Source organism: Capsicum annuum, unplaced genomic scaffold, assembly GCF_002878395.1.
Source record: "Capsicum annuum cultivar UCD-10X-F1 unplaced genomic scaffold, UCD10Xv1.1 ctg3001, whole genome shotgun sequence".
Lineage (NCBI taxonomy): Eukaryota > Viridiplantae > Streptophyta > Magnoliopsida > Solanales > Solanaceae > Capsicum > Capsicum annuum.
In genome coordinates, this window is record NW_025836542.1 from 1 (window position 1) to 72,089 (window position 72,089).

General features: G+C 31.2%; 1 protein-coding gene and 1 long non-coding RNA gene across 3 annotated transcripts; both read right to left on the reverse strand.

The window, feature by feature from the left end:
• Positions 1-2,736: 2,736 nt before the first annotated feature.
• LOC107846861 (enoyl-[acyl-carrier-protein] reductase, mitochondrial-like) lies at positions 2,737-27,798 on the reverse strand. Its single transcript, XM_016691131.2, has 9 exons — positions 27,528-27,798; positions 26,724-26,821; positions 9,779-9,910; positions 8,912-9,055; positions 8,279-8,484; positions 7,515-7,591; positions 7,334-7,412; positions 6,525-6,637; positions 2,737-2,930 (listed from the first exon to the last, which is right to left on the reverse strand). Exons 1-9 carry the CDS (start codon positions 27,623-27,625, stop codon positions 2,837-2,839), a joined length of 1,041 nt encoding a protein of 346 aa, XP_016546617.2. The 5' UTR covers positions 27,626-27,798; the 3' UTR covers positions 2,737-2,836.
• A 9,986-nt stretch (positions 27,799-37,784) lies between these two features.
• LOC107848635 lies at positions 37,785-42,389 on the reverse strand. Of its 2 annotated transcripts, XR_001668134.2 has the most exons (3): positions 41,655-42,389; positions 38,223-38,437; positions 37,785-38,137 (listed from the first exon to the last, which is right to left on the reverse strand). It is a non-coding gene; the product is annotated as an uncharacterized LOC107848635 (long non-coding RNA). The 2 variants fall into 2 exon arrangements; XR_007049509.1 differs by lacking the exons at positions 37,785-38,137; positions 38,223-38,437 and adding an exon at positions 40,518-40,854.
• Between the last annotated feature and the right edge of the window lie 29,700 nt (positions 42,390-72,089).

A 72,089-nucleotide genomic window follows, 5' to 3' on the forward strand; every position in this document is an offset into this window, starting at 1 on the left:
AAAAAATCAAAATCAAATAAATAACATAATTTTTTTAATAAAATCATTAAAAAATAATGATAAATAATCAATAACATTATTATCGGTATAATTTTTGTATACCCCTTAATTAAATTGTGATTTTTTACTTCATTAATTATAATAAAAAACATATTTATGCATGTGAGTCTCCTTAATATCTTAATCGAAGCACTAATTGAAAACTACAATTCGCACCAATAGTGCAGCCAAAAAAAATAAAAAAATAAAAATAAGAAGAAGAAAATATTTTTAATGGGTCTTATATTTGATTTTTTTGTTGAATCGTCTTTTACTATGATTTATATTAAAGTTTCACTGAGATTATAAATAACTAGTAAAAGAAAATAATTATGCACGTAACAAATGAGCTTGCAAGACAAGATGGATCACAAATTATCTAAATACAAGTTTACAAGAATGTGCCTGGATATGTCCTTATAATTAATTTATCAAGATATGTCAAAAAAATAATCTTTAGTTTGATGTAAATTGGAAAAAGTGGGGGTGGGGACCACGTGCAGAAAGCACAACGTAAGTTTTTACTAGTGTTAGTGACAAATCACTATTTTTTTATCTCGGCTTCCGTATAAAACATAATAATTTCTTATGTTTTATATATTTTTTTTAACAAAACGTAAGAAATTATTACGTTTTATAAATAAATATATAAAACGTAATAATTTTTTATATTTTTAAAAAAGTCAACTCCGTTAATTCACCGTTAAGAAAAAATTAAAAAACCTAATAAATTATTATGTTTAGCCTATTTTAGTAATTTTTAAATAGGTGGCCTATTTTAATTACTTTTCTTATTTTGTGGCTCATTTTGGTTCCGAGTTCGTTTATCCATCTTTTTCTTTTTAGTTATTACATTGGCTTTTTAAAAAATTGATTTGACTAATTTTTAATGTTAAATTAAATTAGATTAATTTGATATTTAAAATTAAATTTTAGATATAAAAAATATTATAATTTATAATTTTTTCTCTATCAATATGATGATAGACTATATTTTAATCTGTCGGCCAAAATTTATATCATATTCTAATTTTTAAAAAGAAAATCAGAACAACGAAAAAGTAACAGAGCAGAGAGTAAAAAGTGTACGAAGTATATTGTGAGTGATTTATGATTAAATCACGCGGCAGATGAAAATTTGCGCATTGCATTGCTTAAGTAAAATGCTAAACTTCTGAGCATTTGACGATCTCAAAGATTTCAATATCATTAGTGACTCATATCTTTGATATTTTGTTGAAGAGAAATTCAAGCAGTAAAATTATTCCACGCTTACAAACATCCAAATTTTGAAGTCATGAAATGTTGACTTTATATGGTCCCATTAATGAAAATATTTTGTGTGTCACTTCTAATGATGCATTTACTGAAAACAAGTATATGTTAGTTCTATAGATGAAGGCTTTCAATACCGTTAAGAAAAATTGATCACATAGAAATATTTTTGATGGCAAAGAGATCACTCTTCCTTGTTATAGGAATAACTTCCCCACTCTACAGAAATGTGAGGTTATGGGACATACAACGTGTTATAAATATAAAAATATTATGCTTCAGATTGATCTATTTCACCTCTTAGAAAGAAAAAAGACTCAATAAAAATACTTGAAAGACTAAGTGCCATTAGGGGTTTGGTTTGGTTATAAACCAAATCAAACCGTAAATTAAATTAAAGCGATTAAAACAAATCGATATTTGATTTGATTTGGTTTGATTTTAAATTTTAAAAATCGATAATATTTGACTTGATTATGATTCTACTTAGAAATGATAAAAAAAAAATGAATTGAAAAATTATATATATAAACGTTATAATTATTTGAATACACAATATTAGTTTTTCATAAATAATTATAAATATTTTATATCATTTAATCATTAATTTGATTTTAGTCTAGTAATTTCACATGCACTATAGTACATTTAAATCTCATTTCTTAAAAAATATGTCCAAACTCGGCAATCTAATCTAATTATCTAACTGTATATATGTGGTGTGGTGCATTGTATCGTTAGTTCTTAATTTTCTTTGCTAAGAAATGCATCTACTCTTCAATAACTTGCCCTTTTGATTTTTTAAGGATTGATCATTCTATTTAAAGATGTATATTGCTTCCATGGATGTTATACATGTGAACTGAAAGAATCTGTATATTTATGCAACTTGAACATGCTAAAACTTTGAAATATTGTTGAAAAATAATAGAAGTTCATCTTGTGATAGCAAGGAAAAAATTTATTGATTACAAACGTTCATTTGAAACAATTGTCTCATATCCCCTTATTTTACTATTATCAATTTATCAACTAATCATAAATAGAAAAATAAAACCAAATCGACAAGAACCAAACTTATGATTTTTTTATTTGATTTGATTTAATTTTAGAATTTTAAAAATTAATTTTATTAATATGATTATGATTTTAATCAAAAATTGATCTAAATCGAATCATGAACACCCTTAACTGTCATCTATCAAAGCCTTGTTTAATATGATCTCCTCGTTTTCAGAAAGAAAAATAACAATTTTTTTTTTGAAAAAAAAAAAATAAACATAGAACAATTGGTACCTAACTATCAAATGCTTTATTTTTTCCTTTTTATTTGGGTACTTCAGCAAATCTTCGACGTGCACCATAATTAAGGTATGTTCTCGGCAACATTCAATAAAGTCAAAAGTTTATAAATTGCACCAAAATTACTTTTCAAAACAGTTTGAACAAACAATAAAGCTTCTTAAAAGTTCAGTTGAATATAATAATAATGACAAATGAAATTACGACTTTGTCCTTGACTTTAGAATATAAGAACTTGTTTCTTTTGACTTCCATGCTTCCCCATTGCCTTCTCAAGAGCTTTATGAAAATCGTTGAAAGGTAGTAGCTCCATCCTGAATCAAAATGCACAATTAGTGGATCATAAATAAAATTTTATGAATTTTAAATTTTAGGGGTAAGTAATTGAGATATGATTTAGAAAATTTCTTAATTTTAGTGTAAGATTTGAATTTAAGCTATTAGGTTCGATAAGTAACTGAGTTGTGATTTATTTATTGTTTTAAAATTTTAATGTAAGATTTGAATTTAAATAGCTTTCTACCTCTGTCACAACAATAAAATGCACGACGATACATTAAAATTTCTATTATATGCAAAAATAAAGTGCAAGACGATACATTAAATTTTCTATTATATGCAAAGTTCGAAAAGGAATCCAAAATCATGCAGAGGGAATTACTACGACAATCTCACCTACCCTCGACCCAAAATCAACAAAAAAAAAAAAAGGACAAAAATCAACACAATAGTCAATATCTTACTATCCTTAATAATATTAATTTTTGTTGAAAATAATAAACCTCGATTGGTTAGCATAAAAAATCTAAATATGAAGATCTAAGTAAGTCAATATACATAATGTTTTATTGTTTAAATTTGTCCAACCTTGTGCTTTTTTTTATAAACATCTACTTACTTATTAAAGACATAAATGAAGGTATAATAATAATAAAAAAAGCTCTTCTCATAAATGTTAAGAAACGTGTAAAATAAAAATATGACAATTAAAATTGATCGAAAGAAGTATTATTTATAGTTTTCTTTTTGCACTTTAATCAAATACTTAATAACTTAAATCATAAGAATACTAATTTAAATTCATATTGATTTCCTTAAAATATATTAACGAATATTTCGCTAATTGAAATAATAAGGGAAGACTTATAAAAAAACAGTAATAAATGACTTCTTATGTTTCTAAAAATTCTGATACTTGAAATAGATTTAGGTACTTTTTTCATCAAATGAGCAAAAAATATATTTTGTGGAGTCCTTTTAGTTTTGCATTAGTCATATAATACATAAATATGTGTCTACAAATAGACACTTAAATTTATATAAAATTAAATAAGTAGACGCATATATTCTATGTGACATCTTATATAAGTAATTTGTGTTACGTGTATTATGTCACATAGGATGTATATATCTACTTATTCAACGTTATACTAATTTAAATGTCTACTTTCTGTATATTCAAAATTATAGATCATAAATGTAATCTGAACTCAAGTTAAATGAATGTGCTTGCATTATTTGCTTCATCTCCCAACAAACATTTCCGTACCCTTTATTTAATTCTCCATATTTGCTTCCATCTCCCAACAGACTTTTCCATACCCTTTATTTTGATTTTCCAAAAAGGGCATTGTCATACGCTAGGGTGTGTTTGGTATGATGGAAAATATTTTTCAGAAAATGTTTTTCGGTTTTTTCTTGTTTGGTTTCAACAAAAGTTTAGGAAAATATTTTTCAAGACAACTTATTTTTCACCATTTGATGGAAAATGACTTACCTCATGGGCCAAGAGAAGTCATTTTTCGAAAAATGATAAATGTGACTTATGACCTCATCCTCACCCCTCTTCCCACCCCAACAACACTTATATTTACATGACTCAAAAAATTTACATTTCTAAAAAATTTACATTACTCGAAAATATTTTTCACTGTGCTTTGCTTCAATTTTTTACTGTTTGAAATAAAAAATAATGAAGCCCGAATTTTTTCTATTTTCAATTCGTTGAATATATTGTTATTTTCATATGTATAGAAGAAGACTTACTTATGTTACTTTTGTTAATTACATATTTCATTTTGTTATCGATGTAACTTGTTTCACGGGGTTGAATAAATTTGTCGTTCTGTTATATTTCTATTAATTGTAGTATCTTGAGATTGTCCTAACAAAATGTTGAAAAATGTCTCCTATATTTATTAATTAATAGTTGCTTAAATTTAGTGATTGTAATATTTTAGTACTCGATATTGATATTATTTGTTATGCTTAAATTAGTTCTTACAAATTGTTGAGTTGCTAGAGACACTGATATACTAATTAATAGATAGTAGCATTTTCTAAAAAATATTTTTTCACTTATCAATCGAACACTAGAAAATATTTTTCTAAAAAATATCCTCTACTCACCAACCAAACATCATAAAATATTTTTTGAAAAATACTTTTCATTTACCAACCAAACATAAAAAAATAAGTAAAAAATCAATTTATTTTTGATGAAAACATTTTCCAAAAAAACATTTTCTATGGAAAATATTTCCATCATACCAAACATACCCAATTTGATTCTACAAAAAAGGCCTTGTCATACCCTTTATTTAATTCTCCAAAAATGGCATTGTTTCAAATATCCCATCTGAATATGACAGCTTTTAACGTTTTCCTTTTTGATACGTGTTCCAGCCAATTTAGGCTTGCTCAATTAATTTTATGAAAATTAGTTATGCGTCTAATCTACTGATAATAAATTTCAGATAATTCTGTTTATTAAAATTAAAATAAATATTTAAAAAGTATCTAATATATTATTTTTTTTTTTATCTATATTGAGATTTGAATATAAAATTTTATGGTTGGCATCATGGACGGAGCCATCTTAGATGCAGAAAATTATGAGATATATAAAAGTTAAATACTTTTTTTCTTTAAATTGGGGGTAGGGAAATGGGAATGCGGGAGAGAATTATAATGTGGGGGAATCGAAGAGGAGAGAATTATAATATGGGAAATCGAACCCTCACCAATAAAGTAAAAGTTCATGTAATTAATCAATTAATCTACTAAGATTTTTTTATAAAAGTTAAATATTAACTGTGCATTTAATTTTGCATATCATTAACATACTTTAAAAAAAAAAAAAAAAGAATTATACACCCATCGTCCAATTTTTAGCAAAGAACTTATCCACCTACCATAACATGTCAAAAAATGATTTTCACCTACCAAAACCCCTTCAGCCTTCCTTAGTTTAGTTTACTTTTTTTCAACTATTTTAGTACAGTATAAAGTCTACTTTTATAGCTTCACTGTCCAAACCGTCCTTTTATACGCATATGATAAAGCAAGAAATATTGCACTTAGATAGGCTGTCGCAATTTTATGATATAACTTGATTCAATATAAAATTTACGAAATAAGTCATATGTGTTTGTGTGACTTAAATCTTCTCATTAAGCGTAGAATTGATATTTTAAAGTCAAATTATTACAAAACAGAAATATATCAATCTTTTCGGTACTGACTAATAAAAAAAAAATTTGTGTCATATAAATTGGGTGGGAGTAACATCATCAGTTTAAAAATAAAGTGATCGAGATAAGTTAGGATAAAAAATAGGTCATAGCTTTGTTCAAATTTTATTTAGTTTTAATCCATTTGTTGTTGCTATAATATTTAAGTAGCTAATAAAAGTTATTTTTTTGTTCATTATAATTATACATAACATATTAGATAAAAAAATATTTTGGCAAGATTTTTCATGAGTTAACTTAAGATGTGTATATCGACGGAATATTTTGATGGACGGAATTCGACGATTCAATAAATTAACTAGTCCAGACTTGAACAAATTACGTTTTCATATGCTAATTTTATCACCGGAGTAAAGTAATAAAGAGAGAACATACTCATATTTCAATTTCCCAGCACGAACAAGGTCCAAGAGATAATCAATCCATTCCCTGTATTTAGTTTGGTCTAATTTCCACTCTTGCAGCCAGAATCCTTTCAATGTAATATCCTGCAACAAAATTTTCCAATAATAAATTTGACTCTTTTTCTCTATCCAATTAAGTGTATATATATAAAAATACAAGTAATTAGTGAGAAAAAAAAATTATAAGTAGCACTAATAGTGTTTGTTTTTGCAAAATAAAGAGAGTTTTTTTTTTTTTTTTTTCAAAAGGTATAGGAGCATTTTTCTTTTAAAACATAGCAAAATATGCTGTATTCGTGCAGATATAGTATCAGATTATAACAGTATGTGTGACCAATTGTGTATGTACATATTTTCAAAGTAGAAGTTGCATATATGTGTATGTATATGGACATCAACTATATGTGTGGTCAATTCGATCCAACGTATGTATTTTCAAATTATATGTGCAGAGACTGTCCAAGCTGTATTCAAAAGTGTATAAGTGTATGTTATATGTATGGCGGTCTTTGTGAAACAACGTCGATTTCCAATGGTCAAATGAAACACTGATGAACTGGTGAGGTTGGGTTGGACAGCGAAGACTAAGGTTTTTGGATACACAAGTATACATATAAGTGTATATATGCTATAAAATTGCATAATCTCATTGCGTTTTGTAATTTTAAAAGTACCACTATAAAAAGTATATAACAAAGTATAATTAGCTACATCACGTAATTTTTCTATAATTAAAATGATGGTTCAATAGTCCCAATTCATTCATCATTTTAAACTAACCTTGAATATGAAATTTGAAGTTGATACAGTAACAGGTTCTCTTGACATCCCTCCATATGTAACCATAGTACCACCTTGCCTGAAACCAACATGCAATTATTAATAATGATAAAGTTAATTATAATCACTTATCACTAATTGTAATTGAAGATTAAATTAAGAATAATAATTATTGTCTCACTTCAAGAATTTGATGACCAAAGTAGCACCATTGCCACCAACACAATTCAACCCCAAAATAGGTTGAGGTGTATCCCCCTACAACATAAAAAAAAATAAAAAAAAATAGAAGTTATAAGTAATTGCATATAGTCATTGAGTTTTATCCCGTAGGAAACAATCTCCCTACCTCATAGTGGTAAGGTTTGCGTACACTCTATCTTCTCCAGCCCTCATTTGTGAAATTTCAATGGATATAATTTTATATAATACAACGATAAAATAGTTGACCTCATTTGTGAAATTTCAATGGATATAATTTTATACAATATAACGATAAAATAGTTGTGTGCCCGGCATACATTCTACCATCCCAAAACCCCACTTTATATGATTAGACTAAATATGTTAATGTTGTACGCAACCAATATAACATTAAATCGATATATTATCGTTATAGTGGAGTGACTTGTAAAGAATGGATCTTGGGCCTAACTCAACCTCAAAAGCTAGCTCATGAGGGGAGGATAGCCCAAGTTTATATAACGAGACCAATTACCCATCTCTTTTCCGATGTGGGATGCGTAACATGACTTGATTGTCATATGGATAAAGTTAAATTACTTCAATGTGACAATATTTTTTATTACATTACTTCAATGTGACAAAAAAAAAAATATGTTTCACTATCATAGCAATATGAAAGTTCAGTTACTTTAATTTAACAAAAAATATATTTTTTAATTATAATTTACTATTATAGCGAATAAAATTCAATGAACATACCAGGAGAGCTTTGATATGTTTTACTGCATCCAACTCACTTTCAGTAAACACTTTATCAGCACCAAGTTTAATGAGCTTTTCTTTAACTTCATCAGATCCTGGATTATCTCTTATGATATTTATGCTATGAATTCCACGAACTCGAGCTAGCTGAATAACACATTGCCCCACCATGCTTGTAGCTCCATTTTGCACTATTGAGTCTCCTATATATATATATTTGAGGAATTAAACACACAAATTTGAGTTAAAATATATAATGGGAATTAAAGCAAGAAAGCACATCGTTTAGTAGCCGGTTATGAGAAATATTATTTATGTACTAGATCCTACATAAGTAATATCATGTTTGGTTGCTGGTTAAGATTATATATAAAATTAATGCGGTGTTTGATTTGTAATTTAGTGACCTGCACAAGTAATACATGTACAAGTCATGAGGGAGTATACATATATAATTTTATGTACGATAGGAGATGGAATAAATGCACATGAATAAGTAATACGTAGATAGATAATTAAACTTTGCATAAATAATACAGTATATTACAAATACCGGCATAACTCTAATCAAATGCGAAACAATGTGAGCAATAAGTAAATTTCCAAGAAAAGAAAAAGAAAATAACTGACCTGGTTTCGAAGTGACAAACTCATTGAGCATTCTCAAGGCACTGACTGGATTAACAGAAACAGTGGAAGCATATTCAATTGGGGTGCCTTTATCAATTTTGTGCCAAAAACTTTCTTTTTCTACCATATAGGTTTGCCATGCCCCTGAACAAAATATAATTAAGTTACAATGTTATTATTCTTATCAGGAGAGACAAATATTGTTGAGAAAAAGATGGTTTTTTTCGATTGAAATGAATATTCAATTTATGTAATATGAGAAAGATTTTTCATTTTTTAGCCGAAAAGATATGTGGTCATGAAAAAAGAATTAATTAAGACCCGTAATACAGAAGCGTAACCTTCGCTTAATACTAGATTTAGAGAATTGAAACATAATATCCGAAATTGCATTAATCGTGGAGATACGACCGGAGAAATTGTTCTATTTACAAACTTCACCTTCAAAAGCATAGATTTTTTAAAAAAATTTATTTTATATTGGTATTCTATCCGTGCTTAGTTGAGGAAGAGTTATGAGACATAGAACAAAAAAAATACGCCGATCAAGCATATTATGCGTAGTGATTCCTCCATTCACATAAATATTTAAAATTATTAATATTTTGTTAAGTAAGAATTATATTCTTTTGTATTGTTTGTATATAAAAGTTACTGTTACACGCTAATATAGCATAGACGGGACGCACTTAGTAGTTCTAATTAGAGTTAGACAAGAACAATAATAACATTAAACTTCAATCCTAAATAAGTCGATATAGGATATACGAAATTTCAATCACGTTATTATAATATTTCTATTTTTTATTTTTTATTCGATATCCAATATACCTTATGACAAAAAAACAACATAGAAGCAATATTTACCAGGAATATATGGTGCACGAATAACCAAATCACCAAGGGAAAAATCCTTAACTGCAGAACCCACGGAATGTATCACTCCCACCCCCTCCCCTCCACCCACTGCTGGTAGTGGTGGTCCATTTGGATATGCTCCTGTTATTCATCAAAATTTAAGAAAAAAACATAAAATACATACAAACAATGAATTAAATTAAGTTATATGTACGTACACCATAAAAATTATTTCCACATTCAAGTCATTTGAAAACAATAATAACATTCTCAGTTAAATTTTATGTCAAGTGAGATTTGAAGAGGATAAAATATATGCAGATCTTATCTCTATTCGCGAAGTTAGAGATCGTTTTAGAAAGACCCTCGCCCAAATATAACAAACCAAGGTAGATATGATAGGGAATAAAATGATAGTGAAGAAAACAATAGCAATAGCATAGTGTGATAACTGAAACATAGTAAACACATATGATAAAAGAAACCAAAAGCAATACACTACAAGAATAAGGTTATTAGTAGTATAGAGACAACACTCCACTACTTAATAGTTTTTTATCTTAATCTGCAACCTCCACACCCTCCTAGTAGTCAGTCTTTGTTCTTGAAAAGATTATAATAAACAATACACTACAAGAATAAGGCTATTTGTTGGACAGAGATCAACACTCCAGTACTAGTAGTTTTCTATCTTAATCTGGGACCTCGATATGCTTCTAGTAGTCGGTGTTTGCTCTTGAAAAAATTATAATAGATAATACTATACATAATAATGAGCTAGTTATGGGGTTCAGCCTCATCCTCCATGATGCATGAAATACAAGTCTACAATTATTGCATGCCCATATTTTTAATTTGTCAAGTTTACATTTATTGGTTAGGAAAAGCCAAGAAGAGATATTAGTAGGTTTTGATTTTGAATGACTTTGGACGTCACTAATGACATCGACATGGACATTTTTCGCCCATAAAAGGAGCTCATCAGCTCATTGGTCCATCACACCAAATAGAGAGCAAAAATGATATAGAAAGAACAGTGAAATATTTCACAGATTGTGATAAAAATAGTCTGTGAAGAAAAATTAGAGTGAGAGATATTTTAGTAATTGAAAGTCAAAAAAGGATTATTTCTTTTGAGTGTGTAGTAGTCACTTTGACTATTATACTTGCGATTACATTATGTAAAATTTCCTACTATAGTAATATCAGTTATTCCTCTTGGTCAATGATTTTTTTCATATTTAAAAGGTTTTTCACTTAAAATTCTTGGTGTCATTATTTTTTTATTTTATTTTTATTATTTTACTACAAATATTTTTATTGTTATCCTACATTTTTTCAACAATCTAGTATTAGAGCACATGATTTGCAGTATCTGTATTTTGGATGAAACGATAAAAGTCAACACAAGTAGAATGGTTACTTTGAATGACGTTAATTACACTATTTGGAAGGAAAAAATAAAAGATCTGTTCTATGTCAAGAATTTTCATCAACCGATCTTTGACACTATAAAACCTGAAAATAAAATCGATGAAGAAGTGGAACCTATTGCATAGAAAAGTTTGCAATTTTATAAATTAGACAGTGGATTGACGATAATATGTTGAACCATAATTCTGGGGAGACACATGTTCGTTATTTATGGGATCATCTTGAAAGCTTGTATGCTCGGAAGTTTGAAAATAATAGAAAGTTCTTGATAAAATAAATATTGGGGTTTAAATACCACAATGATTCTCTGGTGGCAAATCACATGAATAGCTTTTACAGATCATGAACCAGTTATTTGCTATGGGCATTAAGTTTGAATAAGAAATTTAAGGCTTGCTAATACTTAATTTCCTCTAGACTCTTGGAAACATTTAGAATTTCATTGTCAAATTCTTCTATCAATGACATAATATCTATGGATTTTGTCAAAAGCGACATTCTTATTAAAGAGATAAGATGAAAGTCTCACAATTCTTCTCTATCGGATGTTCTGGTAACTGGCCCTAGGGGAGAAGCAAGAATCGTGGTTGTTAAAATAGAAAACAGTATAAAAGTAAATCTAGAGGCAAATTTAAATACATTAAGTGTTATCATTATGGTTTAAAAGGACGTATACAGAAGTTTTATCAAAAGTTTAAGAAGGAGAACAAAGACAAGGAGAAAAAGAAAGAAGATAACAATAAAAATTGCATAACCACAGTCACCATCAAAGATCTTGTTACCGTCCTTGATGCGAATCTAATAAAAATTGCTTATGATGAATCAAGCTGGATTGTGGATTCTGGTGTCATATCTCACGTGACATCAAGGAAGGATTTTTTCTCATCTTATACTTCAAGTGACTTTAAAATCTTAAGTATGTGCAATGATACTTTATCTAAGGTGGCTGGTATTGATACAATTTGTTTGAAAACTAGTATTAGATCTAAACTATTTTTAAATAATATAAAAAAAATATTCGTTTGTACTTGATTTCTATTGGGGTACTGATGATGCGGGATATGTTAGAAACAAATACGCATTGGAATCCATTTTTGATCAGAAGTGATGTAAAAGCCAAGTTTTTTCTCAACTTCGGTACATGAAGGACGTTGTTGAGTGTCAACACTTTGCCTGGTGTCATCTTCAAGCAAATTTTTCCATTTCTTCAACCTTTGTTGTTGCGTAATTAGTCATATAAATCTTCTCATCTTAAGCCGGAGCATACGAAACAAACAACTCCTTGTTGGAACAGATATGTCGGGTTGCACCAAAATCAATTCACCATTCTCTAGGATTACCCACCAAGTTGTATTCTAAAAGCATGACACATGAATCATCCACTTTATTTTTAGATTCAACCATGTTGGCTTGATCCTTCTTCTTGCCTTTCTTAGGGACCCAACAATCTACGAACTTATGGCCAACCTTTCCATAATAAAAGCAATTCCCTTTGAATTTCTTCTTTGAAGAATTGCTTTGTTGTCCAGATGATTTCTTTCGTTTCTTTGAGTTGTTAGGGTCATCCTCCACAATGTTAGCTCCACTGATTGCAGAATTTTCTTTTGACCTCTGCTCAACTGCTTTGTTATCTTTTTTAATGCATTACCTCTCAATGAGGTCTTCCACTTACATCTCCTTCCTTTTATGCTTTAAGTAGTTTTTAAAATACTTTCACAAAGGTGGCAATTTTTCTATTATAACCACTATTTGGAAATTTTCATTCATAATCAAACCTACAACAAAGGTCATGTGATTATCAAGAACACATTTAACATGTTCAAAGAAGGTATTTACTATATCCATACCTTCTAATAGGAGATCATGGATGATTACTTACAATTCTTGCACTTGAGAGACGGCAGTTTTACTGTCAATCATCTTAAAATCAAGAAACTTTGCAACAAATAAGTTTTTAGTTCCTCCATCCTCAGTTATATACCTTCATTCCAAAGCATTCCACAACTCTTTCGAGTTATTCATACTGTTGTATATATTGTACAGGTCATCTTAGAGGCCACTCAATATAAAATTCTTGCACTAGAGTCTGAGTATTTCTATGCCTCCATTACAACAAATCGCTCCTTGTCTGGTGTCTTTTCAGACAATTCTAGAGCATTTTGAGAGATGAACCTTTAAAGATTTAGAGTCATCAAATAGAACATTTTTTGCTGCCAACGTTTAAATCTACACTCGAAAACTTTTTGAGTTTCTCCGCAGGTGCCATTTCAAGAGCAACACTTGTACGACTTATCATAGCAATAATTTTTATTGTTGCACTTTCCATTCCATCATTTGCATGACTTTTAGCATTCATTTTGTTGTCACCAAAAGAAAACCAACTTAGTATGCCAGAATACTAATTATAAAGTTTTAGAAACTTTAAACACCAACTTGTTTCTAGTTGAACGATAAAGTTTTTATGTTTTTTCAATCATCAATCGAATGAACTCTAACTGGTGATGAAGTTCTTATATCTTCAAATCACTATTAAGTTCAAACAGAGTAGAGAGTAATAAGTTTTAATCTCCAGAAATTAAATAGTACAGATTAGTATAAATTCTTTAATATTATTATTTTGCGGGTATAAAATCTATATGTTTTCAATACAAATTTCAACACCAAGTTCAAGAACAATCTTTCAAGAACTTCAATGAAGTTCAACACTTTAAAACACAAGTTCAAATGACTATTAAAATGAAATATCAAAGTGAAGTGTTTATCAACTTTTTAAGAAATAAAGATGAAGCAGAATTTTAGAACCAAGTTCACCGACTTCACTGTGTGTCCTTAAGAAATTTATTTTCCTCAAGTACTCGAGGTTATGAAATCTTTTCTCCCAGGATAAAATGGTTCACTTTTTGAAAGTAGTGGTACCTCAAACTTTCAGAAACTTCGAATGAGTTCAACGATTTGAAGATCACATGAGAGTTTTAGAAGAAAAAGAAGATTGTTTTCAACTCAAAAATCATACCTATACCTGAGGAAAAGTTCAGGTATTTATAGTCATTGAGTGTCTTTTCAAAAAGAAAATAATAGTTCATGAAAAGATACTTTTCTGAAAAGGTAGCAGCTACCTGCGCCCGGCTCGTACTGGACCTGTGGCCGCAGGTCGCATTTAGTTTATTCCATTGACTTCTGTGCTGGACCTACGCCAGACAGAGCCAGCCTATGCCAGGTATGCACCCATGCTGAGCGCACAAGTCACACCTTTTTCAAAATAGTTTATCTTTTCCTCGAAGGGTTGCGTCTCTTCGAGGTGCGTTGCGTATGCACTAGCATTGCATTCGAAATGCGTCCGCAAATAGAGAAAAATATTTTCATTAGATTTTTTTGGATTAATCTTTCATTTGTTTTTAAGTTTCAAATAAATTTTGTCCAAAAAATTAATCATTTGACGTATCCAAATTCAAATTCAAATACGATGCCAAAGTAGAGCCGAGCAAGTGATGCCGCCGCCGCCGCGAGGCATCTCTTTCTGATTGCCTCACTATTCACTTGGAAGAGTTTTTCTCAATAAAAATACAAGAAAGTTCCTTTCTCCTACCAATGTGGGAGAACTTGACTTTCTTAAGTGAAACTCCACTTTTCCTCAAATTTGTTCTCTTCATTTTTCATTCACACATCAACTTAAAACTCAACTAAAATTACTGTTAGATTTCAAAAGTGCTAATTAGAAAAATGTGAGCATTGCTTAGCTAAAAAATAAAATAGAGTTTCTTTCAAGTCTCATCCTCCTTCAAGGAAGATAGAGTTGCTTGAGCTAGTGCATTCAAATTTATGCAATCCAATAAATACAAGGACTTTGGGTGGTGCACTTTACTTTGTCACTTTTTGTGATGATTGCACAAGAAAACTTTGGGTCTATGTTTTAAACACTAAAGACCAAGTGTTGGGTGTCTTTAAGCAGTTTCAAGCTTCCATTAAAAGAAAAATGGGGAAGAAGCTGAAGTGTATTCGTACTAAAAATGATGTTAAATATTGTGGAATCTCTAGTGAATACTGCAAGCAATAAGGTATCAAACACCAGAAGACTCCTCCTAAGTCTTCTCAGCTAAATAGTTTGGCAGAGAGAATGAATGGGACCTAGATGGAAAGAATCAGATATTTGCTTTTTGAAGCAAAATTGCCAAACTTCTTTTGGGGTAAGGCTTTATTGACCACTGCACATGTTATTAATTAGTCTCCTGCTATTTTTTTGCAAAGTGATATTCCAAATAGAGTTTGGCATAGAAAGGATGTTTCCTATGACCCTCTGAGAGTATTTGGCTGCAAAGCTTTTGTATATGTGCCCAAAAAATGAGATATCAAAGTTAGATGCCAAGACAGGGCAGTATATCTTCATTAGTTATGGCCTTAATGAGTTTGGTTACAGGATATATGATCCAGTTGAGATGAAGTTTGTAAGAAGTCGTGATATTGTCTTCCTGAAGAATCAAACCATTAAAGATACTGACAAAGCAAAAAAGCTAGAACCTTCAAGTTCTGATGGTGTAGTTAATCAAGCTTCTCATATGGGTGTGCATGTTGTTGGTGGGATTGATAACCATGATGATGCCCAAAATTATATTTCAAATCAGCATGTTAATGTTGATAATAACAACAAAGTTGTTGTTAATGATGCTCTTGTTCGTGAAGTTATGGACGAGTCAAATATTCCACTTAGAAGTTCTATAAGACAACAAATTTCTCCTTCTTCTTATTCTTCTAATGAGTATGTATTACTCACTGACGAGGAGAACCTGAATATTATGAGGAGGCCATGGAAGATAAATATGAGGATCAATGGGTTGAAGCCATACAAGATGAAATGAAATTTATACATGAGAACCATACTTATGAGTTGGTGAAATTGCCTAAGGGCATGAAAACTTTGAAGAATAAGTGGGTGTTCAAAGTAAAATTTAAAGAACACAGCTTGAAGCCCAAATACAAAACCAACTTGTTGTCAAAGGATTTGGTTAAAGAAAGGGTATTGACTTTGACGAAATATTTCTCCTATCACTAAAATGACCTCTATTCGTACAATTCTTGGTTTAACTGCTTGTCTTGATTTAGAGATTGAGAAGATGTATGTGAAAATAACTTTTCTTCACGGTGACCTCGAAAAGGAGATCTATATGTAACGACCAGAAGGCTTTAAGGTAAAACGCAAGGAGAATCATGTGTGCAAACTTAAGAAGAGTCTTTATGGCTTGAAGCAAGCTCCTAAACAGTGGTATAAGAAGTTTGAATCTATTATGGGGACCAAGACTATAGGAAGACTTCTTCAAATTATTGTATTTGCACAAAGTTTTTCTAATGATAATTTTATAATCCTCTTTATATATGTGGATAATATGTTGATTGTGGGCAAGAGTGCTTCCAGGATTAATGAGTTAAAGAATTAGTTATGCAAATCTTTTGCTATGAAAGACTTGGATGATGTTATGCAGATTTTGGACATGAGGATTACTCGCTCAAAGATAAAAGGAAGCTCTACTTATCACGGGAGAAGCACATTGAACGTGTACTGGAACGCTTCAGTACGAAGAATGCTAATATTGTAACCTACCCCTTACTAGTCATATGAAGTTGAGCAAGAAAATATGTCCTACAACAAAGGAGAAAAATGAGAGAATAACCAAAATTTTGTATTCCTCCGTTATTGAAATTTTAATGTATGCAATGGTGTGTACCAGACTTGATATTGCTCAAGTAGTTGGTGTTGTCAGCAGGTTTGTTGAAAATCCAAGAAAAGAACAATGAGAAATAGTCAAATGGATATCGAGGTACCTAAGTGGCACCTCAGGCGATTGTTTGTATTTTAGAGGATCGAATCCAATCTTGAAGGGATATACAGATGTTAATATGACAGGTGACCTTGATAATAGAAAATTCAGTATTAAATTTTTATTTACATTTTCAAGGAGAGCTATATCATGACAGTCGAAGTTGCAGAAGTGTGTTACATAATCTACGACTGAAGTTGAGTATATTGCGACTACTAAAGTTGATAAGAAAATGATATGGCTCAAAGGGTTTCTTCAAGAACTTAGTTTGCACCAAATGGAGTTTGTCTATTGTGACAGTCAAAGTACAATAGACTTGAGCAAGAACTCCATATACCATGCAAGAATTAAAAACATTAATGTGAGGTAGCATTGAATTTGTGATCAAGTGGAGAACGAATCATTCCATGTCAAGAAGATTCACACGAGTAAAAATCCTGCAGATATGCTGACGAAGATGGTACCAAAAGATAAGTTCAAAATTTGCAAAAAACTTATCGGCATGAGCTCTCTTTAAGAAGACAGGGATACATTGTTCAGATGCATGGGACTGAAGGAGGAGATTCGTAGGGTCCATCCCCATCCTCTATGATGCAGAAAATACAAGTCTATAATTATTGCATGCTCATATCCTTAATTTGTCAAACTTATAGTTATTCACTAAGAAAAAGTCAAGAAAAGGTATCAGTAGATTTGGTTTTCAATGATTTTTTGATGTCATTGATGACATTGACGTGGACAATTTTTTTCCTATAAAAGGAGCTCATCAGCTCGTTGGTTCAACACTCCAAACAAAGATAACAAAAACAATATAGAGAGCAGTGTAATATTTCATAGATTGTGATAAAAATAGTCTATGAAGAAAAAATTAGAGTGAACGATATTTTAGAAAGATAGGAGTCAAATGAGGGCTATTTCTTTTGAGTGTGTAATAGTCTCTTTGAATATTATACTTGTGGCTATACTGTGTAAAATTTCTTATTATAGTAATATCAGTTGTTTCTCTTGATCCGTGATTTTTTTTCTTATTTAAAAGAATTTTCACGTAAAATTCTTGTGTCATTATTTTTCACTTTATTTTTATTATTTTATTGCAAATATTTTTGTTGTTATTCCGCATTTACCCAACACTAGTAAGAGATATACTAAGAAGAGTGTATGTCCTAATTAAGTGTATGCTCGAGATTGATATGGCGAAAACCTATTGTTGGGTTAATTTTCGTAAAACATGTCAAAGCGAGATGTCTTTCAGAAATTTGGGGTGCCACTTAGCACAAGAGAGACTCAATTATTTAGGGTATGTTTGGTATGAAGGAAAACATTTTTTGAAAAATGTTTTTCAATTTTCTTATGTTTGGTTGGCTCAAAGGTTTTGGAAAATGTTTTCCAAATCAACTTATTTTTCTCAAATCTAAGGAAAATGACTTTCCTTCAAATAATAAGGAAAACATTTTTCAAAACTCTCTTCCAACCTCACTCTTAAGTTGAAATATTCATACAACTCTCAAAATCCCAATCCCTACTCCGACCCCCAATCCCCTAACCCCCTATAAAAAAAATCAATTTTTTTTCTTGCCTCACCCCCTTCGCAAAACTCAAACCCCTAACTACTCCCACCCACCCCCCTCCCCAAACCCCCACCCTTTCCAAAAAAAATATTTAATTTTTTAAAAAAAATTCAAACCTTTTCTTGCCCTCCCTCCTACCATACCCTAACCCCTCCATAAAAAATTAAATTTTTTAAATTTATTTTTTCAAAAAATTTTAAAATTTTTTTACCCCACCCTCACTCCCCTACCCCGACCCCCACCCCCTTCCACCTCCCTATTCAAAAAAACTATTTCAATTTTTTACCCGACATTCAAACTCCTACTCCCTTCAAAAAAAATATTTAATTTTTTTACAAAAAATTCAAACTTTTTTCTTTCCCTCCGCTATCCGATCCCACTCCCCCCACCCCTACCAACCTCCCCCTTTTAAAAAATAGTTTTTTCTTACCCCCTACCCTGACCTCCACCCCTACTAGCCCCTCCCTAAAAAAAAGAGAATTAAAAAAAAATCAAAAAAAATATTCTTACCCTGCCCTTACTACCTATTTTGACAACTTCAACCCCCACCTACCAACACCCTCCCAAAAAAAAAAAAATATATATTTTTTTTTTAATTCATAACTTTTTTCTTTTCCACCTTTGTTATCCTATTCGTTCTCATTGTTTTTGTTAAATATATACAAATACTTTTAGAAAATATATACTTACCCAATTTGCATAACAAACACAAGAATATACGTAAAAATAACTTATTTTTCTAGAAAACGTTTTTCCTCCTTCATATCGAACACACCCTAAAAGAAAAAATTTCAAGGTCAAAATTTTTTATCTAAAATGTAGTTTTATTATTTAGCTAAACACTAAAATGTATTTTTGGAAAAATATTTTTTCATACACCAACCAAACACTAGAAAACATTTTTCAAAAAATATTTTTCATCCACCAACCAAACATAAGAAAACAAGTAAGAAACCAACTTATTTTCCAGGAAAACATTTTCTAGAAAAATATTTTTCATGGAAAACATTTTTCCTTCGTATCAAACACATCCTTAATGCCAACTTCTGCTGGATAAAATGTTGGGGAAAATCCCATTTTGAACTGTAAAATATTTGTCATACTGTGCTCGATTATAACTTATCAAGAGTGTGTTATTTGCTATCTGCCAAGAAAAAGAAAAATATACTCAAAACAACTGAAGCCATTTGTAGAAAGTATCTTTTGTCCTTTAATATGTACTAAATGTAGCTTAAGAGAAACTGTCTCCCAAAAAGCTATTGGTGGGCTCAATCTTCCTGACCTAACTGTTTGAAACAAAATAATTGTGTGTCAACTTTTGTGAAATTTTTGTAACAAGAAAATAAATTGTGAGTTCAATGGATACATACATATTATAGTAAAAAATATGAAAAAATCCTTTTGGCCATAAAAAATTGACTTAAATTTGGCCACAATAGTAAAATGATATGTTCACACTATAAACTACTAGTTAGTTTTTAAATATTTTTGCCCCTTTCTTTTTAAATTTAAATTTTTAAGACTATTTTATTTATTAGCATTTCCCAATACATTGAAAACTATTTCAATACATGGGAATGGACAATTTATGCATTATATTTTTAATTATTTAATTTTTTAGTTAACAATTACATAATTAAATAATTGTCAAATATAGTAGTGTGTAATTAAGAAAATAAAAATTAATCAATACAAATTTATCTATTAGTCGTTAATTTACAATTTGTAAAATAAATATATGAGATCCTTGTAAACATTCTTTTTTATCACTCTAAGTGTAAATATACATATGAGATTATTTAACGCAATGGAAAATCTAGAGTCGATTGAAGTTATATATTTGGTACAAGTCAATCATTTTAGCCAAGCTTCTTAACTTTGTGTTAAGAAACTTCACATATACATATGAGATTATTTTTCGATTGAAGTTTTATCATGCTAGTTTAAATTTACGACTTTTTGAATGAATATGAAAATTAGTGTATGAATGTAGAGTTTTAATAATAAAATATTTTGACATGCTTAAAATTTTGTTACTTTACATTTTTTTATAGATAGATATACTAACAAAATACGTCGTAACTAAATATAAAAAATTATTTCGCTAAAAAATTTAACAATAATTTTTTGTTTTCATAGTATTCGTAGAAATAGATGTGGCTAAAATTTATTTATCATTTTTTCATGGACTATGATTCAGAATTTATACTCATTGCTATGAAATCTATTATGTTGTAGATTGTAATTATAACGGAATATTTATTTTACAATAAATATTCTTCAACTGTACTAGTAAAGTTCGGTAAGATCGAGTCAAATCAAATGATTAACACGTTTAATTATCTTAGCTCAATAGTGTTCATTTTATAATAAAAGTTATTCAATCACTATATAGATAAAATATCTCGCTCTTAAATGTGATCTTTTTTAACTTTTAGTGTTGCTACAATAAATTTCTACTCATGATAAAAAGTAATTATTAGCTATAAAATTTTATCAAAAATCATTCACCATAACAATTACTTATGGAATTGAAGTAAAATTATTTAGAACTTGAAACAAAAATACTTATTTAGTTACATTATTTTGCTTGGGGTAATATACTATACCTAAAATGTTTGTATTGTTGTTGTAATTTTACTATGACAAAAACATGTCAAGTTATACTTATGCGAGAGCATCCTTTTACTGATAAAGAATAAGAGTAGATTTCACTTTCAAACAGTTAATGATTAATATGTGTAATTTTTTTATACTACTTTTATTCATCTTATGTCTTTTTTAAAAAAAAAATATTATGAAATAGAACCAAAATTTTTGATGAGTAATTAATTCTCATTTTATTTTCATAATTTTTTAAAAAATAATTGAGGTATGAAAAATTGTGGAACTACACTAAGCATGTTGTAGGTGAAAATTAAAAGAATTAAAAAATTGAATAACTGAAATCAAAGCAAGTATAATATTGTTTATCCCCAACAAGTTGTGTTAAGAGGTAAAACATTAGAGATATTTCTAATATTATCCTGAATCTATATTTATAATATATTAAAAGTGCGAAGTGTCTTATAAATATTGTTTGAATTTTTTGTCTTTCATTAAAAGTCTTTGCTTTAGACAAATTCTTCTTTTCATTATTTTTTTCTAATACTTAAGAGTTGAATTAATTAAATATATATATGATAAAATATTTCCTTATATAGAAGTCATCAGAATTAATGACAACTAATATTAATTTAAGAATTCTAAATCAACTAAATTTGGTTTTCAAAAGATTTTTAAAAATCTAGAAATAAATATAAAAACTTCAGAATAAAAAAAAATTAAGAAGTACCAAAATTTTAAAAGTTTATGTACGCAATAAGAATATAATCAATGATTTGTAAAGATTTTGCTTTAAAAATAAGGAAAGATTTTAAATATAGAAAAAAAAGAAAAATAATCATACGACAAATATGGTTCAAATTGATACGTCTCTTTTACCCTTTGACAGCAAGGGAATAGGTATTGCGTAAAAAACGTAAAAGTGATGGTCTATCAATCATTTGAAACTTCGGGTGGTAAAATATCTATATGCCTATACTAAAATATATGTTTATATTTACATTATTATCTTAAAGTATGAAGTATCTTTGAAAAATGATTTGAATTTTTACACTTTATTAAAAATCCCACAATAGATAAAACTATTTAATTTTAAATAAACAAATGTTACATGTGCAAGACACGTGCGGTTACACTAGTGTAATTAATTTATTTTGAACCTCTGTTATATATTTTCGATATGATTTAGCAAAATTCAGATGAAATTTACTTTTTAATTAACTTGATATTATTTATTTTCTTTCTTTTTATGTATCGATATTAACTTCTTGTAGTTTTATGTAATTGCTCGTATTTTTATTTTTTTTATTCATGTAGCAAAACTGATTAACTGCAATACTATTTTAATTTTTGAATTAAAATAGAATTACATTGTTGAATGAGATTATAGACTCATATTTTTTTATCTTTTGAATTATATTTAATTAAGTTATGTGAAAATTTATTGAATAATATGTATTAATTATTTTTAAAATTATTTACAAATATATATTTATTTATATACTTTTAATAAATAATAAATGTATCTTAAATTCATTAATTATTTTTGTATAAATCAATTTTAGTTGTTCAATAAGTTTAGGGAATAGGAAAAAGTTACTACATCTATTAAGAAGATTCGGAGGGAATTTATTTGAGAAAACATGGTAAAATCTAAAACAAGGCTATGAAAGTCTTTTCACAATTGTGACCAAATTTTAACCAAAAAATTATGGTCATTTAGCACTTTTCAAAAAATCTAGTGTAAAATATCAAGTATAAATAACATAAATATCAACTCTTTCGAAAGTAATTACACTCTCTCCCACTTTTTTAATTACTTTACTCTCTCTCCCTATTAATATAAGAAACATAGCCGACATATATAGAACATTCTGTGTATGTTGAAATTTTTATAATATATTTAGAAAGTTTAAATTTTTTGTAATATTGAAAATATAAGTTGTGTATTTATGTAATTTTTAGAAATATCAAATCAAGCCAAACATCATGGGCGATTCAAAAGATACTTTAATTTCTCCGAGCAAATATCTAGAGAAGCTGGCTGTAGTCACGAGGTTGTGAAACTATTGGAATTTCGAAACTCTCTATTAAGTTACTTTCTCCATTCGATTTTACTCGACACATTTTAACTTGACATATTTATTAACAAAAATAGTTAATAATATGACTATTTTATGGAGAAAAAATGTAGATAGTAATTATTAGATAGGAAATTACAATTTATAGCATAACTTTTATTTTTTTAAGTTATAGTAAATCTTATAAAAAAACAAAAAAAAAAAATATTTTTTCTTTTTTTTTAAATATATAAAATTAATTATTGAAAAGTAAAATAAAGATTTAATACAATTAAAATACAATAATCCTTCCTTAAATATAGTTATCCTTAATTAGTGATATCAATCCACCCCAAATCTCTCTAACCGTTTTTCTTTTCTCCTATTTTAATGCCTCCATTAAGAGTTTCCATCTTCATACACTACCTTCTTTTTGTACACCATTTAGTTGTTCCAGTCACAAATTGGTACCACCTAAATTTATACACTATCTTCTTTATGAATTTTGATTGCAACGAACCACTACAAACACTCAACATCGGCTACCAATTGTCAAATTAAGACCTTTCAACTGGTAAAGATTCTCCACAGAAGTATGGTTATTGCTCCCTTGGGGACTGGTCCATAAATTGGTATCAGCTAAATTTAATATCTCAATCCATAAGTATCAATTTATATATCCATTTCATACAAATGTGACATGTAAGAAAACACTTTATAAACTGATTGCATTCAATTTATAATCTTAAGTATATCTTCTTAATTGAATATCACAATCACATTATACCCATTCCATATAAATATAGCATGTAAGAAACTATTTTATAAACCTTGAATGTAATATTGATATTATACAGGTTTCATACATGAAATAATTCAAAAAATACAAGTTTTTATATTTATTTCATACACTAAAATAAATAATAACGTATAATATTTGATGAAAGTCGATTTCTATACCAACTTCTGCAATCATTATAATTATTTCATACTGATTTTATATAGAATTCATACACAAAACAGTTTAATAAGTATATACAAGATAATTTTCACTATATTATTCTTATGAAAGATTACGATCTATATTTAAATCCTTATTTATATTGTTACCAACACAAACTGATTGTTCAATATTTTTTCTCTAATATCCAGTGACATATCTTTTATTGTTATATACAACAAGTATTTAATAAAGAAATTGACAATACTCCTTATATCATATTATTTTTAAAGAACAAAAGGAAAAATAGAAGAAAGAGAATTTCTGATGAAGAAGAACATATCATTGGTTGAATAATGATTCACAATGGAACAAATCGTTGGTTGAATATTCTAGGACTTCTACGCGAAGGAGTAGAATCGAATTTTGGTTTAGACATGATTCACAATGGAGAATGAAAAAACAAATATATCAATTTTGTGTTTTTCGGAAAGAAGATGAATGTTATCTTAGCCCCACTTTTTTTCAATCTTATATTGTCAAGGGAAGAATATGAATATTATATGAGTAAGTTAATGGAATCAGAATTTTCTATAAATTTTTGAAAGGCTGAGTATTAGAATGGAGAAAGAGAATATATATTTACCATAATTATCAATACACAATTTAAGGGAATATTGATTACAACCCTATAAATTTGGAACTGATTTTAAATTATATAACTAAAAATGAATTTTGAAAATATAATTAAAATAATATATTTTTTAATAAATTGCTATCAATGCAATTATCTAAAAGTGTTGCTAAAATTTGTTATTTTAGATCTAATAATACTATAGGAGATAATTTTCTCCTATTTTATCATAGTATCCTAATTAAATAATGTTTACATTATGTTTTTGAAATTAATTTGAAGAAAAAATAATTAATGCTAAGGGTAAAATAGGAGAAAAGAAGTTGTATTTTCTTGACATATCAAAAATGATAAGTAAAATAAAATCTAATTAAAAAAATTAGTGAGAAGTAAAAGTAGAATGATATTGCAATAATAATGAAAGTGCAAAATGGATCTGCCAGAACAGAGGGAGTATATGTTGAGACAAGAAAATTTAAAGGTAGAATGGAGAAGGCTGACATGCAATAATAATGAAAGTGCAAAATGGATCTTCATATTGCAACTTGCAATTGTGAAAGATTGTTCATCAAAGATAGGCCTATCAATCACAATAGGGGGTTTTGTACGGTCTGGTAAAACCGAACTAATCGATAAATTGAATGGATAATAATGTTATTGGATTATTGGTATTGGGTTATTGACTTAATGGTTTTTTATTGGTTTTATAAAATATTTTATTGGGTAAATGGTTCGACTTTGATTTTAACTTATTGGGTTATCAGTTAAACTGATAACTCAATAAAAATACACTAAGTTATTATTTTATCCCTATTTATGTCATATACATAAATATCTATATTACTTCTCTCTCTCTATATATTTATACATTATTTATTCACAATTCAGGGCAACAAAGGAACAATATAAAGCTCGAGTATTATCGTATTAGAAAGTTTGAAGCATTTAGTAGCTTCCAACAATTAAGATTTAGTTTTTTTCCGAACTAACATTTAGTTCAAGTTTGAAGATTTTTGTAAACTAAAATGCATTGCGTAGGATTTTGGCGGTAACTGAGATTTCGTTTTTTTATGTTAGTTGTTACTATTTCTATTTTATGAGTATTTTCTTATTGGTTAAACCGAAAACCGAACCGTTAAGGACCAAAAATCGATAAACCGAAACCGATAAGAAAATATCTTATTGATTGGTTATTGGTTTTACATATTTAAAAAACTAAAAATCGATAAACCGAACCAATAACACATAAAACCGAACTAAACCGACCGATGCACATCCCTAGAGTTATGAATAATATAATGTGTCTTTTGGATGATGAAAGACATGACCACTTGTTTTCCAAATTGATGTACTGATGATATTAAAAGAAATATATATTATCAATATATACAACTTAATTCATGTAGAAAAATAGCTAATTTTGGTAAATACCAAAGATTTTAATGAGCAAAACAGTTGAAACAACAAAAATACTACAAAAGAACTGACCACCCAACTTCCCCACACAGACAAATGTCTGTCATGGGAAGTGGTCCAACTAAAGTGAACAAATAACTTCACATATTTTTTTTATGCCTTTCCCTTCGTAACATTATGAAACTATTCTTATGTTTTAAATTTTATTTTTGTAAGTTCGACATGATTTTCAATGTGTAAACGGCAGCTCGATGCCTCAAAACTCCCCCTATGTGCGGTCTGGTCTGAGAAAGGATCGAACTATAAAGATTTATATAAGCAGTGTTATCCTTTGCTTCTACAATAGACTATTTCTACGGCTTAAACTCATGAACCAAACCACATGAACAACTTTACTAGTTACTTCAACGCTCCCACTTTTTTTAATCAGAACCGCAACATGATTTTTTACATATGCATGCTTTGATTGTTAGGCAATTAAATCATACCTTCAATTCTATTCATATCAGCAGGGTTTATTGGAGCAGCCAGCATTTTAACGCACACATCATTCTCACTGATCTCCATAGGTGGAATTTCAGTCAGTCTGCATTTTTTTTATACAATAAAATTTAAACTTTTATACAATAATAGTATAATAAATATCTTTAAAAATATACAGTCGAACACATTATGTTGTACCACTAGAAGAATATCTTTAGTTTTTATCCACATAGCCTTTTTTTAATCTGCAACCTGGTATGTACGATACTATACAGTTATTATAAATAATGGATCAATCTTGTACAAAAATGGATTATAATATATAAATTTTGCTTACATACATTTTTACTGTTTGACCGTATTATACAAAACTCCACAAATATGATATTATTTGATATCGGCTCCTTGAATTTCAACCCACGAAATTTCATTCGGAATTGGTCAAAAACATCATCAAAATGTACAAATTTTTATCAAATAAGTTCAAATTTAACCACATCTTCAAAATGAATCCCTAACGAACCTAAATTGTTAATTTGTCAAAAATATTAACAAATCACCAAATTCATTGGTGAGTGATCAAATTTTTAGGTTTAAAGGTTTCACTATAGATCATCTATTAATGTTTGGATTGGTGATCGTAAACATTAATATCAATTTAGATAAGTTTTTAAGCATAAAAAATAAAATAATAATTTCAAATTATATATAAAATAAATTAAAAAGGGTAAGATCTGAAATATATGATGACTTTTTATTATAAATTTGAGCCCGTAAAAATCTCGAGTACGTGCATAATTGCTTCTGACCTGATGACGGTGTCAACGGGGCCGTATATATTGTATACGGCCGCCATAGACGGCGGAGACATGGTGGCTGCCGGCAAATGTGATTTCTGTGACAACATATATCCCCCTCTTTCTCAAGTCTCAACTGATTAAAATTGGGTCAATGCTTTTGCTCCCTAAATAGTTATTGACTAATAAAAAAGAAATTAATTGGCAAAGATTATTTTCAATTATGAAACTTTACGCATTAAACCTGATTGGAAAATAATTAGATGAGTTGTTTGAATGAATTAATTTTATTACTGATTGTGTAATTGTTTTATATAGAAGTTAAATTCTTTTCCAAAATAGTAGACCTATTACAGATCTTGTTGCCAAACTACACAGATCTCTCTTTTTTTAGTTTTCCATCCGATGACATTCATGTTGGAGCCCGACCAATCCGGATTCGTGCCGAATGAGGCCCTTATTATCAGATCTCTCAAAACAACAAAAGAATAAATCAGTTTTTTAAAAGAATATCACCTAAATTAGGACAGAAAATTTCTGTTCACTTATTTACCTTCAAAATCGATACAATTGAATGTGTATGAAGTCAAGAGCACATATTTTAATATAACCCTTGTTCTAAATCTGTTTATGCAGGGGCAGCTCTACCTAATTTTAAAAAAGGCAATCGCATCAGGCCTCTAAATTTAAAGGGCCTTATTTTTTTTAGTAATAATTTTTTATTAAAAAATTACTAAATATTATTTATAGCGAAAATAAACTTCTTATATAAAAGTAAAGAATTATTAGAAAAATTTTGATGTATTTAAAGTAAGTCTCTATAAAAATTAAATATATTAACAAAAAAAAATTATTAAAAGAATCATCTATAATAGCTATAACTTTACATCTCAAAATTTAAAATATAAACTTTATTAACAAAAATATTTTTTCTTAAAAATTTAAAGCCCCTGTTTAAAATTTTTTTTATCTTTTCCAGAAAAGACGAATGCCAGTAGGTCCCAACGAATCTAATCAATCATCTAATAAAATAAATTATTTAATATCTAGAATTCTAGATTATGCTCTAAATCGCTTTACTCTGACTACTTCTAAATTTTGTCTTGAATTTTAGAGGGCAGGCATTCGATTTCTTATACTTACTTCATTTAAAAACGAATGACCTACTTTTCTTTTTAATTCATTTAAAAACGAATGACTTATTTCTTTTTTAATAATATTTTAATTTTAACTTTCCACATGACTTGTTTAGGACCACAAGATTAAAGAATATTTTAATACATTTGACACAACTTTAATTTAAGATCACAAAATTCAAAATTTTTTTTTATATTCTTAAATTTTATGTCAAATCAAAATAGGTCATTCTTTTTTAAACAGAGAAAATAATTACTATCTCTTTTTGGTTTCGTCTCGTCCTTTAAATTATTGTATATTGTCAATTCAAATACACGTTTTAGGCTAATTATATCTAAATTAATTTAATTTAGAAGCTAATGCACGTGTGGCATGCCAAAACAATAATGGGTAAAATTTTCATATAATTTGTTGTTAAAATTTTCTTATAATTAGACAAAATGGTCTCATATTTTGTATCTTCGGAAAAGGGTCTAATATACACTTCAACTATTAAAAATGGTACATAAATATCCTCCTTTCACCTTTAAGCTCAAAAATACTCTTCCATCCATGTATTTGGCTCAAAAATACCCTTAATGTATTAGAAATGACTCAAAAATTCTCTTCTTCCTCTATTGGTTCAAAAAATACCCCTTCATCCACCTATTTGGATCAAAAATGCTCTTAACATTAAATTTAAGTCCAAAAATGTCTCCTCCTTTATATTATATTATTTTTTTTGGTTTCACGTAGGGGTAAAATTTTTTTTATAATTATAATTTTTTTATTATGATATTATATATTTTTTGGTTGAATAGATATGCATTAATTAGTATATTATTTTTTTGGTTTCATGTAGTGGTAGGCTTTTTTTAGTTACAATTTATTTTATTATTATATTATTTTAGAGTTTTTTTAATTACAACTTTTTATTATTATATTATTTTTGGATTTTTCTAATTATGGTTTTTTATTATTATATAGTTTTTGTGGGTTTTACGTCAGGGATGGATTTTTTTTTAATTATTATTTTTTTAGTTTTAGGTTGGTACCAAGTTATCAAGTAATTTATGGTACATCATAATAACTATGTTTATGGTAATTTTTGTTTTTTCAAGTAATATATTTTTTCTATTTTAGGACTCTTAATTTCCTTCCATATATTTTAGGGCTCTTAATTTTCCTATATGTTTCGGGTTTCATATTTATATATTTTAGGACTCTTAATTCCATTCTATATATTTATTTAAGAAAATAAAAATTAAAGAAAAAAATTAAATGATTTTATCTATTGAAAAGTCTTCTAAGGGAGAATGTTTTTTTTAAAAAAAAATTATTATTATTTTTTTTTGGTTTCACGTAGGGGTGTTTTTTTTAATTACATTTTAATATATATAAGGAAAAAGATTAAATGATTTTATCTATTGTAAAGTCTTCTAAGGGAGTGTTTTTTAAAAAAAAAGTAATTTTTTTTTTTGGTTTCACGTAGGGGTATTTTTTAATTACATTTTAATATATATATATATATATATATATATATATATATATATGTATATGTATATGTATGTATGTATGTATGTATATGTATCATTACTATTTTTCTTTGTATTATTACTATTTTTATGGTTTCATGTTGGAGAAGGATAGAAGTGTAAAATATTATGCATTCTTACCTAAATTAAATAAAGACTTAAATTACTTTCAAGTTCTTTTTTTTATATATAAAAAATTCAAAACCTAAAAAGAACTAAAAGTCTTCAAAATTTTACCTAAAATATGTTTTCTAATATTTGAGCACACATAGATAATCATTAACTATGAGAGTATTTGTTCTTTGCTAATTATCCTATTTAAAGAATTCTTTTCTAATTTTGCACTTAAACATTAATTAATTCTTTTTAAATTTTTATATATAACTAAAAAAATTAGTGAAAAGAGGACCATTACATTGTGAATGAATTTGAGTCTAATTACATGTGGACCAATAAAAATAATGTCATATATTTAATTTAAATAAAATTATATTTCACATAAGAATTTATTAAGAGGAGGAGACATTTTTGGACTTAAATTTAATGTTAAGGACATTTTTGATTCAAATAGGTGGATGGAGGGATATTTTTGAACCAATAGAGGAAGAAGGACATTTTGAGTCATTTCTAATATATTAAGTGTATTTTTAAGTCAAATAAATGGATGAAAAGATATTTTTAATCCTAAAAATGAAAGAAGGATATTTATATACTATTTTCAATAGTTGAAGGGTATAATAGACCCTTTCAGTTGTATCTTTTGTAGATGCTCTTTTCCGTTGGTAGCATTTGCACCTCCTTTTTGTTTCTCTTTTATTTTAATCTATAAAGTTTTTACCATCAAAATATGAATCATAGTAATATCTAGAATTCTCCATTATGCACTAAAATCACATAACTTTAACTTTTAAATTTTGTCTTGAACTTTCGACGACAAGCATTCTACTCCTTTATTCCATTATGATATATTTCCACCCAAAATCACTTTTAGACTAATTATATCTTAATTAATTTAATTGTGCAGCTAATACACACATGTGACACATGCCAAAACTATATGGAGGCGTTTGGTAGAGTATATTGTAAAATATAATGTATTCATTAGTTAATGTGTACCGTTAGTGCCTTATTTGGTATGATTTTTTGCCTATATATAACTAATGCAAACATTAGTTATACACTCTATTGTGTATTGAAGTGCGTATTAGTAATACACTCTATTTCCTATGTATTAGTAATACAAAGACTTTAAAGACACGCATTAACTTATTAAATGACCTTAATACTCCTCAATTTTCCTCTCAAAATATTTCACCATTCTTTTTCCCGCTTTTTTAATTTGCAATAGTGAATCTTATCAAAACATTTCACAATTTCTTTTACCACCATTTAAATTTACAACAATGAATGGTTGATTTAAATAACTATAACATATTTTTGCTTTGCTTCGAGAGTCTTTAAAAAGATTTTAAAAAAAATTTGAGACTATTTCTTAATTTTACGTCTTGTATTTTATTTTTGTTTCGACTATGTTAATCCGTCAGCATAACATTTTTGCGCAAAGACGAAGGTCTTGCAATTAATTCTAAACCTCTATATAATAGTTCAATAATACTAATTATGTTTGAAATGATAAAAAAACTTTGTTGCAAAAAAGTGTACAAAATTAAAGAAGGATATTTTTGTAAACAAAAAATTCTTTTATAGAAATTATGTAAGATGTATTATTTCTTATACATCAAACCAAATAATGTATAAAAAATAATATATGTATAACTAATACAAGCATAAATAATACAAGTATTATTAATGCAAGTACTACTAATACACTATATTTTGCATTATTCTTATACACTCTACCAAATGACCCCTATAGGGCAAATTTTTTTCTATAATAGAATGAAGGTTTATCAAACAACTAGCAAAGTAGATTGGTTTGCCTAGTAAGATGGTCTAATGGATCATGATTTGCATCAAAACAATGAGTTATTCATTCATTATTAATGGTAATTAATTAAAAAGCAATTATCGCAAAAAAGGTAGTAAGGCAAAAGGATCCAAGTCCCCTAATGGGGGTAGACCTCATAAATAAACAAAGAGGATTTGATATCCTGGAATATGAGCTAGGAGAGTTGTCTTTTGAGCATCTTAAAATTCCTCAGTCTACTAAAGAAAGGGAAAAAATCAAAGAAAAGAAGCCAGGAAATAAAATAAATGAAAAAAAAGAGAGCCAAAATTAAATACGAATAAGATTATGATGGAAAAAAAAAAAGAATAACATAATTTGAAAAAAAATTAATGAACAAAAAGAAAAAAACAACAACAAATATTCCAAGAGAAAGCATGCATAATTGAGAGTATTCTTCTTCAAAGGATTGCTCAAGGGGTTCAATTAAGATGTCCATTCACCTATGAAATCACATCATTTCACAACTATGACCACAAATTCTCCCCGCTCATTAATGACAAATCTCGTCAAATTAAAAACCAGCACGTACACAGAATAAAATGCAGTTTATTCCTCCCCATATATACTCCATCAGTTTCATTTTACTTTGACCTTCTTACTAAATATTTTTTGTTTCATATAGTTGTCCATTTTCACAAATCAAGAGTGTTTTATTATTATTCTTTTATCATATTGCCCTCAGTATTAATAATTAAAGAAAATAATAATAGTTAGATTTAGAGTTTTAAGACATCATTAATAAGGTTAATTGTGTAAAATACACTTCTAATTAATATTTTCTTAAAAAGTGTGTCAAGTCAAAAGAGGCCAAGTAAAATGAAACGGAGGGAGCATGTATGATGGAATAACTAATCCTATTGAATATCTCAATCTATATAATAACTTTGTCTATCCCATCTCCATACCAAACAATCCCTACTAATTTTTTTTTTTCATAAGAAAAATAATTAGTGTGATTGGAAAGTCAGGTGATTTGTACTCAAATAGAGTTAGAATTCAAAACCAAACATGTATTATTACTACGTGTATATAATGTTGAGTGATGACTAATGTGATCCGTGTGTATGACAATAATGTATATCGTGTATATCAAACAGATATTTTGCAAATATACATAAATATACATGATATATAAGAGAAATGAACAAAAAGTTGAAATACACTAATATTATATGGGTAGGATCTTGTTCAACCTCAAGATTTGATTTTATTCAAGATCCTTAAGATACTTTCAAGTTTCAAGAAATATCAACATCACTCGATTGAAAGATATAACAAATATACAAATAAAAAAAAATCGAAACAAGCTTTAATATATTTTAATGGTATTTTCATGTCCTTCGAATTTCTTCTTTCCAAACTTCAAAAATTTCAGTTTGACTCAAAATAAGAAGTTGGTTGAAACAAATGGGTTGTCCAGTTTTTGGACTAAAAATATCAATTTGGGCTTGATCTTGCCAATGTTATGGCCATTTTGTTCCAATTATTCACCCGGTTGGTAAACCTCAAATGTCATATTCTCTATCTGAAATGTGATCTTTCATTAAATATAATTTTTTTAAAAAATTAATTACGAAGAGTTGTAGTTTGTGTTTAATTAATTAATTTGTGAAGAAATAATGGAGTGAAAACAACGAATTGTAGACCTTTTACTGTAGCGGAATTGTTGAACTCACCACCGAAACCAACATGTCCCAAGTCCCACTTTGAATCTCTTGTAAGCAAAGTTTCGATCATAAACTAGATGTCCTTTTCTTGTAGGTGTTATTATGGAAGAAGAAGAAGAGATGAGAAACTTTTTCTTTCTCTGTTTTCACGTCTGTTTTCCTGATGGGAGAGAATACCTATTTGAAGAGAAGTTATTCAGTTTTAATAAAACTGTTCTCACAAAAAATAGGCTTAACTTCTCATTTGAAGTTACATAATCTGATCCTCAATTTAAAATATATTGGGTTGATTCAGGACCACATGGGCGATCCATGACCCAAAAACTAACATCTCCCACTTCATACATGATGGACAAGACCCAAGTCAGTGCGATATCAACAAGACACCATATTCATATGACAAATAGTTTGTGTGACCTGTGAGCATCAAGAGCTTATCTATAAGGTTTTACAAGCTCCATGCAGGAATGCAATTACATTTGGAAAGAATTTGCTACTAATATGAGGATACTATTACTCACAATATCCCAAACATTATTCACTACTTCAGTAGTTACTTATCTGATTTCTCATCCTCTTAAAGAGGTGAACTTGGGTTCATTTTTAACTTCATATACATAATTACACTTGACACCTATATAATTACTGAAATAGCCGACTTATGTAGATAATTAAATTATTCATTTTAATCGTCTTTCCTTACTACTCAAATCTATCTGTTCCAGATCAATTGCTTCCCTAGAATACACTGCAATGCTAAATTACTCATGGCTATTAGTAACATGCTAAAGTAGCAATACCAATCGAAACTTCAAGAAATAATCAAAGGATATTTCAATGAAAAGTTAATATAACTTTTCTGATCTCATATAATGAAGAAGCAGGAATTCATTCTTTCATTAATCCATTGATCGCTAAAAACATGTAGTATGAAACACGTACTATGGCGTTCTCATCATATATTGGTGCGTGTGTCTTATTTTCTTAGTCATTGAACATCGTACAAGTCTCGGTCTAGACACCTCCTAATGTCTATTCTTTATTTGATAATCCTTAAACCCATCTTCTTATAGAACTCACATCTGACTTGATAAAACAAGTCATAATATGATGGTGGAACTCATATCTTTACGTTCCTCAACACAAGAAGCGAGCTCGTATGAGAGAGCCAATCTCATGATTTATTAGGCATACTTTATTAATAAAACACATTATCACATGCATAAATTCAAGATTCTCATATTGATAAGAATATTATAAAAATCAAGTTATTTGAAAATACATAAATATAATCATATCCTACGTAAACCTAGATTCATAACATGTTTCTCAAACAAGTCTCTAGATATCGCCTTCATAAAGAGATCAACTATCGTTTCTCGTGTAGGAATGTATTGTAAATTTATTTTTCACTTGCAACTATGTCTCTCATAAAGTTATACTTGATGTCAATGTGTTTGATTTTGCTGTGATACTTAGGATCCTTTGCATATGTGATAGCCGCTTGCCTGTCACAATGCAAAATCACAAGACCTTTAAAATTCCTGACAATATTCAAATGCTCAAAAAATCTCTTTAACCAAACAACTTTTTGTATTGCAGATGTACACGCCATAAATTCAGATTTCATGGTGAAAAGAGTTGTACAAGTTTGTTTCTTACTTTTCCATGAAATAGCACTACCATTTAGTAAGGAAGCATAGCCGGAGATCAATTTTCTACATACCAATCACCAACCCAATCAACATTTGTATAGCCTCTTATGAATAAGTCAAATCTATTATAACATAGTGAATAATTTGCAGTTCCTTTCAAGTATTAAAAAATTCTCTTTACTGCTTTTCAATGCTCTCTTGTGGGAATGGATTGATACTTGCTAACCAGACCTATGGCATACGAGTACACATCATAATGTACATCAAGCTCCCAACCGCACTAAAATATGAAACTCGAGACATGTCTTCATTTCTTTTTCAGTCTTTAGACATATTTCAAGGCTTAAAGTTTCACCTCTTGCTATATGAGTATCCATGAATTTGTAACTATTTATTCAAAAGCATTTTCAATTTTTTTTTATGTATGTTTCTTGAAAAAGATGTAAATTCTTTCTTGAAATAATCTCTTTGAACTTTTACATCCAATTCATATCTTTCATGTCAAATACCTTTAAAATCCATGACTTAACAGTTTTCACATACTCCATGCTATTTCTAGCTAATAAAATATCATCTACGTATAGGAAAAAAATGACAAATATTTCATTGGACTTATTCACATAGATGCAATGGTCTTCATCAATCATGGTGAAATCAAACGAAATCACTTATGAAATCTTAGATATCATTTCCTTGAAGACTACTTTAGGTCATATATTGATCTATTTAATTTACAAACTTTCTTTTGTTGGCCTTAACAACAAAACCTACAGATTGAGGTTGTTCTATGTAGATTTTCTCGTTTAGTTTTCCATTGAGAAAAGCATTCTTCACATTCATTTGGTATAATTCTAAATTCAAACATACAACAATGGCCAAAAGTAAGTGAATTGAAGTGAACTTCATAACTGGTGAAAAAGTTTTCTCATAATCTAGTCCAACTTATTGAGTAAAATATTTTGCCACTAATCATGCTTTCTATCGTTCTATTGATCCGTTTGATTTGCGTTTAGCTTTGAGAGTTTATTTATTCCCAATAGCTCTACGCCCAAAAGAAAGGTCAGCTATATCCAAGACTTCATTGATTCTCATGGACTCTAATTCTTCTTTCATTGCTTTTATCCATTCATATTTTTCAAGGTTCAATAAAGCCTCAGTCACAAAATTAGATTCGTCCAATTCTGTGGAGGATACCAAGAAAATGTAATCCTCAATCTCATAAGATCGTTTAGGTAAACCTTTTCTGATACTCTTACGTAATTGAAGTTTAGATTCTTCATAGAATTTTGGAATTCAAAACTTCTACTTGGACCAAGAACCTTTTCTTGATCTATTGGATTATCAATTATGTCCGACGACATTAGTTGATCATCTGAATTCAACATTTCGTAAAGAAGCTCACTATTCTTTATTTCACCCTTTTTGGGAAAATCATTTATTAGGAATGTGATATCTCGCAGTTCAATCTCAGTAGTACTTCTATCTTTCAATTCACCAATGAAGACATACCCTATGGAGTATTCTGAGTACCTTATAAGATACATTTCTTTTCTTTTGAACTTAATTTATCAAACTCACCAAAACGATCCTTAATATATGCAGCACAATTTCAAGTTTCATTAAAGTTTGATTTATTACTAATCCATAGTCATAAGTAGTATAAGATACTAATTTGAAAGACACTTTATTCAATATGTAGGCCACAGTTAATAACATATCTCCCTAGAAAGAAATTGATGAATTTACCTGTGTCATCATGGACCTTGTCATATCCAATAATATTTTATTCCTTCTTTCAGCTACACCATTTTATTGATGTGTATAAAGAGTAGTTAATTCTCTGATAATGTCTTTTTCAGTATAAAGTTCTTCAAATTATTTTGACAAATATTCACCACCTCTATCGATTTTTAAAACCTCTATACCCTTTTCTAATTGATTCTCAATATATTTTGAAGCATTCAGGTGCTTCAGATTTATGAGAGATCAAATAGACATAATCGAAGCACGTGAAATTGTCAATAAATATAATGAAATATAAAGCACCAGACCTTAACCTCACATTCATTGGATCATAGATATCATAATGAATTAATTACATCGAGAATTCAACTCTTTTAGCATTTCTAAATAATTTATGTGTAATCTTTCTGGCAAAGCAATTTTCACAAGCTGACATATCAATTTTGGAGAAAGAACCTAGATGTCCTTCTTTTGCTAATCTATTCATTCGATCTTGTCCTATGCGACCCAATCTAGCATGCCATGTAAGTATATCAACAATATTATTACTAGAATAACATGATATTATATTACGGTCAATATAATTGTCATAAATTAAAGGATTATAATCTAAAACAATAAAGCGATCATAACGAAGTCGAAAATCATAACAAGCATTATCTATAGTTATTCTTACACCATTGAGGCTAAAAATAAATTAAAGCCAATGTCTAATAGAACAGACACGGATACTAAGTTTTGTTGAATTCCTAAAGCATATAGGACGTTATCCAACATCAAAGACTAGACTCCATGCAAGTCTACTTTGCAAGTGTCAATCCCTTTGACTTCAAGTCTTACATTATTTCCTACATAAATCCACCTTGATCCAAGTGAAACTCAACGAAACTTCACAAACATTCCTTGATTATGATTCATATGTCAGTGGCTGCTAAGTCTACAATCCACATATTATAAGATTCAGTTAGTAAAATAGTGCTAGAAACATATGTAGCACTTAGAGATGCATTTAGAAATGCTACCTTTTTCTGCTCATGACAATCACGAGCAAAATACCCAAGAACTTGACAATTGTAGCACTTCATCTTTCTCGTCTTTCTTCTTAAAAATCGTTTTCCCTTTTTGAAATTTGGCTTGTTCTTTTTCTCAGAGGGCCCTTTTTCGATCTCCTTACCCTTTTCGTTCTTTATTCAATTTTTTTTGCACTTGAAGCCTAAAGACTTCTTACCACTTGATTCTGCCATAAAGACGTCAGAAAAACAACTTTAGCACCACCAAGCCACTCGTCTTCAAGTTCAACATAACGGGTGCTTTATCACTTTCAGGCTCGAAGAATTGAAACATTATTTCTTGACTTTTTAAACTATTTCAAAACTTTAAAGAAAATTTAGAAATAATTCAAGAAAATACAAACTCGCCACTTGATTTTTTAAGAAAGCAACAAGAAAAAATTAAAAAGTACTTTAAAGACTTGAAAATGAAAACAAATCCTTAAAATTAGAGAAAATGAGTGAGGATTCAGGTAACACCTTGAGAAGGTTTCTATGACACTCAAGAGCATCCATTAAAAAACTGTTGACCAAAAGACAAATTGGTTGATTTGACTAATTTTAAAAACATGACTAATTTTTGTAAAATCTTGATATTCATTTGCAAAATATGACATTCATTTTATTCAAGTGAAAAGTTATTTATTCAAATTAAGAAAAAAGTCTCTCACGAGGAAAGGTTTATTAAGCCCAATTCTTTTATCAATTTTAGAAAACAAATTAAATTTAATAAAAGAAAGAAAGTAAACAAGTTATGAATTTTTGCCCAATTACAAAAGAATTTAAACTATTTATAAGGAAAATTTATTTTTTTTATGTCTAAGAGAATTTTTCTTTAACTTGAATAAGCCAAGTAAGACATGAACAAAATAAAATATCATTTTGGATTTTCAAAGTCTTGTTTGAAAAGAAAAACTTAAAAAAACTTATTTTACCAACCTAAGAATTTAGACTATATAATGAATGATAAAAAAAGAAAATTACAAAGATAGAGCAAATTGATAATTCAAAGGGGAATTTAATTTAATCAAATTTAAGAGTTAATTACAACAAATAATTAAATTTGAATTTACAAATAAACTAAAGGAGAAAAGTTCAAGTATTGGACCCGGTTTGGTCCATTTCAAATCTGGCTAGCTTTTGGGCCTATTTTTATGGACTTTTTCATACCCTTTTCAGTGAAAAATACAAAGATAGAGCAAAATTGTTAATTCGAAGGGGAATTTAATTTAATTTAATCAAATTTAAGAGTTAACTATAACAAATAATTAAATTTGAATTTACAAATAAACTAAAGGAGAAAAGTTCAAGTATTGAACCCCGGTTTGGTCCATTTCAAATCTGGCTAGCTTTTGTGCCTCTTTTTATGGATCTTTTCATCCCCTTTTCAGTTGTGTACAGCAGCTATTTATCAACTTCTTTCTTTCATATTTTTGGTTGTATATACACTTTATACTAGCGTATATGACCTATATGCTTGCTTTCCTTTTCGATTTTTACTTCTTTGAACTTGTATACAACATTGATCTTCATGACTTTAGTCGATTTTTTGAATTTGGAGGAGGATTAACTCGATGACATTGGGCCTCGTTGGCCCATCAAAATATTCAAGAAAGAATTTGGAGTCTAATAGACTCGCATAAGATTTTCATGCAATAAAAAAGTATCAAATTAGTGAATAATCAAAAGGGGAGAAGATAAACCATTAGTAGAATAACCACACCGCCAAACAATGTTATTCTCATTTCAGGGCATTTAAAAGGAGCAACAAACAAATAAGAAAAAACATTTAATTTTAACCAAAAAAATTAAGGATGAACGATGGCCTGACAAATTGCAAAAATCATACGTGGTTTAGGGAAAAACAAGATACTGTGATAATTTAAATCATATGTTAGAGACATGGGAGCTTGGTAGTGAGTGAAATCAAAGTGGGAGCAAGTTCACAACTTTGAAAGCGAGGAAGAAAAAGACGAAGTATTTGCCAAATGACTTATTATATTAATTTTCCAGAAAATGAAAGTTAGCAAACATTCTGATTTTTTAACACTCCCTGATTGGCTTAACAACATGGTCTTAGAACAATTTTATCAATCGACGGTCTTGATGACTCATTTATTTTATTTAACCCCAATGAACTAAAAAAAGGACGAAGGTCTTATCTTGCATTAGACCGAAACTCATATACAAATAAGAAAAAGACTTTGTTAAGCAAATTGGGCACAGTTCCAGCATGTTTTCCATTCTTCTATTTCTTGACACTAAGAATTAAGAGAATCACTGGGGAGTCCTTAAGCAACAGAGAATACACAAGTTTTGACTTTTATGCTTGAGAAAATCTCATATAAAAACAAAGGAATGTTGGAGCAATAAGTTCAGGATCTCCCGCTAATATGAGAAATCAGTTGAGATTAGATAAAAGAAAATGATATTATCAACTTCAAATACGGAAAATTAGTATTCGAGTTAGTAACAAATGCCGCTTCAGGACAAAAGTCTTCACGCTTAGAAGCCAATAGCAATGAGGAGCCAAAACTTGTCTTAATGCTTCAAGTCAAAAACTTCCAGAAATAAGGATATGCTACAGCAAAGTCATGTCCCATTCCTGTTTATTCTTAACCAACCACACAATATATTACACAAAAATACTTACCACAAAGAGAGGTAGTTGATTATTTGGAAATCATCAAGTAACAACATATTTTTTGATAATTCTAGCAACACGATAGATTAGCAACGGAAACATCAAGAAACCTTCTCAAATAAAAATTATCCTTCCAACCACAACCTAACCGTCAATTTACTGAACACAACACTTAAAATGAAAGAGCAAAAAGAAACTATGGCTTAAACCACCAGTGCTCTCACCATATCAACCAAACACCAATTAGCAAATTTGGATCTATTATAAATGATTTTTTTTTTTTTTTTTGAAACAGACCCAAAACACGTGCTCTACACAGTCAAGTTTAATGCCAAGATAGGGGATTAAAAATCACAACAAGTAGGATTAATTAAAAATAAGGACTTAGTGATAAAAATGAGTTAAAAAACTGAAACTTGCAACATTAAGATGAAGACAATAGACTGAAGAAAACTAAAGCAAAGAAGGTATTCAACTTGGAAAATGTCTTAATGCTTTAAGTCTTAACACTTTTCAGAAATGAGGATATGCTACAACAAAGTCATGTCCCATTTCTAGTTTTACTCATGAAACCAGTCACACAGTAGATTATAAAAATATTTGCCGCAAAAGAGAGGTCCCATAATTCTCACCTAATGTGAGATTCCAATAACAAAATACACTACGACTACGACTACGTCTAATCGTCAAATGAAAATCATTAGGACTACTAACACGAAGAAGAAGAAGAAGCAGAAAGTGCAAAAAAATGAAGTTTTTACCTTTTTCGGAGCAGGAATTGAGACAACGAGCTTTAAACAAATAAAATTCCACCAGAATTTATGTTTGTTTTCATCAGGATTTCAGTTTCGACTCGTCGGACTTTCAGCATTTCGTGGGAGTTGGTTTTTCAAATGTATTTCTTCTTAAACTCTTCGGTGACGTGGATCTCCAATTTTTCTCCAAACAATCCAATTTCGAACCTTCAACCAACACTATTTATTTATAGAAGATCTTTTGAAGGGGGGGTGGGGGAGGGGTATACGATTGTATTGTTTTGAATTTTAAAATGGCTTAGAATTGGTTTAAAATTGATGAATTTGGTCCAAAAAGGGGGATCAAATTCGTCATGAATTTTGGGGGATTTTGGAAGGAAAAAATGAGTTCCTTCATCTACCAATAGAAATTGGACGGGTAGGTACTGTGATAGTACAAAATTGATGAATTCCTCACTGAATTTACCGAAACTAAACGTCGAAGGATCCATGAGGTATATAGTCTTGGAACATTCTTAACTATTTCTAAATTGGACAGAGGCTTGGATGGTGCGGCTGTTGGGTATTGTACACAGATAGGGAGGGAGACGTTGTACGCTGGGGTTGTCGACATTATTGGTTTTTGTTCGGCTGTTTTTGTTGTTGTAATTTTTGTTATCGATGCCACTGCTGTCGTTGTTAATGGAGAAAGGAAAATAGAGGTTGGCTGGGTATGGGTCGAGTTGGTTTAGGTGTTTTGGGCGAGGGGGCAGGTTAATTATTACTAAAAATTACACAAAAACACAGTTTATGTTTTTAATATTTCAAAAAAATTAACATATACACAGAATGCTATGTATATATCAGTTATGTTAGGTATATTAACAGAGAGAGTAAAGTAATTAAAAAAGCGAGAGAAAATATAATTACTTTCAAAAGGGTTGATATTTATGTTATTTATACTAATTATTAAGGAAATGGAATATTGTTATGTCGAAAAAAAAAGGGTTAAAAAGGTGTATTGGGCCTTGGGAATTAGGCATGTATGGGCTGGTGTTATTGTGTTTAAGTGTTGTAGGCTAGGCAGATCTAATTAAATAAACGGAAAAGGGCCAGAAGTATTCTTAAAGCATTAGAAATGATTTTAAAATACCCTCCTTCCATCTTTGAGATCTAAAATGCCCTTCCATCCATCTATATAGCTCTAAAATACCCTTCTATTCAACTGACATGTGATTAGGCTTTGACTTAACACATCAACTGTATGTTGGTCCGTCTTTTCCTTGTATGCTTCTAGTAGTGACAAGTCCAGGCGTTCTTTTTTCTAAAAAAAATTAGATATTGACAAGTAAGTTGATAATATTTCAGCAACCTCTTTTATCTCAACTTCATGACCTGTATGACCTTCCAACGAGTCATACACACGAGTACATCTTTCCTTGAGAATTATGACTGCCAACACCCAGTGAAACGATCTCTGAAAATTTATTAGCAGATATACCTCATCAACCAAATGCCATGGCAGACCTGTTGGAATGCATAGACCTTGAATAATTTCACAAATAGATCTCTCTACAGAATCAACTTTCATTGAACAAATGTTTTTGTCCTGAGAGCTTAGATCAGTCTCTGATTGCGTTTGATAATAATGAGTGTATGTGTCTTGGATGTAGTTCTTGAACATGCAATTAGCGGTGGTATTCTATATTCATTGGTGGTGTTCAGTTTTTCTTTCTTGCGAAGCTAGTAAAATACCACAGTGTTGTATTGGAAGATTAAAATATATAAGAATATTTGATTCATACATGCTATACATAATACAAGTGTAAATCAGTTGATACATACGAATTTATAAAAATAATGTGACTGAAAAATAATAAAAGTATGAGCGCATGTGGAATATTTATATATATGTATCAACTACTATGTATGTGGTCAATATATATGGCAGAAAGTACATAAAGAAATGATATGTATGACAAAATCTATATACATAGTACACCACTAGAAAATAAGAAATATAAATTTGTGTTTATTTCACAAAAAAAGAAATTCAGTTAGGTGCTATATATTTGTTTGAGGCATACCTTATCATTCCAAAATGTATTTGATTGTACCAGTTGTATAACCAACTTTTTTCATCGAATGTGCAACAACAAAATCAAGCTTCGATTTTAGGTCAGCATAGTTGGCCGTGTAGTGCTTATCCTTCCCTTTCCTATAAGCATATTATGATTCCAATGAATATTGAGAATAATAAATATATATGATATTTTGAAAGGTGATTCATCAATCTTACCTACTAGCATGGGTTTTATACAATCCAACTAACATCTAAAGAGAGAACTTAGAAAACAGTTCTTCAGCATATGTTCCATAAATGTTGTGACCTTCAAACGAGTAGTTCAAATTTTTGCAAGACTGGATAACTACTTTATCTTTTGACCCAGAATAAAAAACATTGATATATGGTGACTGATAAAGTTTTGAATACTGCTTATTTCCTTGGGCAAGTTTCTTAATGACATCTGAAAGATTTGTCTTGCATACAAGGACCTGAGACATAGCTGCAATAGGACTGTCACTGATATAAGATTGACTATTAGTGTTGCCTTGTAGATTATACGTGTCAATAGCTATAATAGCACTATCAGTGATGAATAGTTGGCTATTAGTAATGCCTGTTGGATAGGCTGCAGACAATTGTGCAACAACCAAGGCAATTGCTTTATCTAAATGATCAGCTATATTATGTAGGTCTTCTTCAGCCTCCTATTTGACGTATGTAAGAAGTGAACTTTGTGTGAGATTGAAGTTTTTATAGGAAGTGATTAAACTATCTATATGTATCATAAGATACATGTGGAACCATATGTATCATTATGATAATCTGGAAAACTTACTGAACATATTTTCAACTTTTGATACTGGAAACTTTAATCAGTTTAAGATAAGTTTAAAATTTGTTACTGAAAATTTATCGGTATTACCTTTAGGCGTTCGTCCCTTAGTCCTTTATCTATTTCTACAACTGTATTATATATCTCTTCTTCTTCCACCTTGTCTGTATACTCTCTATCAGCTTCCTGTTTGACTTATGTAAAAGTGAACTTTGTGTGAGATTGAATCTATGATAGGAAGTGATTAAACTATCTATATCTATCAGATTGATACATGTGGAATCATATGTATCAAAATGATACACCTGGAAAACATAATGAACACATATCTAACTTTTGTTCCTGGAATCTTGAATCTATTTAAGATTAGTTTAAAATTTGTTACTGAAGAGTTATTATGACACATAAAAATTTAAAACTTATTTGTGACTATTACAATGAACAATTTCAATACACCAAATAATGACAATTAAACTGTATGAGCGATTAGAAACAATCTCCGATATAAGTAAATCGACATTACCTTTAGGCGCGAATCCCTTAGCCCTTCATCCATTTTTGCAATTGTATTATACATATCTTCTTCTTACACCTTATCTGTATACCCACTATCAGACTCCTACTTGACATATGTCAATAATGATCTTTGTGTGAAATTGAATTGTGGACATGTTTTTATTGAACTTTCAATATGTATAATTATGATACATCTGCAATCTTATGTATCAAAATGATACATCTTGAAGTCGTAATTAGACCATATTCAACATTTATAACTAGAATCCTAGAGATACAAAAAATCTAACATTTGTTTTCAAGATCATACTCCTATTGACATTTTTAAATAATGAATTGTGTGTAAAATTAATTTTTGGATAGGTTTTGATTAAACTTTCTATATGTATCAAAATGATACATCTGCTATCAGATGTATCAAAATAATACATCTGAAAAACTTAATCAGTACATATCCAACATTTGTTACTGAAGTGTTATAGAATTATATTAACAGTTTCAACACTTCCAATAATGACAAATAAATTATTTGAGGCTAATAGTTTGAGCAAGTAAAAATAATCGATCATACAATTAAGTCAATTTAATTAACAATCAAATGTGTTATTCCTATTACCTTTACGCGCTTGTCAGCTCCTCCTTTATTGCTACCTACTTTAGATGATTGTACGACATCCTCTATAATATTTTCACTTTTAGCATCTGTATTGTGCTCGTTATGAGATTGAGGAGGATTCCCTTCTCTATCTGGGAAATATTTTTCACTTTCATGCACTAGAGAATGAGCAACCTGCATGATAACAAATTGGAACAATACAATAATATTGTGATATTAATAATAAATTTTAAATACCTTGTCATATGAAGTAGAACCTTCTTTCACAACTTTCACAATGCCTATATAATGGTCTATCATCAACATTTGAAGCTCATTGAATTTCATGTCAACCTACATTATGAATAACGATCAGTTAATGGATATACTTTATGATTGACTTGTGGTGTCAAATAACACATGATTAATGTTCATTTAGTTTGACAATGTAATCATGAAGATATATATGTATCATATTGAAATATGTATTATCATTAATATAACATACCTATATATGAATTAAATTAATACATATTCATGGAATTACTTTTATTTCTAAATAAATATTCCTAAACTTATAACATTGTACATGTAATAGCTGAAGATTGATTTTTTTTTTTAAAAAAATATTATACTTACATAAGTCTTAACATAAGACTTTATGTCGTCCAAGTCTGACATGGAAAGTGATTGCTTTTTCTTAACAGCTGCAGGTGCATTTCTTTTCTCAACAGTATGCACAACTGTGTCTTTTTTCAAGAAAACATGAGGCTCTGAAAAAGCTCCTGATGAACCTGACAAATGTTTCTCTTTGGATAACGAAGTTGATTATTTTTGTGTCTTTGCTACACGTGAATTCACTTTTTTGACTCCTCATTAATTTTTTATTTCTTCGCAAAAGGGTGTGAAGATGGACCAATATTAGTCATCATCTTTTTAAGCAGGTTTGCATTTGATGGAGTACTGAAATCATCAAATTCATGTAGAATTTTAGTTGGGGAAGTCCTTTCAGATCCTTGTTGTACAGATACGATATGTCCTACATTGGTACCATGATCTATTGGACCAAATATAAGAGGGTTGTTCAAATCAATTTGGTTCAATTCCTATGGTGATGGGGATAAATTCCTACATACAAGCTAAAATAAAAACAACACAAAAGACAAAAAAAGTATCTAGTTATATTTACTTAAAAATTAACACTAGATATACAAAAGTATGACTGAAAAAAACTATTCCTTACTAAACATGTCCTCCATAAAATCCTCATATCTTGGCTTTGGTTTAACCACTTTCCAGTTGATCATCCTTTGGATTAAATTATTCTCACGAATGGCTAGTGATTTATCAACTTCGGAACAATATTCAGACCACCAAATCTGAAGAGCGTATGACATGCCATTCAAATGATAATACTGTTGCATCTAATTCATGGACAAACTAAATGAAGTCATCAGTCTTGCAAATGCCAATTTACCTCATGAAAATCAACTATAACTTTCGTCCTCAATCATGTGAAAGTCTCGAGTAGGGCTATCGACTTTATCTAGTTGTAAGTGTAGACACCTAATTTTGTCCCTTCCAAAAATCAATCTTTTCTATTTTTTTTACCTCACCTAACCATACACCCCAATCTAGGAGATAATTTTTACACAAAAAGAATAAAATTAGCTAATTCATAATAAAATATCCACCCCAATATTCTTCACATTATCTCACCCTTTAAAAACTTGACACATCACCTACCCTAACCAACTCATCCCACGTGTCCCGCACACCCCTTAATCATATTTTATTTCTCTCAATAGGGCTCCACTACTAACAGAATACAATACACAATTCACACACTCTAACAAACTCATACCAAGTATGCACACTCAACCATATCTACATACATATACATATTGACATACACAATACACGCAGAACACACTCTACACACACCTATCCACATCATTCTCCTTCATTTTTTATATACACAATTCTACTCACGTAACACCACTCCATATAATATACACACTGCCATGGATACTACATCACACACATAGAAAAACCCATACACTGTTATACACTCACAACCTTCCATTTTTTTTAAGCAAACACACACATCACGGCTCACACACCACTCATACTAGAAATTAGAAGACAAAACACAATATATTACGCATAGAAATTGTGAGGATTTAGAAGTTAAAAATGGATAAAAACATAGAAAAAGAGAATCAAGAGAGAGAGATAGCAAAATTAGTGAGAGATGCGAGAAATTAAAGAAAAAGATTGATGTAGAGTCTGCAATTTGACCTATTTTCCTTAATTTTTGCCCTCACCAAGATCATCAAAGCTCCGGTGAAGTGAAAGCAGTGACCCACCCTTTAAAAAATCCAATAACTCTGATCGATCGAGTTCGACAGAGTTTTGATGAAGTTATAATAACGATTCAACTTTGTCTCTAATCGAACATTCATCAAAAAACGTGCACGAGTTGAAAAATTATTATGGTTTTATTATGATTTTGGTAAAAAATAGTAACTCTGGTTGAGTTAGTTTTAAAAACCCATCGAAACATGCCTGAAATAGACAACTGAGCCTCTAAAACTGCTGTATTTTATAGGGACTATTTCGAGGTTGCTCGATTTTTTTGGGGGTTTGATTGAGTTGGTGGATCCATGTTGAGTTCGTTGAATTGAGGTCTTGAGTTCGTTGGCTCCGTCGAACAATTTGGGGATTGAAATGAATTTGAGGTCTAATTTTTTTAACTCTATTTCCCCTATTTTATCTTGATTCGATTTGAGGTTGTGATTACGTGTTTGATGATATATTTTGATAGTCTGTTTGTAAAATTTTAATCATCATGGTTGTGGCTTTGATTGTTTGATTTCATATCATAATTGATTAATCATGTGATTGGGAATAAGTGAGACAAACTGAAAATTGATAAGAAGGAAGCATTAGTTGTTTTGATTTATTGATATCGTTGAATATGATAATGCCATGATAGTTCAAGTTGGGTAGGCAAACGGTAGGCTCGGGTAGGCAAATGTAAGAATTATGGATTGGTGAATGTTAAAAATGTGTGTTGGATGGTTTTGTCTTGTCGCACTTGGATCAATTATACTATTTTGATGTGGAATGCCCCGAGGTACCTGTATTGTTTTATTCAGGAAATGCCCCGAGAAAGTTGTACTCAAAAATGGTGCGTGATCAAGGCCAGAGGCACTGGGTGGGGAATAGTTTAGGATTAGCGTGTTTACATTTCAGTACCTTTCTATTTTGGGTCTGTAATAAATTGGATTGGACATTATTTTGACTTTGTTTGTTTGATTGTTTGTTTTCTCGTTTTATGTTTTGTTTGGTTTATACATCTCATAGTGTTTACTATCCGATATACTCCGTGAAGAGATCGTGGTTGAACCACGAGGACGAGGGGTGTCTAACACCTTTCTCTCGATCAATAGAATTCCTTAGCCGGAATCTCTATTCGCAAACTAATTTTTTTAGAGTCAAACTATTTTGAAAAAGAATTTCCAAAGGTGACTTGGCACACCCGATTTATGCCAAGTGGCGACTCTAAGTTTTGAATGTAAAAAATTCTTTTTGAAACAAATTTTTATTTTGTCACTTAATAATAACAACCTTTCAAACTTTAAAATCATTCTTTTGGTAAAAAAAAAGGGTGTGATAGCTTTGGCAACTCCGCTGGAGATTTTTCAGAATTCAAGCTTATTTTTTGAGTTGTATCTGTTTAGTTTGACACTATGAGTGTATAGACATTTTGTTTGTGTTATTGTTTTATCATTGTTGGATGCGTATGTTCTATGTGTTTATAGTTTTCTCTTATGTGTTACCGTTTTAATATTTGGCATCATATGCATTATCTTGAGTTAATTTTTTCTACAACAAATCCCAGAGTACATGTCGTGTACACGAACTCTAATTGAGTCACCCTTATTTTAGAAGGGGGAGTCGTTGTATGCATGAAGTAGGTGGAAAACAATTGCAGCCACAGTCGACCATATACGCCCCCGAACAGCCTTTTTAGTGGACCCCAACTTAGGTCAGTCTTTAGGTCATGCTTATCTGCATCATATTAAGACCTAGCGGGACCCACTTGATCCTTTGTAAGAGACCTACCCCTAAAGCATCCCTACGTACTAATTATTGCATCTTGGAGGGTAACAGGGTATTTGACAGACTGATTTAGGAAAAAACATGTATTTAGGCAAGAACAATTTGAAAAAAGAAAAAAAAGGAAAAAAAGAAGAAAAGAGAAGTGAATCAAAAAAGAGTTTCGTAGTTGTTTAGAGTTTTTATGACTTTTATTATGCATAATCCAAAAATCAAAAAGAATTTTACCTTTTGCACTCATTTCCTCAAAAAAAAATAAAAACATCAAAAAGATTTTTCTCTTGTTTCATTAGTAAGCATTCACAATTCAAAAATTCCAAAAAGATTTGTTTTCAATACGAGCTTTTTCTAAAAGAAAATTTTTAAAAATGATGGTAGAAGTTTTGTACATTTCATATAACAAAAATACCAAAAAAGATTTTTCTTTCATAGTTGTTGGTTTCATTTTTATGTGAAGTGTCAAATTGAAAAACTCAAACAAAAATTTATTGATGTTTTTTGTCGTCAGTCTTTGTCGTGTCTCTCAAAATCGTAGTTTAGTCTGTCCGATATTATTTAATTGTCCAATCTGAATAAACTACGCACACCTGATTCTTCTCTCTCGGGAGTGAGATACGTAAGCAACCCTTCTTGAATTCGGTGATCTTATTTAAAAAATTCAAAAAGATTTTCTTCACTCTTCAGTTAGAGTAGGTGTTCCATATACATCTTTAAAAGAAAACTATAAAAAATCTTCCTTTAATAAGTTCACGTTTCATTTTTGTATGAAATACAAAATTGAAAACCCAAAAATATTTTGCTTTGGTAATCATAGGTTTCATTTTATATAGGAAGATGAAAAATTCAAGAAGATTTTTATAAATTCTTTTGACAATTTGTTATTTTTTTTCTTCTTAAAGTTTCAAGAAAAAGAAAAAGAAAAGACTGAGAGTTTGATTGGCCAATTTGTGGTAGAACTTTATGAACAACGTACACCTGATTCTCCTCTCTCGGGAGTGAGATACGTAGGCGCCCTTCTTGGGTTCGGTGATCTTGTTAAAAGGAAAAAGAGGTTTTTGAACAAGTGTTGAATTCTAACACATTGGCTATCTCTTGTTCAGTTAGTTTAAGGTGGTTGGTTTGTGGCGTTCTGACTGGTTCTCCACATCACACCAAATCCAAAAGGTTAGTTGTGTCCAACAAAGATATAGAGAGTGATATCATGGATCAAACAAAGAGAAAAAAATGAGAGTTTGAAGCAAGAGATTAGGAGACTAAGGCAACAAATGACGAAAATGCACCGAGCTTGGGCCAGTGGGTTGCCTCCTCCCCTATTTTCCACTTTTGACCCTGAAAATTCCTTGAGTTTTCCATGATAATTGGAAGTCAATTTTCTACTGTTGTTGATGCACCACAGCATGCCTCAGAATCCATTCCACGTCAAATGCATCCCAATACTTCTACCACTCTTTCTTTAGCTTCTCAGTATAAGCATACCACATTCACAGCACACATACCGTCTGTGCTTTTGTTGCTCAACCTTCTAATGAGGCCCTCACTTTGCATATCAATCCAACAATTGTGCTTTCCCAATCAGCTAAAGCGCAAAAAAATGGCTGGGAAAATGAAGAGTGCAGAAAAGGTTATGAAAAATTCTCTAGGACTTGTGAATTATGAATATGTTTCATGTAAGAACTGTGGCATGTCCTTAAGTGCTAACCTCCCTCCTAAATTTGAGGTATCAGAAATTAAGGAACATGATGGGTACGAGGATTCTGTAAAACACTTAGGATGATATTGTCATCGATTGAGGGGGACTGAAGGAAAAAAAAGGAGAATGTACCTATCGTTGTTCCAGGGGTAAAACAGAGCTCGAGAGGTCCAACTCAGCAATATTATCAGTCTCAATCCCAAGATTACATATCAAACCCACATGCTCATCTACAACAAGGTTCCTCTTTTCAAAATCCAAAATATTCCATTCCAGTTCCTCAGTAGCCTTTGAATAATGCATAACGGTATACTCATCCACCTTATCCACAATGGTGTGCACTGGTCCTTCAACATTATCCTTCACCCCCACATATTTACCAAGGAACTTCTAATTCTAAGTTTCAACCAAGGCCAGAGTTTGCAAAGGGGAAGAAGTCAAAGGACAATTTTACACCAATTGGGGAGTCGTATGCTAGTTTATTCCAAAAATTGAGAGAGTTGGGCATGATCACTCCTCTCCTTGGGTGAACTCCTGATCCACATTCAAGAAATTACGATCCTCATGTATGATGTGCATATTATTTTGATGTTCAGGGTCACAGTATTGAAGGTTGTAGTGCTTTGAAAAGAGAAATAGAAAGGATGATTCAAGAAAAATTAATCGTAGTGCAAAATATTGACACTATAAAGGTCACACAGAATCCTTCATCAATGCACAGTAATGCACAACATGTGGGAAGCAATGAGTTAAGCATGGAGATCCAAAACTTATTTGTTGAAGAGAACGTATCTGACAGTGGTGGAAGCTCTAGTCACGCTGATATGCAAACCAGTGGCTAAGACGTCAAGCTCAGCAATTGGAAAGTCACTTCTCTCCTTACTTGGAAGGATTTTTGGTAGTTTGTTTTATTTTCCTTTCTATTTTTTAAATTATTTCAGGGTTGTAGTTTGGAATCTATCTTGTTTTGTTTCTTTGTCGGCTTTGTTTAAACCCTTTTATCTTTCCTTTCAATGAAATATGGTGTCCCTTGATTGTTTTGTCTTATTTTAAGTTGTTTGTTTGTTTTCTTTACACAATACATTTTATGTTAGTTCTAGTGTTATGACATGCTTGCGAAATTTTTAGTTAGATCTTAAAATCCAATTTAACCATGAAACATTAAATCAGAGGGCTAAAGTTAGAAAAAGTATCTAAATTGGTAGAGTTCTGAGACATTTGGTGATAAGTTGAAGCCTTCTTTGAAAATCAAGGCAATTATTTTTAGAATCATGAGAATAGCTTGGTCATCAATTGAAACATGTCTTATTTAGGTCAAATAATGGACGTGTGATCCCTATATCAAGAGGAACAGAAAGAAAATCAACTCTACAAAGCATGAGTCATTTGATGTGAAGGATGTACAACAAAGTTGGAATTGTATGTTTGACAAGTGTAGAAGAAGAAGTGGCACACATGCTCAGTTAAAGGTAGTATTGTTAAAGTGTCACAAATGATCTTCATCTTTAACTTCATATTGCATGATGTGTACTTGTATTTTCAAGGATTGATGTGATGAAGGCATTTCATTCTGCTATCCAAACATTATGTCATCCTTGGTTTAGCCCATTTGAGCTTTAGTTCTATTTTCTTTCATACCCCTCTTTTGGAATCAAGATATAGTCAACAAAAGGTCCAAAAAAAAGTGTCGAACAAAAGAATAGTGTTAGAAAAGTTTAAAAAAAAAGATAAAAATATGTCAAAAAGGAAGAAAAAGAAGAGTGTTAAGAAAAATAGAGCCAGAAAATATCTCAAAGAGAAAAAGATTCAATAAAAGAAAAAAAAAGAATTCAGAATCATCAGAAGAACGAGTTGTCAGAACTAAGTGTGACCTAATTCTCCTCTCTCTGGGCTAATATACGTAGGCTGCCCTAGTCCGGGCTCGGTCCAACCAAATAAACAATTTAGAATTACCTAGTCAAAAGAAACTGGGGCATAATTTAATCCTCATTGTTTGAGTCAATTTCAAAAGTTGTGTCCTACCCTACTTCAAGTGTCGTTTGGGCCTCATCCACCCTTTATTTCTAACCTTATCCAAAAGCCAAGTTACAACCAAAGAAAGACCTTCAGATCAATCTTTAAGAATGGTAAGGCTAAGCATGCAATGCATTTGATAATGCATTTTGGGAACTACTTTTCTTTCTTAACAAACAGAATCAGGAGAGAAATAAAAATGAGAGAGTCTTATTGGTAAAAATCCTCACGGGCACCGTAAGACGATGATAAGTTAAGAGAGATAAAAATGAGAGAGTCTTATTGGTCAAAACCCTCACGGGCACTGTAAGACGACTGTGAGTTGAGAAAAATGAAAATAAGAGAGTCTCACTAGTAAAAAACCCTCATAGACACCATAAGACAATGATGAGCTGAGAAAAAACAAATAAGAGAAGCTTGTTGATGAAAATCCTTCAAGGTGCCACTAGCCGAATGAGGTCTCCAAATACAATTGGCCCAAGGAAGTAACTCAGTTTTAGGGCCATTAACTCAGGAACAATTGTGAGAGTTTGGATGGAAAGATCAGGCAGTTTAATCCAAAATGCATGTCATAATCATTAGAGTTGACTGTCACTTTTAGATAAACGTTTCTTTAATCTTTTTCAATGGGGACATTCATTGACTTTTCTTTCTTTTCTATAGTTTTGTTTTTGTTTTCTTGAGTCAGTTATCCAAATAAAAAAATCATTGTCATTTTTCTTGTGTATGAGTCAAGTCCATGTCAAAATAAGTAAGAAAAGATTTCAAAACTGCTACCAGCTTCTTTAATTGCACAAAGCAAGATGAAAGTCAACACATGAAAGAGACACGATTATGAGTTGAAATAAGACATGTAGAAAGTTTTGTGAACAGATAAGTCTGGGAACTGATGGAAATACCAATGTTTAAAGGGTTTATCTGAGAAATATGGTGAAGTAGAGATACTGTGTTTTGTTTCAGGGTCACTCTTAATAATTTAATTTTAGGTCAATGATGCACCAATTTAATGATATATGCTAATGGTTGGAAGCAAGGTTAAACGTAACGAGGGCAAGAACGATTGTCGCGAAAGTTAAAGCCATAAACCAGCCACCGTGTTCTTAAACTCACAAGTTTTCTTTGATGAAATAGAAAATATATTACCTTCAAATCAAGGACTTCAGAGCATAAATATCAAGGGATGCAATGCCTCACTTCTACAAATTTAGAAAGCAATATTGCTACACAGGTTTGATAATCAAATCATGGTAAGAATTTATCATCTTATATCCCTCAGAGACACACTTCCTTGTCTAGGTATTTTAGTTTTTAATTGCTAGGTGATACACTTATCATTCTCCTTAACTCCTAGAAGACGTACCTTCTAGTCTAATCATTCCCCTTGACTCTTAGAAGATGTTCCTTCTGGTCGAGTCATTCCCCTTGACTCCTAGAGGATGTACCTTCTGGTCGAGTCATTCCCCTTGACTCTTAGAAGACATAGTTTTTGGTTGAGTCATTACCCTTGTCTCTACCTTCTAGTCAAGTCATTCCCCTTGACTCCTAGAAGACGTGCCTTCTGGTCGAGTCATTTCACTTGACTCTTAGAAGACGTGCCTTCTGGTCGAGTCATTCCCCTTGACTCTTAGAAGATGTACCTTCTGGTCGAGTTATTTTGCTTGACTCTTAGAGGATGTACCTTATGGTCGAGTCATTTCCCTTGACTCTTAGAAGATGTACTTTCTGGTCGAGTCATTCCCCTAAACTCTTAGAAGACGTACCTTCTAGTTGAGTCATTTCCCTTGACTCTTAGAAGACGTACTTTCTGGTCGAGTCATTCCCCTAGACTCTTAGAAGACGTACCTTCTAGTTGAGTCATTTCCCTTGACTCTTAGAGGACATACCTCTGGTCCAGTCATTCCCCTTGACTCCTAGAATACGTGACTTTTGGTAGAGTCATTCCCCTTGATTTTTAGAAGATGTACTTTCCATTCGATTCATTCCCCTTGACTCTTAGAAGATGTACTTCCTAGTCGAGTCATTTCCTTTGACTCCTAGAAGATGTACTCTTAGTCGAGTCATTTACCTTTATTACTAGAAGATGTACTTTCGAGTTGAGTCATTCCCCTTGACTCCTATAAGATGTACTTCCTTGTCGAGTCATTCCCCTTGATTCCTAGAAAATGTACTTTCTAGTCGAGTCGTTCCCTTTGAATCCTAGATAATGCACTTTCTAGTCGAATCATTCCAATTAACCCATATAAGATGCATTTCCTTATTTAAGGTTTTCAAGTAGTTATGATGTGACTTTCACAAAAGTCCTCTAATGATAAACTGGGGCAAAATTTAATTTCTGTTGTTTGGAACTTCACTTTTCTGAAAAATGGAATCTTTCTTTATCATAATCTTTATTTGAGATAACACTTGTTCTAGTTTTGACATTGATACAGGAGTCCTTCTGGAGAACAATGTGAGGAAATTAAAATTCAACAGATTGAAGAAATAGCAAGTCAGGAGCCCGCCTGGAGAACAAAGTGAAGAAATTGAAAGCCAAGCAACAGGGTGATAAAATTGCAAGTCAGAAGTCCGCCTAAAGAACAGGGTGATGAAATTGAAAGTCAGGAGCCCGCCTGAAGAACCGGGTAAAGAAATTAAAAGTTAAGCAACAAGGTGAAGATATTGATAGTCAAGAAACACGGTGAAGAAATTAAAAGTCAATAAAGTGAGGAAATTACAAGTCGGGAGCCCCTCGAAGAACAAGGTGAAAAAATTGAAAATCAACAGATTGGAAAAATAGCAAGTCAGGAGCCCGCTGGAGAACAGGGTGTAGAAATTGAAAGCCAAGCAACAAGTTGAAAAAATTACAATTCGGGAGCTCGCCTGAAGAAAAGGGTGAAGAAATTACAAGTAAGGAGCTCGCCTGGAGAATAGGGTAATGAAATAGCAAGTCAATAGCCAAAGAAAGCTGCATAGACAGGACTTTTGTAATATTATTTATGTTTTTAACATGTAATTTTTATTTTTTGATGTAATGATAGAGCCGCAGACCAAAAACTCGACAGGACCTCACTCGACTCTCCAACTCAGTATAGTCCTTCTCCTTCCAACCCTTTGAGATACCTATGACTTGATTCCCTCATAACTTGGGCAGGTAGGATTTCCTAAATCCAGATTTGGTAGTACTCTATCCTTCTTTGTCTCCCTTTTTGAATAATGGTCGGATCAAAATTCGATCTCGTTGTTTACTTCTTGTCTGAAAACACTTTGTGTTTACATCCAAAGAGGGGCATGATGTAGACACCGAATTTTTTCCCTCCCAAATATCAATATTTTTTATTTTTTTTACCTTACCTTACCATACACCCCAATCTAGGAGATAATTTTTACACAAAAAGAACAAAATTAACCAATTTATAACAAAATATCCACCCCAATATTCTTCACATTATCTTACCCTATAAAAACTTGACACATCACCTACCCTAACCAACTCATCCCACGTGTCCCACACACCACTTAATCATATTTTTTCTCTCTTAATAGGGCCCCACCACTAACAGAATACAATACACAATTCACACACTCTAACAAACGCATACCAAATATACACACACAACCATATCTACATACACATACATATATATTGACATACACAATAGACGCAGGACACACTCTACGCATACATATCTACATCATTCTCCTCCATTTTCTATATACACAATTCCACTCACATAGCATCACTCTAGAGAATATACACACTACAATGGATACTACATCACACACATAGGAGAACCCACACACTGTTATATACTTACAACCTTCCATTTATTTAAGCAAACATATACATTACGGCTCACACACCACTCACACTAGGAATTAGAAGAAAACACACAATATATTACGCATACAAATTGTGTGGATTCTGAAGTAAAAAATGGAGAAAAATAGAGAGAAAGAGAGAATCAAAAGAGAGAGATAGAAAAATTAGTAAAAGATGCAAGAAATCAGAGAAAAGGATCAACGGGAGGTCTGTAATTTAACCCATTTTCCTCAATTTTTGCTCTCACCAAGCTGTCCAGAGCTCCAGTGAAGTGAAAGCAGCGACCCACCCTCTCAATAATCCAAAAACTCTGATCGATCGAGTTCGACAGAGTTTCGGTGAAGCGACAATAGCGACTCAACTTTGTCTTTGATCGAACCTTCATCAAAAAACATGCACGAGTTGGTCAATTACTGTGATTTTGGTAAAAAAACAATAACTTTGGTTGAGTCAGTTTTGAAAACCTATCGAAAAACGCCTAAAATCGGCGATTGAGGCTCTAAAACTACTGTATTTTGTAGGGACTGTTTTGAGGTTGCTCAGTTTTTTTAAGGGTTTGATTGAGTTGGTGGATCCATGTTGAGTTCGTTGAATAAAGGTCTTGAGTTCATTGGCTCCATCGAACAATTTGGGGATTGAAATGAATTTGAGGTTCTATTCTTTTAACTCTATTTCTCCTATTTTATCTTGATTCGGTTTTGATGTTGTGATTACGTGTTTGATGATATATTTGGATAGTGTGTTTGCAAAATTTTAATCATCATGGTTATGGCTTTGATTGTTTGATTTAATATCAACATTAATTAATCATGTGATTGGGAATAAGTGGGACAAAAATTGAAAATTGATAAGAAGGAAGCGTTAGTTGTTTTGGTTTATTGATATCGTTGAATATGATAATGCCATAATAGGTCAAGTTGGGTAGGCAAATGGTAGGCTCGGGTAGGCAAATGTAAGAATTATGGATTTGTGAATATTAAAAATGTGTGTTGAATGGTTTTGTCTTGTCGCACTTGAATCAATTGTACTATTTGGTCAGGGAATGCCCCGAGGTATCTGTATTATTTTATCCGGAGAATGCCCCGAGAAAGTTGTACTCGAAGATGGCGCGTGATCAAGGCCAGAGGCACCCGGTGGAGCCTAGTTTAGGATTAGCATAGGTTAGCATAGGTTTACATTTCAGTACCTTTCTATTTTGGGTTTGTAATAAATTGGACTGGACGTTATTTTGACTTTGTTTGTTTGATTGTTTGTTTTGTCATTGTGTGCTTTGTTTGGTTTATACATCTCATAGAGTCTACTAGTCGATATACTCCGCTAAGCGACCATGGTCGAACCACGGGGTCGAGGGGTGCCTAACACCTTCTCCTCTGTCAACAGAATTCCTTAGCTAGAATCTCTAATCACAAACCAATTTTTTTAGAGTCAAACCATTTTGAAAAAAGATTTTTGAAGGTAACTTGGCACACTCGATTTATGCAAAGTGTCGACTCTGAGTTTTAAATGTAAAAAATCCTTTTGGAAACAAATTTTTCTTTTGTCACTAATAGTAAAACCCTTTGAAACTTTAAAATCATTCTTTTGGTAATAAAGGGGTGTGAGTGAGAACACAAATGTGTGAATAAAGTACAAAATCTCAATCTTTATAGCATCTTCAAGATTTCTTCCACTTTTTATTTAAAAAAAGTTGACCAACTCAATTTTTTTTACATTTGCTGTGGATTTTTGAAAATATCTTTTTTGTAATCTATAGGATGGAAGGTTAGAATAGTTGAAATCATTTTTATTCCCTATGCATTTCAACCTGATAACAATGGCAAACTCATACAATCAAAAACGAATAATGGCATTATTGACCAATATCCTTAACTAATCCTGATAAGGATGTTGAACCTCTAAGGTGGTCAAACGCCTTGTTATCGATCCTTGAAATTTATAATTAGGGAGGTCTAGAAATGACCCAAAAGAGGTGCTTCAGAAGATTCTGGTTCCTTCACCCTTCAAAACTTCTTTAATCCTATTTACTATATTGAGGTTGTGTGCACTGGCATACCTTAAGTTGTGGGCAGGTCCTTTTTCTTACAACCAAATTAAAATTCTGCCAATAATAAATATTGATAATAACACAAATTAAATGATGATTCATATGTCAAATGTATCACCTATTTATAAATGAAGACAACAATAAAATAAGTATATAAAATATTAGGACATATGTATCGCCAATAATCTGATCCTCAAAGTATCACTCTTGCACTCTAAAACAATATGTATCACTAATAATATAACAACAAATATATCATTCATACAGTGTGAACAAAATGTATCATCCATTTATTGATGTAACAACTGTATCTACCATATGAATCACCATTATACTATAAAAATATATCATTAACCTAATAATTTTATATATGTATCAACCGATTTTAAAAAAAAAAACTATGTACCACCTATATGTATCACGGACGATATCAATACTTGATCCAACGGGGAATTAGGGATATGCTCTATTTCCTCTTGATTTTCCATTTGGATGTCCCATTCTTGACTTTTAGCAGTTAAATCTTTTCTAATATTCATCATTTTTTCTGGATCATTGCGGTGCTTTGACCTATTTTCACGAAAACCTTCCTCTGTGTAATCAAAGTTACCCGGAGTAAAACCCACAACTTGATGACTTGCAGAAACACCTTTTTGTGTTTTGATATGGGAAATTCCCAAACTAAATAAGGGTGAATCTTCGTTAGCCATTAAAGGTCAAACAAATTAACACAAAAGAAATTAAAGCATGTATGAATATTGATTTGCCTTGTCAAAAATTAACTTAAAATCCACTTAAACAAACAACTCACCTCTTTGAAATAACTGAAATTTTTTGAAATTTAAGCAAGTAAATTGACGGTTCTAAGAAGTTGAAGTAATGGAGAAGGATTTTATCTCAACTGCTAATAATTTGAGAGAGATTTTAGGGGAAGAAATTGTGGAAAAGAAGTGTTGCATGCGTTAATGGCGGAGAAAACACCGGATGGTGTGGTTTCTACATATGTATCAAGAGTAAAAGTTAAATTCGGGATTTTAAAAAAAAAAAATTAAAAGATAAGGGATATTGGGTATTATAATCTTCTAAGTTTGTGGTTTTGTGTAAATTATCCTTTTAAAATCTGCCCAAGATTTGGGCCTTATCTTTTATGGACTTTGGTCCATTTACAGCTGTGTATATTAGCCTTGTTGTTGCTGCATTTTTGTATACACACTATATATCAGTGTATAAAATTGATATCTTCATTTAGTGTTGTATACTTCTGTATACTACTGTATATCTGCGTATATCAGTCCCATTACTTCATGTATTAATCCATTTCAGACTTGTAGGAGGCTTGAACTCGATAATGCTCGAATGCAAAGGATACAGAGTCCAATTGGAATCTGATTTGTTATCACGTGTGACAAAAGATACATAAAATTTAATGTATTATCTAAAACAAGAAATTGACTATCAACACAAGAAATTGACTATCAACAAAACGATATCCATCCCACAAGAATTAATTAAGCAAATAGCAGAGGGCATTCCATGTTGGATCTAAAAGGGAACTCTTGTTGAACTGAACTAGTATTATAAAGCAGGAAGATAGCATATAATCAAAACATTTCATACTTTATTGCATACAGGTCACATTAACAAATGGTTATACTATATACAACAAAATTCAAGACGAAACAAACAAACAGAAAAAAGAGAAAGATAAACGATCATAAGAGGATAAAAACATATGTAGTGACCCCATAAAAAGGAAGATTAAAGAAGTTTCAGTCAAGTTTAACTATGGATAAAGCTTGAATAAACGATGTGCAACCTAAAAAAATAAAGAAATACAACTTTCTTCAAATTTACTGCACTTAAACACATAGTTTTGGACTTGAAGGAATTTCAATCTAACGGAATTACACATATCAAAATAACACTAAAATATGAAATAAAAATGCTTGAATCATTCATAAGTCAGAGATAATGGCATGGGGCAACATGGTAGGATATTCTTGATTTGAAAACCAAATGAATGAGTTTAAACCAAGATTGGTCATGAAAACAAGAAAAAGAAGAAAATCACTCTCCTATTTAACGAAAAACATTCTGACATGCTAGGAGTAACTTTGCGACCTCTTGCGAAACAACACCAAAATGGTAACAAAAGAGGTAAAGAAAATTGAGGCAAACCAGCATTTAAGCCAAACGGTATTATAATCGAAAACTGCTATTAAGCCAAAACAAGCAAACAACAAAGAACTTAAAATGCGAAACTAAAGAAAAAAAAGTAGAGATGTCATGACCCAAAAATGAAGGTCATGATGGCACTTGTCGTGGCATACCTTGACAAGTAAGCCTATCACCCAAACTGATACAAAAAGAGAAAAAGAAAGAAATATCCCAAGGTAAGGCTTCTAGAATAAAGCCGAACCATATAATTAATCATAACAATGCAGAAAGAACTTATCCAGAATACCAATCATGTCCAAAACCAGGTGTAAATAATGTCAGAACTAGTAATACAAATCCAAAATACCAATCATGTCCAAAATCAGGTGTCAATAATGTAAGAACTAGTAATACAATTCAGGAGTCAAGTACATCAGAAAAATACCAACAAGGGAATAATATCTGTCTCCGAATACTAGTAAAGACATAACTACTATAGAAAGATAGAGGCGAATTCCGGACGCATAAATGTCCAATCGCTACCTTGGAAACTCCAAAGATCGCCCAAGTCAAGCAAGCTGAGGTGAACTCAAGCTAGGACCTGCACTAAAAGAGTGCAGTAGGCATAAGTACGGTCCACTTTTACTCAGTCAGTATCATAGGATAACAAAGAAAAGTAGTAAATAAAGCATACAAAATATACACTAAGGGCACATCACCTGCAATCAGAAAATGTCCCACAACGATAGCCCACATCGCTTGCACTAACAGTTTTAGTATATCACATATATTATAACATCACACCAAGATAGAACACAAGTATGCATTATATCACATATAAGTAGAACAAGGGGGACCATTCATATACAAGATCAACAAATACAAGTAAAATAAGATAAGACAATTACATAGATGACAAGTCAATAAGGCAATACAACACAATATAAACACAATAAAGTAAGTGCAATGCATATGATGATGATGCTAATGACGATGATGCACGAGGTCGTTGCACAACCTCCAGGATTGTTGCACAATCCCCGTATATACCAACGGAGCTAAAGTTTCCCGACATAGGACCCATGAGGGGTTCTTCAACTCATATACAATCCACATATCTCATATCTCCTTTTCAGCACATCCCTTGGATAGGGTTTTATAAGGTGTTACAACATCTCCTCCCCGAAACATCCCTCAGAAAGGGTTTTAAAAAGGTATTTTCAGTGTTATTCATGTGTTGCCACGGTGGTACCAATGTTTCATGAATGAATATGATATGAGGATGTAATTCTCACAACCAATCATAATGAGTATTTTCACAACCAACCACACGATATATTTTTATAACCAACCACACGATATATTTCCACAACCAACCACAATGATATATTTCCACAACCATGTGAGTCAATATCCACTAATTATTTTCGTTTCATCCATGAATTTTCATATGTCTCATATACCAATAAGTATGAATATATCACAATACACTAATGGTACCATATTAGGCATTTCAACAACATAATACAATCATTCATATGTATTTAGGGCTATCAACATCACATAGGACTCCACACAGTCACACACATCACATAATATCTCAATGTTGACAATTACATCACATATAGGCCCCCACACGAGAACAACACATAGATAGTCCTTTTCATAATTAGTTCCCACTCTTAGCATGCATTTTGTTCATCATTTAATACCCAACTCAATCTGAAAGAGTTAAGCCACAACCTACCTCAAAAATCGAAATCGGTCAGCTACACTTTGAACCCATGATCTTACTTTTCACGAACAATCTCAAACTCCACTAAAAATATCAAATATAAAACCTATGCATCAAAATAAAACCAATGACACTCATATTGATTACTTTTGGTTTGAGGTCAAAATGAACCCCCGGAACGGGTTTTCGAAAAAAATTTTAGAATTTTACTTCAAAAACATGTTTACCATATTTTTAGGAGCCTACAACTGAAAACCCAAGTTAAATCGAGTCAAAACGAGATTCAAATCTAAGAAAACCCATTTTTAAGCTTTACCGGGTAAAATCTTTGAAATCCGGGTTAAGATCAAGAATCGAAGTTGTTTTGATGGTTAAATTGATGAAAAACTAGTAATTATAAGATAAAAATATTATTCAAGTGAAATTGGAGTTTAAAATCAAATTCTAAGATTTTTGGAGTTTTGTAAAATTAATTAAAATATTACTAAGAAAAGAGTGAATTTTTACCTTAAATCTGTGATAGAATCAAGAAATAAATTATAATCTAGCTTCCTAAGCTCCCACAAGCTTCACTTTTAAGTTCCCACACTATTTTAGGGTTTAACTCTCAAGAGGCAAGATAAAAAAATGAGCAAAATAGGCCAAACAAAAGGTTTTATATTGCAGATTTTCTATTTTTTGCACCAGATTTTTGCCCTCAAATTAACCCCGAATTTTGATGGGGTGCCCGGATTCGTTCGGAGTCCGATATACCCAAATGAATTATGCAACCACACTAAATTTGATGTTCCGGAAGCGTTGACAAAGTCAGATTTTGAAAAAAATATTATTTTCACAAAGTTAACCCCCGAAATTCGAAATCACAATTTTCCAAACTGAGGGTCAAAATGAGATTTAAAAGCCGTAAAATTACATCAATCATGTTACCACCCTAAAATTGATATTTCGGATCTGCTGACAAAGTCGTATTTTCCATCCGAAGTTGTTTAGATCAAATATGGGTCCCACACTGATGTTTCTAATTTTTCAACTTTCTAACCACTAGGTCGAAATGAGCTCGGGCGCACCGGGACCCAAACCAAAGGTCTACCTAGCCTAAAATCGATACTCCAGAGCTGCTGGCACAGTTAGTTCTACCATCCATCGCACGAATCAAAAGATATCCACATAAGTCCAAAATAAGGCTCTCCAAGCCATCAAAAATCACAATATCACATAAATAATACCAAAATGCATCGAAAATGATGTCAATCACTCCCACACCCCAGAAATACCATAATGCAACTACTGGGAGGGATAAAATAGTCAAATCATATAAAATCACAAATTTCACATATTTCATCAATTTTTTAGGTCGTTACATTATCCACCACTAAAAATCTAGTTCGTCCTCGAACTAAGGTAAAGAAATACCTGAATCAATGAAGAGCTGAGGATAAGAACTACACATATCAGACTAGACCTCCCAAGTAGCTTCATCTATAGGTCGATGTCGCCACTGGACCTTAACCACAAGGATCACTCTAGAGCACAACCAACTAACATCCCTAGCAAAATTGGAGATCGACTCCTCAACAAATGACAACCGCTCATCTAACTAAACCAACTCCCAACGAATGACATGATACTCATCACAAATATAATGATGAAGCATAGAAACATGAAAAACTCGATGAACATCTGATAGATCTATGGGCAAAGCCAACTCATAAGCCACATCACAATAGTCCAAAGAATCACAAATGGACCAATATACCTGGGGCTAAGTTTTACCCTCTTTCCAAACCTCATCACACCCTTCATCGGTGAAACTCGTAGAAAGACACGATCACCAACACCAAATTTCAAGGTACGAAGTCTACGATCATCATAACACTTCTGCCTACTCTGAGCCGCTCTAAGTCTATCCTGAATGACCTGGACCCTATCCAAAGATTCACGAAGCAAGTATGTACCTCAAGGTATCACCACTAAAACATTGAACCAACCTACTGGGGAGTGAAAATGCCTACCATACAACACCTCAAAAGGAGCTCTGTCAATACTGGAATGGTAGCTATTATTTTATGTAAAGTCTGCTAAAGCCAAATGTTGTTCCTACTTGCTACCAAAATCTATCACGTATGCGCAAAGCATATCCTCCAAAACCTGAAGAGTCCGCTCTAACTGGCCATCAGTCTGGGGGTGAAATATTGTGCTAAGATTAACTCGAGTACCCAACTTATCTAGGAAAGTCTTCCAAAAGTAAGATGTGAACACAGAACCTCGATCTGAAATAATAAACACCGACACACCATGCAGACGCACAATCTCATGAATATAGATATTGGCCAACCTCTCCACACTGAATGAGACCTGAGCTGGAATAAAATGAGCTAATTGGTCAATCGATCCACGATAACCCAAGCATTGTCAGAACCATGAGATGTACGTGGCAAACCAGTCACAAAATCTATGGTGATCCGTTCCCACTTTCACTTGGGAATGAGTAACCTCTGAAGCAACCCACCAGGCATTATATGCTCAGCCTTCACCTACTGACAACATAGGGAATGAGCCAAAAAATCCCCTACATCTCGCCTCATACCACCCCACCAGTAATGCTTCCTAAAATCAAGATACATCTTAGTCATACCTGGATGGATAAAATATCTAGAATAATAGGCTTCCTCCAAGATCAACCTAATCTAACCACCCACTCTCGGCTCATAAACTCAGCCCATCCTTAAAACTCTATCTGAATCAAGTGAGACTTCCTTAGCCTCCCCACTAAACACCCTATCTTGAATCAATCTCAATCTAATATCATAAAACTAATGAGCTCAAATCTACCCCATCAAAGAAGATCTAGCCTTCATAAATGCCAAAACACGCTCAGGTGTTGAAATATCAAAACAAACCATCTAGTTAGCTAAAGACTAAACCTCTAAGGCTAAAGGCCTCTCCTGGGTGAAAAGATACGCCAAGCTACCCATACTAGTTGACTTCTGGCTCAAAGCATCCGCAACCATATTAGCCTTGCCCGAATGTTAGAGAATAGTCAAGCCATAATCCTTAAGCAACTCAAGCCAATGATGCTGCCTTATATTAAAATCTTGATGGGTGAAGAAGTACCGAAGGCTACGATGATCTAAGAAGATCTCACAACGGACTCCATACAAGTAGTGCCTCTACAACTTCAAGGAAAACACGACTGCGCATAACTCCAAATCATGGGTAGGATAATTCCTTTCATAAGGCTTCAATTGACGAGACGCATAAGCAATCAGCCCTTCTGTATCAACACAACACCTAACCCAACACTCTACCTGGGCAAAGTCAAAATAGGAGCTGAAGTCAACAAATTCTTGAGCTTTTAAAATCTCGCCTCACAAGCATCGGACCACTAAAAAGAAATCTTTTTTTGGATCAACTTGGTCAATGGAGCTGTAATGGATGAAAAACCCTCAACAAAATGCCGATAATACCCGGCCAAGCCAACAAAACTCTAAAGCTTGGTGGGCGAAGTAGGTCTAGCCCAATCACGAACTACTGCCGCTGATGATAATGATGCACGAGGTCATCATACAACCTAAAAGATTGTTGCATTATGGCTATCAACATCACATAGGACCCTACACAGTCACACACATCACATAATATCTCATTGTTGACAATTACATCACATATAGGCCCCTACACGGGCACAACACATAGATTGAACTTTTTCATGATTAGTTCCCACGCCTTAACATGCATTTTGTATCATCATTTACTACCCAACTCAGCCTAAAAAAGTTAAGCCATAACCTACCTCAAAAGCCAAAACTGATCCACTACACTTCGAACCCACAATCTTATTTTTCTCGAACAATCTCGAATTCCACTAAAAATATGAAATATGAAATCTACACGTCAAAACAAAATCAACGACACCCATATTAACTACTTTTGATTCGGGGTCAAAACGAACCCCCGGAACGGATTTTTGAAAAAGAAGGGCAAAAATAGAATTTTACTTCAAAAATAGGTTTCTCATATTTTTAGGAACCTACAGCTGAAAACTTCAGTTAAATCGAGTAAAAAACGAGGTTCAAATCGAAAAAAAACTATTTTTGAGCTTTAACAGGAAAATTTTTTGAAATCCGGGTTAAAATCAAGAATAGAAGTTCTTTTGATGGTTAAATTGAAGAAAAACTAGTAATTACAAGATAAAAATATTATTCAAATGAAAAAGAGTGAAATTGGAGTTTAAAATCAAGCTCTAAAATTTTTGAAGTTTTGAAAATTAATCAAGAAATTACTAAGAAAAGAGTGAATTCTTATCTTAAATCCGTGATAGAATCAAGAAATAGGTTATAATCTAGCTTCCTAAGCTCCCACAAGTTTTACTTTTAAGCTTCCACACTATTTTAGGGTTTAACTCTCAAAGAGGCAAGATGAAAAATATGAGCAAAATAGGCCCAATAAAAAGATTTTATATTGCAGATTTTCTATTTTTTGCACCAAATTTTTGCCCTCAAATTCATCCCGTATTTCGACGGGGTGCCCGAGATTTGTTCGGAGACCGTATACACAAATGAATTATGTAACCACACTAAATTTGATGTTTCAAACGCATTGAAAAAGTCAGATTTTTGAAAAAATATCATTTTCACAAAGTTTACCCTCAAAAATCGAAATCACAATTTTTTAAATCGACGGTCGAAATGAGATTTAAAAGCCATAAAATTACACCAAACATGCTACCACCCTAAAATCAATATTTTAGATCTGCAGGCAAAGTCGAATTTTCTATACGAGGTCGTTTCAACTAAATGGGGGTCCCGCACCCATATTTCGAATTTTTCAACTTTTCGATCAATAGGTCAAAATAAGCTCAGGTGCATCGGGACCCAAACCAAAGGTCTACCTAGCCTAAAATTGATATTTTGGAGCTACTGGCGCAGTCCTTTCATCCATCCGTCGCACGAATCAAAAGATATCCTCATAAATCCAAAATAAGGCTTTTGAACCCATCAAAAACCATAATATTGCATAAATGCTACCAAAATGCATCAAAAATCATGGCAATCACTCTCACACCTCAGAAATACCATAATGCAATTATGGGGAGGAGTAAAATAGTCAAATCACACAAAATCATAAATTTCACATATTTCATCAATTTGTTAGGTCGTTAAAGAGAAAAACAATAGATTGAACTTATGCTAAAACAAATTGACGGGGCAAAGAGTTTAAGAAGAATTCCATTCAAATTTATCTTAGTAAATTCAAAACGTCTAAAGAGATAAAATGTCAACGATAAATCACATAATAAGCAACATACGGTTATAAAAAAATCCTATGGCCTTTGAGGCCTTCTACAATAAATAATCCCACCATCACTACAAAATTGCTACTAGTACAAAGAAGGGAAAGAAATAACAAAGAAATTAAAAAGAGAAAACTGTGTTTACGGAACAAAAAATGGGGACAACAAATTAAAGACGACTATTTCACCACTCTATGATTAGAGAACGATAAAAAAATAAAATTTGAACCAAAATTCTCACAACTCTAGGTTGGGTATCGAAGCCGAAATTCTAATCGAGCAGAGAATTTTTAGTCCCCCTTTTTGGTTCTGAAAAAAATTCCTTTTAATAGTGAATGAGAGGGTTTATATAAAAACCCAAAAATCCCAATTCTTGAGGAATTGGCGATGTGGGATAGAGAATTTCAAGGGTATTTTGGGAAATTCATTGACAGAAATATCAAATCCACCAAGGATAAGAATAAGTGAGCTGGAACCGTATTAATTCATGTGATTTTTCCCTTGAATTATGAATTTTAAATGTTGGCTGTTGGGGTGTCGTTATTGGCTGAACTGAACGCGGGTATGGGCTTGTTGATGTCGGGTTGCCAGTTGGTGTCGGGTTCGTCGGGTCGTAGCTGTTGGTATCGACGTCTTGCTATGGTTGATGTCACAATATTGTTGTTGCTTTTTGATGATGTGTTGTGTTGTTGATGGGTCAGTTTTCCATTATTTTGTTGTTATGTTGAAGTCATTATTTGTATGTAGAAGAGAAGTTGGGCCGGGTCTGGCTATGGTGGAGGATGGGCTGGAGCTGTTTTGGAATTGGGTTGGTTTTGTTATGGGCTGATGGGTAGATTAATTTGAAGAAGGGTAGGGGTTTGACTAGTTTCTTTAATAAATTATAATTTTAGTCAATTTGAATTAAATTTAAATCATATTGAAAATCAATTAGTCAATTGCATTGCAATTGTGGCCAAATTTATTTCAATTATGATTAAATTCAATAAACTGACTAAAATTAAAATAAAATTCGAAATGAATTATCATCCGATTTAATTCGAAGATTTTTAGTTTAAACAAATTAACCACATGTTTTTCCAAATAAATTAATTTTTAAAATAAACTATATTTAAATCAAAATTTTACCAATTTGAATTAATTTTGAGATAATTTTTTTTATTAAAATCTTATTTTTTGTAAAATAATTATTTAAGTAACAAAATTATACGATATCATATATAAGAATACAAAAATATATAATCATTACTTAAAATGGCAAAATTACTTAGATAAATACTTTGAAAAGATTTTATCCAGATAAAATAAATATTGTAACTTTATTTAAAATCGAAGAAACTCAAAATTAAACTTAGTTATGGAGGGCAAAAATTAGATGTCAACAACTGTCCCTCCCTTTGGATAGGGTGGATGCAAGGAACCTTGGGCAAAAGGGAGTTTGACGCTCCTAACTTTTGTCCGACCATAAATTTGTTCCTTGAAAAAAGTTGGTTTTGGCACGAGTTTCATGGAGTTATGGCCGGACCCCGGTGTCGGCTTTCCTATACTCAGGTTACATGAGAACTCAGGCCACCTGTAGTTTACAACACTTGATTTTTAGCATAATTTTCAAAGAATTCAGAAGCTATCTTGATTTTTGAATTTTGATGAAACCAAAATGTTGGGAATAAGAGGATTTGGGGAATGTTGGAATGCAGTCGAGTTTTTAACATGTATCCCAGCGAGTTGTAGGTTGATGATGATAAAGGATAGCAAAAATTAAGAGTAACGTTCTGGGAAAGCAATGCCTTGAGTATACTTAAAAAGGGAATGTTTAGAATGTATGTGTATAAGTGTTTTGCATAACCAGTTTGTGTTCTTGAAATTTTAGTATGGAAAAGTCTGGTGAGTTGTTGTACGGTGTTCATTAGAGTTGAATTGAGAAAATATTGGTAGGCAATATGAGCCTTGGGTATGGTTTTACAAATTTTGTTAAGTTGTAAGTTATATGATTAGAGGTGTAATGCGAGTATTCTAAGGAGTTGAAGATGGAGTGTTAAGTATTTAGAAGCATAGATGTCCATTCCCATAATGATCTTAGTCATGAGTTGATAATTTTGGGGTTAGAGGAAGTTATGATTAGTATCCCTGAGAGGGGATGTCCCAGAAAGAATTTAATGTCTTTATCTTAAATTATTGAGGGAAGTTTGTGTCCATGTTTATATCGATACCCCCTATTGTATTGAGAATTATGATTATAGATTGATAAGAAGTTATGTTCTCAAGTCTAGGATTGTAACTTTGATCTAAGGGGGAGATGGTGAGTTAAGGTAGTTTTCAAGTTTTCTCATTGTGGAAAGTTAAGGAAAAGTCATGATTAACCTATTTCGATTCAAGCAAACTCCTCCTACTTCAGTTTAAGAGTTCATTCTACCAATGTCTTATGTATTCAAGTCCTGCCAATGTCTAAGGTTTGAGTTCTCTATGTAAGTCATGTCATGTTCCGACGTCCAAACAAGAAGCAATAATGTCCTTCAGTAACCCAATATTCCAAGTATCCAAGCCATATGTTATGTTGATCATGATCCAAACCTATGCCTCACACCAGGCTTCGTCCTAAGAAAATATGTTTCTGTATTGTCACTGAATCATTTTATACCAAAATTTGCCAAAGCGATAATGTTGTGCGAACTTATGTCTACCTCGGCTATGAAAATGAGAATCAATAGCTTCAAGTATCAATATTTGTCTCAATTAGTGATTTTATGAATTTTGACCTTACGTTATACAAATCATGAGATATGTGTACCCATGTTTCTCACCATAGTATCTCCTAAGAAATCATATTGCATCGTATTTATGCTGAACGACTCTTTACTTATAATCTAGACACTTGATGTATGAAGCACTTCGTGTCTATTCTATCGTATCTTCACTTCATGTCCCTCCTTGAGTAGTGCTATAAGTATAAGATATGAATTGATAAGTGTTTCATCCATTTATGATGTGTAGGCTCGGGTCTCTCAATGACCCTCCGTATGTCAGTATGACGGTGATTGTGAAAGCATGGTAGTGTGTTGGGTGGGGGAGTAGATTTTTATGAAGGATATTTTGATATGACTTCTAGAGCTAAGGTTATAGGAGAGGGGGAGGAAGGAGATGAGCTTTCGTTACGTGAGATAGTTAAGAAGGAGTTATGTGGTAAAAATCTTAGTGAGAATAATTGAATTGACGGGTCTTAGTTGTGAGATCCATGTAGTGGGTGTAGTAATGGTTAGGCTTGAATGTTTTGATTGATGAAAACACAAACCTATGTGCCATGTGGTTAGTATTCTTTGACTTAGGACTTGAGGTTGTTGGATTATAGGGATGAGGTGAGGTGATTTCTTAATGTGATGTAGAGTGCAGGGTCCCATAGTTTAAATTAGGACCTCTTTCATCTGAGTTAGGCTTGAACATAGAAGTATTATATTGCGGGACATAAATTCTTGTGGTTAGATGTGTTATGGGAGAATTGTAAGTTGGAAATGATGAAGTATGTTGATTAATGTTGAGGAATAGACGAGTAGTGTCTCTAAGTTTAAGTCTTTTCATTGTATCTTGTAAGATGAAGAAT

Coding starts and splice junctions, on each gene's coding strand:
- LOC107846861 (XM_016691131.2), bottom strand. CDS start 27,625: ATGTTGTCACAGAAATCACATTTGCCGGCAGCCACCATGTCTCCGCCG. Junction 9,911..26,723: donor TGATATGAATAGAATTGAAG/GTATGATTTAAT, acceptor GATGAATAACAG/GAGCATATCCAAATGGACCA. Junction 2,931..6,524: donor GCTGGGAAATTGAAATATGA/GTATGTTCTCTC, acceptor ATTTTGATTCAG/GATGGAGCTACTACCTTTCA.